The 71,691-nt window shown below is 45.6% G+C and overlaps 1 protein-coding gene and 1 long non-coding RNA gene across 4 annotated transcripts; one reads left to right on the top strand and one right to left on the bottom strand.

Annotated features, from left to right (window-relative positions):
- Window positions 1-15,565: 15,565 nt before the first annotated feature.
- On the bottom strand, window positions 15,566-61,207 carry TIPARP (TCDD inducible poly(ADP-ribose) polymerase). Of its 2 annotated transcripts, none has more exons than XM_051983072.1 (6): window positions 60,869-61,207; window positions 56,127-57,095; window positions 33,710-33,878; window positions 31,375-31,556; window positions 20,137-20,412; window positions 15,566-18,929 (listed from the first exon to the last, which is right to left on the bottom strand). In XM_051983072.1, the coding sequence occupies exons 2-6, from the start codon at window positions 57,038-57,040 to the stop codon at window positions 18,482-18,484; spliced, it is 1,989 nt and encodes a 662-aa protein (XP_051839032.1). In that variant the 5' UTR covers window positions 57,041-57,095; window positions 60,869-61,207; the 3' UTR covers window positions 15,566-18,481. The 2 variants fall into 2 exon arrangements, with proteins under 2 accessions (XP_051839032.1, XP_051839033.1); XM_051983073.1 differs by lacking the exon at window positions 60,869-61,207 and adding an exon at window positions 59,171-59,371.
- On the top strand, window positions 43,010-44,823 carry LOC127552815 (uncharacterized). Of its 2 annotated transcripts, none has more exons than XR_007951576.1 (3): window positions 43,010-43,306; window positions 43,431-43,462; window positions 43,639-44,823. It is a non-coding gene; the product is annotated as an uncharacterized LOC127552815 (long non-coding RNA). The 2 variants fall into 2 exon arrangements; XR_007951575.1 differs by having other exon boundaries at window positions 43,244-43,334.
- Window positions 61,208-71,691: the final 10,484 nt, after the last annotated feature.

Here is a 71,691-nt window from a genome sequence, read left to right as displayed (position 1 = left end):
ATAATCAGTAAATGTTTGACTTTTAACCCCATTTTTATTAAAACTTTTTATTTTCAAAACATATGCCTGGATAATTTTTCAACATTAACCCTTGCAACGGGGCAGCTAGGGGGTGCAGTGGGTAGAGCACCAGCCCTGAAGTCAGGAGGACCTGAGTTCAAATCTGCCCTCAGACATTTAACTCTTCCTGGCTGTGTGACCCTGGGCAAGTCACTTAACCCCAATTGCTTCAGCACAAAAAAAAAAATTAACCTCCTCCCCATCTCCTTACCCCCCCCCCCTGTGGCCAAAGCATCGCTGGGCATTGATTAAACACCTACTGTGTTCCAGGCACTTCTCTAGGGGAAACAAGCAAGGCAAGCAAGCCCCACATACTATGAGTGTGTATTTTATTCGTGTATCTATACTCTCTCTCTATCTCTCTCTGTCTCTTTCTGTCTCTGTCTCTCTGTGTCTGTCTCTGTCTCTCTCAAATTGTGATTTCATACTCCTGGGGGCTTCCAGTCAGGAAATTCCCTCTAAATAATTCCAGCCTGGCATCTCACTTTATGACCGGGGAGTCATAGAGTTGACGGGAGCACTGGGGATTAAGGATTTACTCAGCTTAATTGAATCCGGGTGAGTCAGAGGCAGTATTTGAACCCCTGCCTCTCTCCCCCCCAGGCCAGCAGACCCCGATGCCTTTGTAGATACACAGATACAGGTACGAGATAAATGTATTTCTACATATCCAGGAACGGCCAGAACAATATTTGTTACTAGTTATTTTTGCCCAATGTGAGGGAGGAGATGACAGGGATAGAAAAGAGATGGGTTCATTTAAAAGAAAATTTAATTTGCAAACAGCAAGTAAACTCAAGGTAATATTTCTGGAAAGGAGATAATAGCAGTTGGACAGAGTGTGGTGGAGGGGGACAAAGAGTAAGAGACAGAGATACATACACACAGAGATAGAGACACAGAGAAAGACAGAGACAGAAAAAGACAGAGACACAGAGACGTGGAGAGACACAGAGACAGAGACAAACACCCACACACAGATAGAAACATATAGAGACAGAGAGAAATAGAGACAGAGACACAGAGACATGGAGAGACACAGAGACAAACATCCACATTAGATAGAAACATATATAGAGAGAGGGGGGGGGGAGAAAAAGAGAAGGGAGGGTAAATCCTCCAGGAGACCTACCTCACAGCTGGTTTGTTATCAGCTTATGTGGAAATCGATTGCTGTGCAGGAAGTTGTGGGAAAGTCAAGAAGGGGCCAAGCTGGACCCCTGGCCATCGGGCTCCCCTGACCCTAGAACTCCCATCTCACCTGCTGCTTTTGTGGCCCAAGCTGCCACATCCACCCTTGTGCTCTTTGCAGAGCCAAGAAAGGGAAAGGAGGGAAAGGGGGAGAAGTGGGGGAAGGAAAGAGCAGGGGCAGGAAAGCAGAGATCAAAGGATGGCAGCTTTTCCGCCAGAAGGCACTTGGGATATCATTTACTACAACCTCTTCATTCTTCCAGATGAGGAAACTGAGGTGAAGGCACTGGGCCTGCGTGGCTCATAGGGTTCTCAGTAGGGAGCTGCAGGGAGGCTCAGGTCTGAGCAAAAAGTCAGTCAAACAAATGAGATAACTCAGGACTGAGGGGATTTATTTGGGCTGCAATTATTCTGCTGGAAAATTGACATAATTCGTCAAATAAATGCTAGTCTGGATTTTCGGGGTGCTGTCTGCTCTCATACACATCAAAATTGGGGGAGGGTCCTCTGGAGAATTACTCGACATCTTCACACTCCCATCATGCATGGTGTTATGGAAACTTCTCCTTCAGATGAGTCAAAATACCTCTGTTTACCCTCCTCCCTCCAACAGAATCCTAGAACTCCATCTGGATCGGTACAATATCAATGCTGCACTTTATTTGCAAAATTTGTTATAACCATCATTTTTGGGGGGTCCTCATATTAACCCTGGGAGAGAGCTGTGATTTTTGTCCCCATTTTATAGATGAGGAAACAAAGGCAAACCGAGAGTAAGTGATTTTTCTGGGACCACCCAGCTTGTAAGTGTCTCAAGGAGGATCTGAATTGAGGTCTTCCCGACTCTACACCCAGTGCTCTAACCACTGAATCGTGGTCCTCCATTCGTTTTGACTTCCGGTGACTTCCTGAGGCAGTTCAGGACTCCTTGCTGTAACAGGACTTCCTACCCTTGTCCCTGCCAAAGATATACTAATCTTGTGATCATTTGTCATGATTATGTCTTTTTAAAAAAATTTTATTTTTTTATTTTTTTATTAGATAGTTTTTATTTTTTATTCTTTTTTAATTATAGAGGTATCTAGCATGTCCCTTACAAAGCTGGAACTTCCTTCAGAGCGGGGATTGACTATCTTCTGTAGCAATTTGAACACCTTAAAATGGTCAATAAATCTTTACTAATGGATGGATCACCTTATCAAAAGCAAGTAATCCACCTTGGTTACCTTTGTTCCTGACAGGCCATGGCCAAGCCGTCCCCCCATGTGTGACCAGCAGGATTCTCTCATATTCCCCAAGGAGAGGAGGCTCGGTGTCCAGAGGCCGAAGTTCCTTTCCAGCTGTGTGATCATGGGTAACCATGTGTGACCAGGACTCTGGGGTTTCCTTGCCCTAAAATCAGGAAACGCCACTCGCATGAATTGGAGGGGGGAATGTGGGGGGGGGGGAATGCTAAGCATGAGAGACAGGCAAGTTATCCATTAGTCACAGCCTTCAGTCATTTCCTCCTTTGCTTCTTTGCCAATGGAAAGGCAGTGTGGTACAACGAAAAGCGCTGGGTGCTGATGTCGGAGGACCCGAGTTCAGAGCCAGATTCCGCCTCTTCTGTCTGTGTGCCCTTGGATAAATCACTGCTTCTCCCTGAGCAACGGGGTCTGGAGTCCCTCCTCGCTCGGAGTCTGTGAGATTTTCTCTCTTCTCTGGCTAAGGACCTTTCTACCTGCGACAGAAACTCCCATGGGGAAGAACGCGGGATGGGATCCCTTCCCCCATTGGCGATCCAGCAGGTGTGAGCTTGTCAGCTGCCTGCCATTGATCCTGGAGGCCAAGAGGTAGGAGTGGGTGGAGCCTTCTGAATCACTTCAGCCTCGAAGACATAGCCACCTGCACAACTATTAATTTTCTCGCAAGCTCGGGATAATCACAAGTGTATTAAAGCTCTCTCCTACCTGGTGCCACGTTACAAGCCGCGTTCCAGGGCAGGAGCCTCTCATCGGAATGGTCACCTGTTGATTATCCCCTAAGAACCAGACACTATAATATAGTCAACCTGCAATGGAGAAGAGGGAAGGCAGGTGGGATTTTTAAAAAATATGCTTCTTGGGTAATCTTATATGGACCGACAGCGCCAGAAGCAACACAATGTGCACAAAATCACAGCTAGAAATGGAAAAAACCCAAATGAAACCAAACTCGCTGTAATAATAAGGTCAAGTCTGACCCTCCTTCCTTTTTTTGCAGAAGTGAGGGACTATGGGTCGGAACATTACATGCAACGCGGTGTCAGAGAGCTCCGAGGCAGAAATACTCAGATCAGGGAAAGACCTTAATTTTAAAAAGTCAAGGTCACCCACTCACCTGGTTCTGATTTTTGTCTGGCGATGGACTCGGATGGCTTTGGAGGGGAGAATGAGGATGATGATTTGGAACAGCTTCTACTCACTCAAATCACCTTAAATCTGCCTCACTTAAATCACCCTAGAGGGTTAAGACACCTCCTTCATGATGTCATTGGTCCTCTTCAAGAATGGAGGACAAATAAGGACTGTTATAATCAGTTGATAAGTCAGTTTTACTGGCCTGCTTTCTTCCTCACATCTTGTCTTTATTATTATTATTACCGTCATTACTGTTATTATTAATATTATTATTACAATGGGTGTCTCATTGGGAAAGGGAAGAAGGAAAGGATAGTTGGAAATGAAGTAAGTTGCATCATCCAGTGATAAAAGATACAAACTACATTTGGAGACAGATTATTCTGATCTGAATTTGAATTCTGATTTTCCAGTTTGTTGTTGTTAAATCTATGTGACTCTTTTACTTTGCTTTTCCGGTCCTCCTTTTGTTCATCTATTTTTGTTTTGTTTTGTTTTGGTTTAAGATTGGACTGGGTATCCTATAAGATTCTTTTTACTTCTAGATCTGTGATCCGATTAAAAAAAAACAATAATTTTTTAAAAAAGAAATTGTGTTTTTCTTGCAACAGTGAACTAAAAATTCAAAGCTCTATAATAATTAATATATAATTATTTTAATAATAATATAATATATTATAATAATACATAATGATTTAGTTATAAAGTCCCACCCCAATTTTCTGGCTACTTCGGTTTTTGTATCTCTGTGTGTGTGGATATGTGTCAGTTGTAGAGAAAACTTTCATTTGCCACACTAGTTGTGGTTGTGAACTTAAGTGGAGAAATATCCAGTGATCAAGGTAAAATGGTGGGTTGGTATTGTTAGTTTCATATCCTGCAAACATGTATCATTATAGATACATATATATGTATACATACACATATATCCTATAAATGTATCATTCTCTTAGTTAAGAGAATGAGTACGAAACATATTAGATTTTGGTTCTTATTTCGAGCAACTATGGAAGGCAAGGAGAGTTTGTGATGACAGACAAGAGAAGGGTGATCTGTTTTGTTTCCACCAGTATCGGGCAAACCCTAGATGTGTAGAAAGTGTAAACTGATCTCCAAACTAAGGAGAAAATGAAAATTAGAGGAACACATTTTTATTCGTCAGGCTGTTGGGCTTTTAAAAATGGTTCTAGGAGGAGTAGAGATAATAATTAGAGAAGAAAACAACAAAAAGGATGCAAAGCCCCAGAGAGGAATATTCAGTTGGGTCAAGAGGTTATTGGGAGATGAATGTGATGTGAATAAGAGGATAATAAGGGAGACTGGATGGACATTTGGGGTTCATAATAGGTACATAATAGGGGGTGGGAGGGGATAGACAACTGGACCTCTCTGACACAAGCAGCTTCTTGTGTTCAAAGAAGTGATGATGTGGATTAGACGAGAAGTCATCCAGTAATGACAGAGGAAGAAGAGAGAAGTTGTTGCCACTTACTAAGGTTACCAAGGTGCCTATTTGCCACCCTGGTACAAACAACAAAGAAGTCTGCTGTCTCCATAGGGCTTGGATCCAGGATGGGGTGGGAAGCCTGAGAACTGCCAAATCTGATGATCACTAACCATGTCTGCTGATGCATGATGCTCCCAGAAGGGCTTGGAAACACAACAAAGTATTGTGTTTCTGGGTAAAAACCTGGGGACTGCAGCATAGGGGATGCTTTTATGGCTACTGCTGACGGCAAGGAGGAAATCTGGAAGAGAAAGGCAAATTGAGAATGCTGAAGAAAATGGCAGAATGAGATATGGATTTCTACCCACCCCCAGTTCAAAATATAGGCAACAAGAGCTCTTGGTTGATCATGAGAGAGTAAAACAAAGTACTGAAATGGGATCTTGAAAATCCAATCAAGAATGGCTTTATGATGAAAAAAGAAGGGAGAAAAATGACCTAGAAGTCTGGTATTCTAGAGAATAGGATGCACAACATCAAAGAAAGAATAGTGGGAGGTGAAAAATGGGAATGAGGAAGAGAATCAGTGGTTCAGAGGAAAGGATCCTTTTTTAAAATTCTTAATTTAAGAGATACTAAATAACTTGGGCAATTCATATACACAGTAAAGCAGAAAAAGAGAATTGTACCTGAAACTAGATCTTTCCTTTGTAGGGATAACTCCTTTTTAAGTGTATAGTATATTTATATATTATAATATATTTATAGTATATTTAAGTGTATAGTAAATTGAATCCTGCTTCTATTTCTTTCTATCCCTCTTCTCTCAGCATTAAAAAAACTCTCCATGTCCCTCCTTTTTGTATATTTTTTCTCTATTCCCCACCCCTCAAGCCTCTAGCTCTGGAAAAGGAAAATAAAGTCCTTGTAACACATATGCATAGTCAAGCAAACCCCCACCCTTCCCCAAATGAATTGGGTTTTAAATGGTTTATTTTAATCCACATATTAAGTCCATCATCTCTCTGACAAGGGGTGGGTAGCAGACCAGTCCTCAGAGCTTAACCCAGCCACAAGACTCCTCCTTAATTGGCTTGCCTGGGGGCAGACCCAGCGGGCAGCTGGTGTGAGGGCATTCCAGGTGGTCTCTGCCCACCCGGCTTCTTGTTACTTGGCTTGTGTGTGCCTGTCCAGGAGGGCTTCTTGACATTTCAGGATGGCCATCGGATCATGGCACACACACGCTCTCCAATCACCTGAACTCCAGAGGAGACAGCTTGTCTTTATGTGTGTGACCATCCCTTCCCCCTTTTCCAGCTGCTAACTGATGCCTGAGGTTGAACCCCTGTGGGCAATTATATACTATCCGAATTCATTCCTCCATGATTATCACACTCTCACTCTTTCATTCCCTTCTAATCCAAGAGATTTGGAACCCCCAGTGCCATCGTTCATATCCCACACTTGTCTACCCACCATTCATCATTTCCTTATTCCCATCCCCCTCGACCCAACCCTCCAACTTCCCCTTCAAAAGCTGCCCGTCCCTTCCGCTGTGCTCTCTGGAATGCCTGCTCCATAGGTAATACACTTGTTTTCATTTTCAATTTTTTCCTTTCCTACTTATTCCTTTCTTTTTTTGGTTCTCACTGAGATCTGGCTCCCTCTTAATGACAGGACTTCCCTGGCCACCCTTCCCAGCAATGGTTGCCTTTTCTCCACTCGCTAGTCAAAGTAGGGAGCCTGAAATACTCTGCTTCCCATTGCCCCTTCCTTGTTCTCCTTCTACCTTCATTACTCAATATCGCTCTTTCTTGAAGGTTCGTTGAATCCCCATTGATCACTCAAGCAAGACTCTGGGGGTTGCTGTGTACCTCCAGGACTCCTTCTTTCCTTAATGAGAGCCCTGCCTGGTTCTCAGTTTCTCTCTCCTTCTCAAATCCTTCCCTCATTCTCGGGATCGTCTACATCTGATACTCCCTGTAATACCTTAACCTCCCAGTTCCTCAGGTTCCTCATTTCCTCCGATCTGCTCCTCCACTTCACGTCAGCTGCCTATGGAGAGGATCATGCTCTTCACCCTATCACTCACAAATGCCCCGCCACCATATTTATGAACACTGAAGTTCCCTTATCCAAACACACTCTCTTGAAATCCTACATCATCCTGTAGGTTATTGTCATCTTTGTCTTGCAATTCCCAAACCTGTTTTTTCCCCTCATTGTGATCTCCAATCCTTCCCCCTTCAGCTCTTTTCTAAGGCCATCACCCCATGCAGTGGCCCCATTTTCCCACCTATTCAAGTTGATGCCCTTAGTGAACCAGTTCAGCTCTCTAGCCCAGCCCTCCTATCTCTATGACTGTTCCTTCTCAGTTTCCTTTATTGAACGGATCTTCAACCAGGTCATGCTCGTTAATTGTGGGTATATTTACTCAAAGGCACCATCCTGGGCCTTTTTCTCTTTTCCCTCTGTTCTGTTTCACTTGGTGATTTCATCATATTCCATGGCTTCCATCATCAAAGCTATACAGATGATCCTCAGATTTATTTTTCCATCATTCCTAACTTCTCTCTGTCTATTGGACATTTCAAATAGTATCTCATAGACATCTTCAATTGTGAACTCCTTGAGAACAAGGACTGTTCTCTCTCTCTCTCTCTCTCTCTCTCTCTCTCTCTCTCTCTCTCTCTCTCTCTCTCTCCCCTTTCCTCTTTCCCCTCCTCTCCTTCTCTCTCTCCTTTCCCTCCTTCCCTCTCTCCCTTCCCCCACCCTCCCCAACCTTTCTTTCTCTCTCCCCTTTCCCCTAATACTTAGCACAGTGGCAAGCTTAATGAATGCTTGTCCACTAACAGATTGGCTTTAGAATCGTATTAGCCATTGCATTCGTTAGTATTCTCAACTCTTTCAAATTTGTTTCCTTATAATATTGTTGTTTTGAATAGAGTCTACTTCTGTTCTGTTCATTTCATTCTGCATCAGTTCATACAGGTTTTCCCAGGGATCTCTGAAACTCTGCATTTCCTCATTTCTTATGGCACAAGTTATTTGATTATAAATAACATAATTTATTTAGCTGTTCCCCAAATGACAAGCACTCTTAGCTACCAGTTATTTTTAGCAACAGAAAGGACTGCTATAAATAATTTTGTATGGGTGAATTTTTTCCTCTTTTCTTTGAACTCCTTGGGATACAGAGCTAGTCGTGGTATTGTTGCATCAAAATTTGGTCATGAGTTGGTAAATCGTTGGGTTTAGTTCTGAATTGTTTTCCAAAATGGACAATCCAATTCAGAGCTCCATTAACGATGCATTAATGCTCCTGTTTTTCAACCTTTACCATTTTTCCTTTTTTTTTATTTTTGTAAATCTAATATGTTTTTTATTTGTATTTCTTTATTAGTTATTTGTAACATTTTAAAACTGTTTATTAGCAGCATGGACTTCTTCCTTTGAAAGCTGCCTGTTCACACTCTTTGGCTGTTTATCTAATGGGGAATCACTTTTAGTCTTATGCATTTGAATGAGTTGTTTACATAGCTTAGATATGAGATCTATATCATACATCCTTACTACAAACATTTCCCTGCATTTCCTTGTCTTCCTCTTATTTTTAATTACATTGCTTTGGTTTGTGTGAAAACTTAAAACATTTTAAATACGCAGAATTGTCAGTTTTATCTTCAGTTATCCCCTTTGTCCCCTAATTCATAAATCATAAAGATAATTTCTCCCTTGTCTCTCTAATTTGTTTTTTAACATATTTTTATATCTAAGTTATCATTTATGCATTAAGGGCTTAGCTTGAGGGGCAGCTAAGTGGCCCAATGGATAGAGCACCAACCCTGAAGTCAGGAGGACCTGAGTTCAATTCTGGTGTCAGACACTTAACACTTCCCCAGCCATGTGACCCTGGGCAAGTCACTTAACCCCAATTGCTTCAGGGGAAAAAAAAAAAAAAAAGAACTTATCTTGGCAGATATGCAGAATTGTCAGTTTTATGTTCAGTTATATCCTTTATCCCATATTCATAAATCATAAAGATATATTATTACTGAGACTTGGCCAGATGGGATTCATGAGTAGAACACGACTGTGGCCGGACTCTGGCCTTATTCAAAAGGGAACATGATGGGGTGGGGTGAGATAATATTGTTTACTGAGAATCTGTTATGCTCATGAGATATCCAGGAAGCGGGAGTATGGAAGGATGAGGGAGAACATTTGGGTAAGAAGCAAAGGTGGCTTTAATGGAAGCACTCTTGTTGTGGGGGCACAAATCAGAAGAACTGGACAGAGAAGAAATTAAATGAGAGATTTGGGAAATGATCACAAACCAGGCACAGGCCATAATACTTAAGTAATGGAGAACTTCAAGTATTAAGACATCTTCTGGATCTCTTTTCTCTCTCTCTCTTTTTCCTTTCTCCCCATCTCTCTCCTCCCCTCTCATCTATAAATAAGTTAATGGTTTCAGTGATAAATTTATCCTTTAAGAATTGGAGAAATGGCCAAACAACAACAACAACAACAACAACAACAACAACAACAACAACAACACACCCTGTACTTCTCAATTGGATTTTGTCCAATAAGGGGGAATTGACTACTCAATGACTAAGACAGGATCCAAATCCAAGTCTTTACAACTCCACATCACTATTAACTACACTATAAAAGACAGGAGCTTTGGGGATTAGTGACCATTTTATTATAGAGTTCATGAATATTCCCAGAAGCTCCGTTTTCTCCAGATGATCCCAGTCTGACTACCAGACGGCCCACAGATTCTTGGGTCTGTGTACGTTTACACCGAGTCAGACAAAGAGATCTGGGGCCACTTATAAGTTCACCGATCTCGAGTGAATCAGATCAGGCTGCACACGAGCCTTTGTAGAATTCCTTTGGGGTCGGGGGCTGGATGAAGGCCCATTTATCAGTCTCTCTACACATTTCCCCTCCCCTTTGGGGTGAAAGAGCCTGATCAAGCCAACATGTACCAGATATGGTCCTTGATCTTTGAAGACTCTTGAAAACCAGGAAAGAAATTACAGGCCCGAAGAATGGCAAGTATTTTCTCAGTTTTCCAAATGGGAAGAATGTGGAAACTCTAAAGCCAAAGCGAATTGGACTTCTGTTCCCGGTAAAACTCTAGGAAATATTTTTTAAGAGGATAATCTGTTAGCATGTGGAAAGGGAAGGGTGATCACCGAAAGCCAGCTTGCCTTCATCCGGAGTAAATCATGCCATACTGGCCATGTTTCCTGTGTTGATTAGGAAACTAAAGAAATAGTTTGAGGGAAGCTGACTATATCTAATATACTTAAATATAGCATAACAGTTCTCTCCTGCTGTTTTTGTGACAGGCAAAGAGATGAGGTGTCCTTGAGAGTACTGGTGAATGGGTTCAGGAAGGGTGGATTGCTTTTAAAGGGCTTTCAAGGTGGGGGAGGATAGGAGGAATTGCTTGAGGAGTAACCCAGAGATTTGTCCTTGGCCTGGTAACGTTCAACATTTTAATCAGGGACTTGGATGGAGGTCAACCAACCCTCATTTCTTAGATATTTACAACACAGACACTAAGCCAGGGGGTGGAGGAGCTCCCAAAGTGAATGGACATAATTTGTGCCTTTCGGGCCCTTCAGAATCATATTCCATGTTGAAAAATGTTTTTTTTTTTCAGATTTTCAGATGGCAAAAAAAAAAAAAAATCGAAGAGGAAAGTCAATGAGATGGAGGCAGAGTTGAGATCCAGGCAGGTCAGAGTAAAAGAGCAAATCAATGGGCTGAAATTGAGTCAGGAGTTCCATACTGAGTTGTTTTTAGTCAGCTTCATAAATACAAAATGGGGGTGATGGATGACAAGACAACATCTTCTGGGGAAAAGATCTAGGAACTTTCATATGCAGTAAATTCAATCGGAGATAAAGGTGTGATACGGCAATCAGGGCCCCACTCTCCCCCATCCTCAGCAGACATAGCAAGGCTACCCTGGATACATTGAGAGAAATATAGATCCAGAAAGTTTGGTGATTTGCCCTCCCAGGCAGGGGTCAAGCTGGGATCCCAATCCAGGCTCTGGCATTTCCACCCGCGCCCGGGACATCACCCTGTACTTTAGGTCAGTCCCGGGAGCAGACTTTGTGCCGGAGTAAGGATCCCTTTCAGCGCGTGTGTGTGTGTGTGTGTGTGTGTGTGTGTGTGCGAGGCTTCGTTGCCATTCTGTGCCAGACCCTTCATGGAGCTATCGCTGGTCTGGGAGAACCAAATACACCTCAGAGAAGCAGCAGGAGAAGAGCTTGTGAACAGTTTGCTTGGTTTTCAAGTTGGAGGATCTGAGTTCGAATCTCACTGAGGCTCTCTCCAGATGTGAATCTGGGCAAGTCACTTTGACCTGTTTCCCTCCCTGTAAACTGAGAAGAATTGGACTAGATGATCTCTGGGTGCTTTGTCCCTTGCCCGGCGCCCTCCTCCTGCCATACCCTGCGGCTGAGAGGTGGGCGCTTTGTGCAAGGCCCCATCCCTGGCCTTCTGGGACTCCGGCTCTGGGCCGTTCCAAGGCAACCAGGGCAAGAAGGGGCTGCGGCCTTTGATCCAGGTCACCGCCTACAGACCCTCCCTCTGGGCCAGGAAGAACGGTGTGCACTCCTGCTGCTCGGGATTCCCCTCCTCTGACACTGAGCTTCCCTCAAAGGGGGATTCCCCTTCTTACATGGAGGGATAACGGTCATAATAGGTGAATGAAGCGGGGTGCCCACAAGGCCATTATAAATAGGCTGGGTTCGTGTGTGTAACAGCCTTGCATTAAGGTGGAAGGGAAGCATCTCGCCAGGGATTGGTGGGTGCCAGGCTGGCGGGGCAGGGTCAGTGGCTCACCGAAGGAGCTCATGGTGTCAAGGTCAAGGTGGCGAGAGCAGCTCTCCACGGCTCAGTCAGCTTCAGCCCGCTTCTTGACAAGAGATCATCTCCTATCATCTGGTCATCTCGGTAAAGGCACGAGAAGGTGGAAGAGGCTGTACCCATTACACAGCTCATTGACCACACAAGCTCCTCAAACCATGGACTCTTCTGGCCGATGCTCAAGGGGGAATATTCAGGCCAGCACAGGCCCAGATCCTTCCCAGAGCAGCTGTTTGGGGCAGAGGGGGCTGGGCGGGAGCTGGGGAGACCTGGATTCACAATCCCACTTCCCTTAGACTAGGTGACCATGGGCAGGCTATGACCTCTTGGAACCTCGAGTTCTTTATCTGTAAATGGCAGTAATCGTCTGCCTCGGAGTAGTCTTGGCAATCTCGTTATGTAATGCTGTAAAGCACTTGGAAAACCCCAAATATTAGTTATACTTATTCTTATACTCTAGAGCTAGGAGAGTTCAGAGACTAGTCTCTAGAAGAGAAGCTGAGGTACAGGGGAAGATAACTCGGGAATAAGTGGGGGGGCAGGGATTAGAGCCCGAGGTAACTGGGGAGTAAATGGCGGGACTGAGATTAGAGCCTTAGGTAACTGGGGAATAAATGGCGGGACTGGGGCTGGAGCCCGAGGTAACTCGGGGAGTAAATGGCGGGACTGTGGCTGGAGCCTTAGGTAACTGGGGAATAAATGGCAGGACTGGGGCTGGAGCCCGAGGTAACTCGGGGAGTAAGTGGCAGGGCTGGGGCTGGAACTCGGGGAGTAAATGGCAGGACTGAGGTTAGAGCCTGAGGTAACTGGGGAGTAAATGGCGGGACTGGGGCTGGAGCCTGAGGTAACTGGGGAGTAAATGGTGGGACTGAGGTTAGAGCCTGAGGTAACTGGGGAGTAAATGGCGGGACTGGGGCTGGAGCCTTAGGTAACTGGGGAGTAAATGGCGGGACTGGGGCTGGAGCCTGAGGTAACTGGGGAGTAAATGGCGGGACTGGGGCTGGAGCCTGAGGTAACTGGGGAGTAAATGGTGGGACTGGGGCTGGAGCCTTAGGTAACTCGGGGAGTAAATGGCAGAACTGAGGTTGGAGCCCGAGGTAACTGGGGAGTAAGTGGCAGGGCTGGGGCTGGAACCTCGGGGAGTAAATGGCGGGACTGGGGCTGGAGCCCGAGGTAACTCGGGGAGTAAATGGCGGGACTGGGGCTGGAGCCAGGGGTAACTCGGGGAGTAAGTGGCAGGGCTGGGGCTGGAGCCCGAGGTAACTGGGGAGTAGTAAATGGCGGGACTGGGGCTGGAGCCAGGGGTAACTCGGGGAGTAAATGGCCAGACTGGGGCTGGAGCCAGGGGTAACTCGGGGAATAAGTAGGGGGGCTGGGATTGGAGCCCGAGGTCTCCTGGGTTCACACCCAGCCCTCTTTCCAGTGCACTGCATTGCTTCATGACATGTAGGAGACAGAATGTTTAGGACCCGGAGGAAGTAAGGCACTTCAGCCTTGTGACTATGGGCCAGCTGCTCAAACTCAGTTTCTTCTTCCCTAAAATGGGCATAGCAATCTCTGCAATGCCCACCTCAAATGCGATGATCTATTCAAAACCCTGGATAAGTGTTAGGTCAGGTGGGTCTTAGTCTCTTCCCCTTCTCAGCCCGGCATCCACAACTGTTGAACCTTAGTTTGCTCCAAAGCAAACGGCCTTTCCAAGGTCCTTCCAGCTTGACAAATCTGTTCTGAGCTGGGAAATGATGCTTAAAACCCACCCCCCCAAACTTCCTGCCCCTCACCTGGATTCCCAAGGAAAAACAAGTCACACAAATGGCCGTGTTGGACTCGGAGGCACCAGGTTGATGCTCAGTTTGTTAGCCTTAGCGTAAGGCTTGTGCCCAGGAGCTCCGATATTAGGCTGAGAACAACTTACAGGCCTCAGGATTTGGCAATAGGGTTTAGTTTTGCAATAGAGTATGACGCAACAGCAAGTGTGAGGACTTTGAATCTGGATTCTAATTCTGGCTCTGCTACTCATATTACTTTAGTTTCTCCTGGAGTCAATTTCCAGATCTATAAAATGGGGTGATGATCATATCTAAAAAACCTTCCACACAGGTTTTTGTGAGGATCATGTAGAATGTCAGCCCTTTACTACTGAAAAAGCAAGAACAGATAATGAAATATATGTATCTTCCTATTATGGACAAAAAGATGGGAGACTACTAGGGCAGAATGTTGCATATATTTCCAGAGGTAGTCGTGAATCAGATGCTTTTGCTTAACTGTTCTTTGTTACAAGGGTGGGATCTATAGAGATAAAGAACTTTGGGGGGGCTAATTTTAAGAAGTGACTGTGATATAAAAATAAGTCTCTATAATTAAAAAAATAAGAATAGTTCTGGAGAAAAAGAAATATACTTCCTGTGTCTCGGCAGAAGGATGGGCCACTACTGGAGCACAATGTTGGATACTTTGTTATATTCAGTTAGCCGATCAAGAGTTTTTGCTTAATTTCTTTTTTTTTTTTCCTTTTGGTTAAAAGGCAGTTTCATTGGTGGTAATGGTGGAAGAGTATTTTCCAAAATGAAAATGAATGATGCAACATGTCATCAATAAGTTTTTTTTTTTTAAATGTAAGCTCCTTGAAAGCAAGAATTATTTCTTTTTCCTCTATTTCCCTAGGACCTAACCTGGCATCCAGTAGGCGCTTACCAAGAGTTGGTTGACTAACTGATCATTAAATGAAATACAGCCCAACAAATTGGGAAGACGGTTGCCTGGGAATCTGAAGACCCAGACACACTCTGCTACTTACTTGCTACGTAATATTGGATAAGTCATTCTGGAGCGTCTGTCTACTCCTCGGACTATCTTATCTCACAGATTGTTATGTGAAATATTTTTTTTTTCTGGCAGCAATCAAAAAACAAGGTATCGGTAGTAATGACGATATGGTAAAATCTAGTTTACTTTCAATCTTTAAAGATGCTTCACTTTCAGATAATTAAGATCAAGCATAAAACTGGGAACCTTTCTGGAAAGACAACCCAGAAGACTTCAATTAGTGTCTTGAAAGAAAATAAAACAACAGGGCAATGGAGTGGTTCTGATTAAGCCACTTGTAGCAGTACATTACATTGCATCTGGAATGAGATGTGGGTGGGAAATCTCCGGAAGCACTTCTTCCGAGACTTGGACCTTATGAAACTCTTATTTCATGAGAGCAGGTTGACCAAAGGAAGCTTGGAGGCAACAGATTCAACTTTTTTGTTTATTTGTTTTTTAGGTCTGTAACCAAAACTCTGTTGGATTAACCAAGGTCATATGTAACACAATTGTTTTTCAGAAAAACCTAATGAAAATCTCCTTTAAGTCTTAAAATTCAAGACAGTTTTATTTAGGAGTTTACTTATTAGTTTAAGTAAGAGAGGCCACCTAAAATATTTTTCTGATAACAAGCTGGGCACAAGTCACAAAAGTAACTTTTTTTTTTAAAGCACTTATTTAACACCTACTGACTGTGCAGAGAATGCATTTTTTATTTGTCTATCACTCTGAAATATACTCAAAATTCATTATTAAATATAAATAACTCAGGCCCACATGATTTTTCAAACATAAATGTTTACTAACATAAATAGCTTAATAAACAAAAGGTACAAGATTGTTGTTGTTTTACTATGTACAATAGATACAATATGTACACGAGGAAATGTTTTCTGCCTACAAGACATCAAGACATCTCATTTTTTCCAAAAGAGATCATGGAACCTTCTTCTTACGGAACCATTAGTCATAGTTAAGATGATCTAAAAAATGGTCATCGGTGCCTCAGGATAAGAAGAGGGACTGGATCAATGGCATGCAGTATCCAATCTTTGAAATAGAGATGTATTTAAATGTCAGAGTTCCAGTTTGCCTAAAATTACATTATATACGATAGGCTGTTTTAAAAATAAAAACATAAAGGGGGGAGGAGGACTCCCAATGATATTCATATTTAATCAGATAGCTCTTTCAATAGGGCAAAATCTAAACTCCTTAAAGGTGGTGAGGGGGTATATTTACAATATCTCCCTCTGTCACCTATTATCATGCCCTATATTTAATTACTGTTGAGTGAATTTTCATTACCAAAAAGAAAGCATTTATAAGACTGAATGCATATCAACTTCTATCTATTCCTACACTAATAAACTATGTTTTGGAGGTGACTAGATTTCTGAAGGCCACATAAACCAAGCACAAGCTTTAAGTCTATTTTGTCTATCACGTGAGGACCTCGAGAAGTTTGGAGAGCTGGTGGATCTCTATCACCACAGCTGACCACCAAGTGATAATTTTTCAGCAATGGTCACTCATGACACAGTCGAAAGCAGAGAGGGATTTTTAATGTTTATCACCCATGGTTTCACAAGAGTATTGAAATCTAGAACAGGATGATTTTTTAAAAAATCATACTTCTGAACAATTTTCTATTCTGTCGATTACTATGTATCTTAGGCTTGACAGCCAGCAACAGATGACAGCATTTGGGTGATTTTGTTGACACGTATGCCCAAGATCCCAAGTCCCTGGTCTTGCAACAACAAAGAGCATCATCATTTTTTTTTAGGGAGAAACAGAAAATCTTGAAAAATGTTTTCACAACAAACTTATTTTATCTTTTTATTAAAAAAATAAATAAGATATACAAGCGTTTTTCTGGAGATGGGAGGGGAGGAATGAATGAGTGTCACAGAATCAAACACATAAGGAAAAGCTATTACAATTACAAAGAACATTGGGAATCACTGTTCTGCCAAAGCGAGTGCAAGTGTTTCTCAAGTTTTCAGCCACATGGAGACATTTCACGGCCGTGAGCAACCATGTCTTGAATTGGCCGGAGCAGAAAAGTCAGTTGTGTAGAAGCCCTGTCCAATGCTCGTTCAGGTCAATTCAGTGAGAAATCAGTACACATATAACTTTGCTTTAACATAACCTGAAAAACTGGGTGCTGTTTAATTGCTTTTTAATGCACGGGGTGGGGGGGACCTGGTGTTGGAAGGAATCCTAAAGTGAATCCCTTTGCCAATCCTATTTGATCTGTTCTTAATCGATCGGTATCTTCATCTACCAGATTTGCCTAAGGTGGAGTACATGTGCAGTCAGTCCCCACCTCTCTGTGGCAGCTGCACGTTCCCTTAATTAGCCGAACCCCAACAAGGCTGTGTTTCTATATTTAAGTAGTGTGAAAAGCTGGGGTCACACCCTGGGTGCCTCAGAGCTTCCTTTACATTGGAGAAAAGCAACATCAAGCTAGGAGTCAAAATCATCCCCTTTCCCCTAATGGACCCAAACCAACAATTGGAATTCCCAATCTCAGCACTGCGGGGCTTTCTTTCCCAAGCAGAGCTGACATCTCTGCAGGAGAGGGCTCAGGCCCTGAGTCACAAAGGACGTCCAAGATGAGAACGGGGGAACTCGGGGCTGCTCTGTGGACAACGCTAGTACTGCCTCTGACTGAGTCAACGGACCACTGATTTTCTTTTTCTGTTTGTGGCTGGCGAAGGAGATGGAGATTTCTTTCAGTGATTTCTAAGCACTGCTTAGAATGCTGACACTGGTATGTCACTGACTAGAGAAGAATTTGGCTAGTGACCAACATTTTCTCAAAGCACTGACAATTCTGGTTTTCCATGGAACCCTGGATGACTTTCCTTAGAAACCCACAGAATTCTATTGGACCTGGTTATCAATCAATCTATCAATCGATAAACATTTATTAAGCGCCTACTATGTGCCAGGCACTGTGCTAAGTGCTGGGGATACCAAAAGAGGCAATGACAATCCTTGCCCTCAAGGAGCTTACAATCTAAAAATTTTCTGCTAGCTTGTTCCTCTCACCTGTGCTAACGCAGGACCTGAAACCAATGGTCCATGTTCTTCTTCTGCAGCCTTGACTTCATTATGTCCCTTATTTAACCTCCCTCTGATCTGAGTCGTTATTTCTGTACTTCAGTTGCTATGATTAATGTTCCATTTTCAAAACACAAATATAAGGGGACAATATAATCGGTCAGACTTTCCAGCCAGAGTACATGGAGAACAATTAGCAAATAATCAACCAGCCTGTAATTGGTTCTATTTTAGACTTGTGGTATGTGTATCTCTGAGGTTTCTTAGAAATGCTCTCAATTCCCAGTCATTTTAAAGCTCTGGGGTGAGGAGTAAGGAAGGAAAAACAGGCAACAAAAAAGGAAAAGACAGAATAAGAAAAAAAAAAAAGAAAGGAAAAGGAAGAATAAAATATAGAGGAATATTACAGCGAAAGGAAAGGGAAAGAATGGGAAAGAGATGAAAAAGAAGGAAAAAAAACAAAAGCGAAATAGGCAAAAAAGAAAAATAGTAAACAACAAAGCTCTGGGCAATGCCTTCTTTTTAGAACTCCCTTCCCCGACTGCTTCCCCTCCCACCCCCAAAATTGGCTACAAATGCTGGACAGGGCTTATTTCAAATAATTTAGCATTATCAAGGATTTTCAAATGGTGACTGTGTTACTGACTTCTTCATACTGGATAACAAAATATGGGTAGCTCTGGTCATCATTAAAAATGACAAAAATCTGAGGCTCAAAGTAATTATCCACGCAGGAGTCATACAGGTCACTGGTTATGCTCTCTGGATTCACTGGAGGTGGTCTTCTCATGTTATGGTTGCCTACTGTGTATCTTCCAGTTAGCACTTTGGCCAGAAACATAAAATGGACGCCTTTGGGGGACCTCTTAGAGAAGCTGTGGGAGTAGCTCGCCTTCCTTGCAAAGTAACTGCCTTGTCCGAACATGGTAGCATGTTTACCACAGACACGCGGGTCAAAGTTGTGCTTACAGATGCCATCCACCACATCTTGGGACGTCCCGTGGAAGAGATGTCGCTCGTTCATGATTCTGCTAATGTCATTGGCTTTCTTAGACATGTACTCCTTTTTCCTGGTGCAAAGAGGGATGGGAGAATTGGAAAAAAGAAGCAAAGAAGAGCTTTTAATGGGCAAGATTTAATAAAGGACTTTGTTTTTAAATTTCTATACTTTATTAGAAGAAGTAAGAGAAGCAGCAACTCATTTAAAAGTAGGGAATGACAAGAAGCCTGTGGTTTAAAGGGAAGAGTCTCTCTATTAGAATCTTACTAAAAGGTATAGGATTGACCTTAAATGAACTAAAAAGACCATCTTCGACTCATAGGAGAATCTACAATTTCTTAGGGCAGAGTTATTAAATAAAATAGAATTAGGACCAATTATCATTCTCTCTCTCTGTCTTTTTTTTTTTTTTTACTGTATTTTAATTTCTTTCATTACTATTTTCCAATTACATTTTAATCCAGTTAAGCCTGTACTTGGGTATTATGGACTGCATATATCCTATCAGCTGAGTGTTTGACACTTCTATGTTAGGGTATCCAAGTGGATGCTTTGATCTTTATACCTGTAATTCCTAGTATAATACCTTATACAAAGTAGGCACTTAATAAATGTATATTTGGAATGAATGCTATTTTCATATCTAAGCTGGTACAAGCTATGGGAGACGACATGGGATAGATGAAGAGTACTGAATTCGGAATTGAAGAAACTAGATTCAAATCTAACCTCTTCAGGACTTAAGTTTCCCCAAGTATAAAATGAGGGGATGGTTTTGCCTCTGGCTCCAAACATAAGATCTCATGGGATTTTTCTCATTCTCTATGGACCATTATCTCACACCTGGGAGTAGAAAACCATCCTTCCCCTCCGTCTTCCTTACTAGTCTCTAGCTCTCTTTCTCCTTCCAAACCCTGCTCAGGAAGGCTTCCCTCATCTATCCAATCCAACTCTTCTTTGCTTCTTTAATTCCTGACTTCACAACACTCAACTTGTACTATATTAAATTTTATTAACTTGTATTTGCTATCGAGTCCTCAATTAGTAACTCAACTGAAAACCAGACTTTCCTGAGTTGTTTTCACTTTATTCACTTATTTCAATTTATTATTCATGTTATTATTTTACTTTATTTTATTTCACCGTATTTTCATTTTATTTATAAATTTCACTTCAATTTATTATTATTATTTATGATTCATCAATGAACCCCTCCCTCTTCTTGTTCCATAATGTAAGACCCTCGTGCCCAGGGAAGTGGCAGGACTTTGACTCACCTTTTGTATTTTTCCCAAAGAAACTGGTTCTGCACTCTCAGTATTTTCAAGATTCTATATTTAATCTCAGGCACAGTCTTATGAAAGAGATTATAAATGGTTCGGTAGCTTTTGTCCTCCTTGGAAACAGGCACTTGGATGAAGTCCTGAGATGGATCCATAGCAATCCAGGTTTCGGGATAGAAGTTGGTGGAGGTAACTACAGACGGACAGAAGAGCTGGGATGAGGCCGTTTCAGCTGAAGGAAGGGGCAATGAGGGCATACCACCGAGGGTCCTGATTTGGAAGAAAAAAGTCTGGGTTTACAACACCGAAACAAACAAGTTTTGAACTCTAATTGGGCAGTCACAAGTAATGTTTTGCCAAAGCTTGAACGAGTTGTTTATAACTTGGTAATTATGTACCGGCTTAGAATTGGCAAAGCGTGGATGCTTCTTTTTTAAAAGAAAAAAAAAAGCAGAAGAATGCCATTTAAAGAAGGGGGAATGTTGCCAATGTTGTCTGGGTACCAAAGCAATGATTCCCATTGTCCCGATCTCCTGTCTGTGGATGCTTACTAACTGTGTGACCTGAACAAATCCAATCTCCTTCCTGGCTTGATTTTTTCATCTATAAAACATTCAATGACCCTGAGGTTCCTCCAAGTATGGATTGCAGAGCATCTGAAGGAAGGAAGGAGCAGCCTACAAGGCACTGGAGACTCTAAGTTAGAATCATATTTCATGTATAATCATCACGTGTCTCTTAGGCTTGTCCATTCAAAAAAGTTTGTCTCAAGCAAGCAGTGATGGCTTATTGGTTGGGTCTCATCAATGATAGCAAGAATGGGGGGAGATAAATTGTTTTAAAAACATTTAAATTATTTTATTACTATTATTATTTAATATTAAATTAAATTTAAAATTAAATCATTTAAAATATATGTAACCAGTCATCGAAAATCAGTAGAAATCTATGATTGGGAACAATTCTAGAATTGAATCTAGAATCCATGTACCATGCCGTCTGAGCATCCTTGTTAGTCCAAGGATGATATCTAGAGTTTCCCCTCAAAACAGCCACAGACCAACACACACATTAGTGAATAATTAAGTGCCACCTTGGGAGATGGGCACCCCAGTGATACAGCATGACATTTTAAACATCAGGCATAAATCCTTCTGCCCTGGCCATTGTTACGAAATCTTTCTCCGGGCAGCCCAATTCATTTCAGCCACGAGCAAGCGTAGACAAAGCTGTTGGAACTTTAGCAGACTTGTATTTTACATGCTGCTGCAAAGATAACCATCATGGAGTATTAAATCATGCCTTTTGGGTAAATGACAAGGAAAGATTTCAAATCTTTCCAAACAAGCCATCAACTGATTTTTTTTTCCTATTAGAATAAGGGGGGCAAATGGCGCTGAGGGTGGGACACTGAGTAACCTTCCCTTTTCCAACATTGTATTTTCCCATTTTTTGTTATTAATTGCTTCAATTTTGTGTTCTTTCTCATTTTTTTTTCCCTTTTTGATCTGATTTCTCTTGTGCAGCCGGATAATTGTGGGAATATGTATAGAAGAATTGTACATGTTTAACAATTACCATCCAAAGAAGGGGAAAAGAAGGAAAAAAAAAATTGAAACACAAGGTTTTGCAAGGATGAATGTTGAAAATTATCTATGCATGTGTTTCTTTTTTTTTTTAAATAAAGCTTTTTATTTTCAAAATATATACAGGGATAATTTTCAACATTCATCCTTACCAAATCTAGTGTTTTAAATTTTTCCCTTCCCCCCACCCCCACCCCTAGATGGCAAGTAATCCAATATAGGTTAAACCTGTTATGCATGTATTTTGAAAATAAAAAGTTTTCCATAAAAAGGCAAGGTGAATTGAGTTGTAGGGGAAGGAAGACAGGGACTTGCCAGAATGATAACGATCTTTTAAAACCAAAGGCAAAAAGCTTTTGTAAAACATCAATAAAAAGAGAATAGAAAGTGGGGGAAAGGTGCTGGGTAAATGGAAGGCAGTTTGATTGCAGCATCTCTAAGGATTGCAGCATCTGTGTAACATGGGGTCCCTGAGTTGGGTTTTGATAGCTCGCTTTCGATATTAGTGATTTCCTTTGAAATTCTATATATTTCATTTTATGCATCCTTCTGAGAAGGGGGTTCAGGGCACCCCAAAAATGATGGGCGATGCCTCGTGTACAGGGAGGGAAGCCTGGATGAGTGCGCCCCTTTTCATTCAGGTCAGTCACTCTCAAGGACTTCCAGGCTGAACAGCAGCAGCAACCTGGAGCAGTGGCTGATTTTCGCCTGATTAAGTGCTTACATGTAATCAACCCGCTTAACCGTTTTCATAACAGGAGAAGAAAGAGGGGGAAGGAAGGGGGAAAAATGGGGAAGAGAGAAAGCCAATGCCCACACCTGGCCCCAGTTTCAGGGCTCAGCAGGAACCCGTCACGAGGATCCACACAGACAGGAAGGGCAGGCCCGGCCCTCCCATGTTCAGAGTATTTTCATTCTAGTGAAATGATGCGACACAGGTGGGGCAGCTGGGTATGGGCAGGCACCTAATCCCCAGAGGGGGCACCTGAAACCAGGGTTCTGCCTTTCAGGCCCAGCCACCTCAGACATGAATCCCCATGAGTGGGAGGCTTGGGAAATGCCCCCAAACCTGAAGCCCTTTACTCAATAAAATCAGTCACAGTCATCCCAGAGGCACAAGTACATTGAGTCATCTTCCTCAATGTTGTGGGCTACGGCAAACAAAGAGAAGCAGTCTCTTTTCTCCCGGACGCCCACAGTCTAGCTGAAAGGACAGCCTTTTACCCCCTTAATGCAAAGACCTGAAGAATGCTTACTTACAAAGAATCCTGGGAACACAGAACTCTAGGGAGCAAGGGGATCTCTACCAGCCAGCAGCGGAGGGCAGGCCATCCATGGGATACAGAATCTACAAACGCTTCCCAGACCCGGGCAATGTTAAAAGCAATGGCCTCACATTCATGGCTCCTGACTTGCATCTTATCTGAATCACCTCAGTGCTCCAGCCTAGCAAGCTTTTCAGATCCTCACTCTGAATCCTTAATGGATTTCACTGAGGCAGCCAAGTAGCACGGGGGATACAGCATTTCAGCCTGGAAGACGAGTTCAAATCCAGCCTGAGATACTTTTTAGTTATGTGACCTTGGACAAATCACTTAATTGTTATCTGGCTTAAAGTGGGCATAATGAGGACTATCAGGATTCAGTGAGACGTTACTTTTAAAGCATCGTGCCAACTTTAAAGCCCTTGACAAATGCTAGCTCTTCTTCTTATTGCTGAGGAAGAATCTACAATCCATCTCGCCATCCTTCCCACAAGAATACCACGAGATCATTCATCAAACACTGTCTAGATCTTTGTAAATCCCATCTAAAGGATACCTGTCGCCTACCAAGTTTATAAAAAGTCAGTTGAACAATGAATTCTTAGAGAAAACTAACTGGCCTTTTTCAATGGGAGCCATTTCTGGCTGGTCACTGACCACCTCTGTCCTAGAATTTTTCTAGAAATCAAAGTCAAGTTCACTGGCCCATGGTCGACAGTCTCTATTCTCTTCTTTTGTTGCTTTTTTACCCAGAGATCTTTGTTTTTCATCAGTCCCAAGGGTCTCTCCCACTTTCCACCACCTTCTGCCTCTCACTAGTGCGACTGAACCAATGGGACATGCTCATTATTTCAGTATCCGAGGCAGACAGCAAACGATCTGAATTCACCTTGGCCAAGTAGATACTTTCTTCCCCTAATGGTCTTTGATCTAACACTTACTATTTCTTTGACCTTGGCCAAGACACTTAATGTCTCTAAGACTTAGTTAACGTGTCTCTAAAACGGAGATAAGAATAACTGAATTACATGCTCCACATGATAAAAAACTTATAAAGTACCGCAGGAAAGTGAAGCAATCGGGGCAGTTACGGCAAAACAAAGTCATGGGAAGCATCGTGACGGTGGCTACAGGGTCAGCTCTGGAGTCAGGGAAGACCCGAGTTCAGGCAATGTCTGAACAGGGGTGACTCACTGAGCTTGTAAAGGGACTGAGGCTGCCCGAGCTCTGGGAGTTCCAGAGAAGTTGGAGACTGGAAGGAGCAAGGGGAGTGGAGTTCCCATTCCGTGCCAGGAGTTTCTCACAACTGAAATGACAAATCCGGTCCAAACTTTAATAACTAAGTGGTCATAAAGGACAACAATAAAATCTGATCACTGCGGGGACAGGAAGAAATACGGCGTCCAGATAAACCAGTAGGAAAGAAACAGTCATTAGGAGGACAGGATTCCAGGGAACTAGCAGAATATCTGCCTTGGCTTCCTTATTGCTACTGCCCTTGGCAGTTCTGTAAAAGGACGCCCTTAATAGGATCCATTTCAGAACAGTAGCGCTCATTAGTAATAATAATAATGATTACTGTTTGGATAAAACCTGAAATGTTTGTCAAATGCTCCACATAGAATATATCCTTTGAAGGGCCGAGCAGTCCCCACCCTGAGTTTCCTGATTTTGGGCATGAGGACCTGACCGTCTCCTTCGCTGCCTTCCTCTCATTTTGCCTACCAATCTCCCCACATCCCCATGCTCTGCTTGCTTTAATATTCACACAGGCTTTCGCAGGGATACCTGGGAACCTCTTATTCCATCCAGACCCTGCTGTAAGCTATTTTCACCTCGCCAGCCCCTTCCCCTTCCCCCTGCAAATGCTTAGACACTCCCGGCTGACACATGAGGTTGCAGAGCTAGAGTCTCCTGAGAAAGCGGATCCTGGCAGTGAGTCAGGCTCTCTCCTCATTAATATTCTCCCAAAGGGCACTTCTCACTCAAGAGAATGGCAGGCCTGTATAATGTCCCGTAGTCTCAGCTGTTGGGATGTTCGGATCCAATGCAAAACATGGTTGCCATATTCACTCCCTCATTCATTCATTTGACTCCTTGAGGAGGCAAATATTTCTGCTTTTTCTCTGTATCCCCAGTATTTACCGACTTATAGCATTGTTTAAGGAACTGACTCATTGATTATTGATCGACTCATTCGCTCATTGGGCCCTAAACATGTGTTAGATCCCTGTTCTGTGCTAAGCACTGTCCCGGGGGCTGCTTTTGTTCTCCTGCCTGGGAGTTCCCGCTGTTGGTAGGGATCACAATGGTATGAATCCAGTCACTCTGGTTCTCCCAGAATGAGAACTCCCAGAGAGCAGGGACTTTGTTTTGGGCGTTACTAGCCAGAGTTCAGCACAGTTCTCTAAGCACACTCGTCTTGATGAATGTGGTGGAAAAGTCATGCCAGATGACTTGTAGTCACTGCCTGCAGAGCTTCTCCTGGTACGGCCAGCTCCTGGAGTCACAGGATGAACACTGTGAGTCACACGGCGCTGACCGCTGGGCTACGGCTGTGTCTCACCAGCCGGCGGGAAGAGGCCGTATGGAAAGCGGAAAGGAAAGCAACGTTAGCTCCGCTGGCCCCGGGAGAAATCCCACTTCTGACACCGGCCAGGTGACCATGGGCACATCCCTGAAACCCTCCTGGGTCTCAGACAGTTTTTTAGGACTGGAAGGAACTCCTGGTATAAAGCTCCCTTCATGAATAGAGATCAGGATTTTATTTAAAATTTATTATGTATATAATAATTTATTATATTAAAATTTTATTTAAAATTTAAAATAGCTTTCGAAAGCTGCCTAAAAGCAATGAAAGATTAAGTGACTTGCCCAGGGTCACACAACAAAGGATGCTCAGAGACATACTGCATACTGCCTCATTATAAAGTTGAAATATTAATGGCTATGATATCTACCACAAAGGCTGTTGGGAAGATCAGATGAGATATTTATAAATTTCTATATAAATGCCACAAATTATGGAGTTCAACTTTGCAATTTTCTGTGAAAAAAAAACCTTCTAAATGAATGAACAAGATAAACAAGATTTCACAGAGAGTGGCTGATTTAAGAAATTCTGTTCTTGGAACAATCAGAAATTGGCTCGATCCCATTTAAATGACTATTTCTGCAATCTGAACTTGTTCAGTTTAACCATAGCTAGCAACAAGATACTTGGAATAAAAATAAGCCGACTGACTATCAAAAACCCCTCACCTCAAATGAGAGGGATTAGCTCACGTCGGATACACTTGCTCCTGCAATATCGGTACTAAAATATGAGCTTGCTGCCGGGGAGCAGGCAAACATTTCTCCTCATCTGGCTGAAAGCTTTCCTCTCCTGAGCTATCTTTAGCCATCTCCTCTTCCCAACATGTGCCGATGCCCCGCTGGGTGCGGTGGACTCCTTGGACGCAAGCCTCCCCGGAGCCCTGATTTCATACTCTCTCCATCAGCACAGATTGCAATCAGCACGGTCCGGTAGAAATCACACCGTATGTGGAATCAGAGGTCACAGGTCTGAATTCCAGCTTTCTAACTGCCGGCGTGACCTTGGCCAAGGTGATGAAAGGATTGGAGACGATGACCTTTTAGCTCGACATCTAGAATTCTGTCTACAGTTTTGGCTGAAACTTTGATCACCCCGTGGCCAACAGGTGACGAGCTTCCTTATTTACCTTCGCTACGCTACTATCCTGACACCCCATTTGAAGTTTTTCCAGCTCCCTGGGATCTGCCAGTGTTCATACTCCAATCAATCAGTCAATCAACATTTATTAAGCAATTGTTATGGGCCAAGTACTAAAGATAAAAAAGAGGCAAATGACAGTTCTGATCTTTAAGGCGCTTACAGTCTTATACTCCACTAGAAAACCTTTCCCCCCAAAACAAATCACCTCCACAGTAGAACTGAAACGGGACAATAAAACACAATTCAAAGATAAATAAGTCAATCTCTGGACATAAAGAGAAGACACTTCTGCAAATGCACAGAATACAGTCGAAGTTTGCTATGTATATAAGAGGAGCACAGCGTCCTAAATCCAATAAAGGATAAATAAATCCCTTTAGCTGGGAAGATTCCAGCCGGCTGCCTTCGAGTATTTGACCAGCTTATGATAATCATAGACTAAGTTGGGAGGCTAAAGAACAAGATTTGTGAGCAAAAGTGCTGGGGGTAGACATTGCAGATCTAGTTTAGGGGGTAATAATACAGTGCGCCTTTCATTTGGCGAACACCGAGTAGGAATAGTCTGAGATAAAATAGGAAAGATAGGCTGGATCCAAATTGTCTAGAGCTTTGAAGGCCAGACTAAGGAGTGGGGTGGAAATGGGAAGCCCAGAAAGCTATTTGTGTATTGGAAGTTAGCCAGCAGTGGGAGCTCCATGGGCCTATTTTGAGAAATGGATCCCCAAAACCACAGTCTGCCGATGACCTGGGAGTCTTTCCTTGTCCCCACAGCTTGGGTGGAGGATGAAGCTGGTGAATATAAAACTAGCCAGACCAGTCAGGAATCAGTTAGCACGCATTTATTAAGAACTTACCATGAGCCAAGCAGCAGGAATTAAAAAAACAAACCAACAAAGACACGGCACATTTCATGGGAGAGATATCGCACAAAGAACCATGTATACAGGTGATATGGAAAGCAGAGGGAGAATCTGCGCTCCCTAGGGTCACAACAGTCCGTATAACCCCCGACATTCGGCCTTAATCAACTTCAAATTCAGTTAGGGAGGAGAAGAAAGCGAGCATTTATATATGTATCAGGCACTAAGTACTTTACAAATATTGACAATTGGAAAATTAAATCAAAATACAATAAAACATCTAAGTCAGTGTGGCCCCAAGGGATCCTTACAACTGGTTTAGTGGCCCCCATTTCTAGTTGAATTTGAAATATGTGGAAATGGGCGATAACTTCAAGAGCAGTAGGGATAAGGAAAGGTCTCCTGGGGAAGTGGGCTTGGAGGTGAACCTTGAAGGGAGCCTGGGAAGAAAGAGACAGAGCAGAGGGAACTCATGCTAGGCTGGGGATGGAGAGTCATGGATGACTTGTAGCCACTAGGCCAGAGTAGCTGGACCATAGCCTGCATCTCCAGAGCAGAGTTAAATGGGAGAAGAGTTAAGCAGGGACTCAGCTCTACGACCTGGGCTCTCCCATTGGACCCACAGTCCATAGTTCCCAGGGGGTTGAGCGACTGAGGGTTCTGAGATTTTAAAAGGGAATGCCGAGGGTGGGGAGTCCAGGGGGCCATCCCCCTGCTCATGTAGGCTAGATTTAGAAATAGGCCACATTTGTGGGGTACTCATTCTCCTGCTGCTTCTACAATTTTTTAAATAGTCTGTGGTTTTCCAAAACAAGTCTGCTTAAAAGAAAAACAAAATGAGGGCCCCGTCATCATTTATTTCAAGGTTCTGAACAAATTAACTTTCACCCTGCCATCGCCAACCACCCCCAATGCAGTGAGTTAATGAGCATTCTCGTCTGCTCCCAGGAGCTAAATCGCATCGGATTGGCCCAGCATGCCAAGCTGCCAGTCACACTAATGACTTCCACCCTCTTACTAGGAGGACAATATGTTCCTAACTACTGGACTTTGACAATAACATCTCCAGCTGTGCTGGCAAAATCACAGAAATGGCATTTTTATTAGTTCTAATCAAAAAAAGGCTCCAATGTAGCACTTTCCTCACTTGGCCTTTGATGAAGGCGTACATTCACCCCAAGCTGTAATGATGCAAAGAATGTTTCATCTCCCATGATTCCTGGACACAAAGTGTTTCTCAAAAAATAACGTTCGTGTCTCCAAGCTCAGGTTTGGTATTGTTAATGTACTGTAGCTATGATTGCTAGAGTTCACAAGACTAGGACTAGAAAGAAAAGGAAAATTGGAGCGTGAAACAAAAGCAAAAAGGGAAGGAAGGAAAGGAGGGAGGAAGAGAAGGCAGAGATGGGAAGAAGGAAAGGAGGAAGGAAGAAATAGGAGGAAGAAAGGAAGGAAAGAAGAAAGGAAGAAATGGGAGGGAGGGAGGAAAGAAGGAGGGAGGGAAAGGAAGAAGGAAGGAAAGGAGGAAGGAAGAAATGGGAAGAAAGAAGGGAGGAAAGAAAGGAAGGAAAGGAGGAATGAAGAAATGGGAAGAAGGAACAGATGAGAGAAAGGAAGGAAGAAAGGGAAGACGGGAGAAAGGAAGGGGTTTAACTTTTCTTTGCCTCAGTTTCCTCATCTGTAAAATGAAGGAGTTGGACTAGATAGCCTCTAAGATCCATCTCAACTCTAGAGCTGTGATCACAGAGCCTTATGACTTTGGGTAACCTTTTTATTTCTGTTCCTATGCTTGCCAGAGATGGAGAAAAGGGTGGGAAAAACTGAAAGCCTATCTGATTCTATAATAGCGAATTCAGAGCAGGATTGCTTGGTACTAGTAGCCTCAGAAGGGAGCGACCCTGTCATAAGAATATGACATCCTTGTGTTAATGAGACGGCAGGCCACGTGGGTATCCCAATGCCGACAGTCTGAGAGGCACCGATTGGCTTGGGATTTTTTCTTTTTTTTATTCAATAAGGAAGGTTTACTGGGAGTGGGAAACAAAGATCTAACTGGACATGATTTGATAGAAATAAAAAAGGCACCAACAAAAGAATGTTCAGTCCTTAATCTTTCATCTTACTCCTATTACTTTCACTCTTGGGATTTCCTGGCCAGTTTCCCCTCCTCTCCAGCATTTATCCCAGCCCAAAAGGTGCTAACTCCTTGCTGCTACAACTCACTGGGGGTTGATGGTCCTTTCAAGTGAAAGGTCCTGCCAGAGAAGAAAGAAAAAGGCAAATAAATTGGTCATGAATTGGTAACATGAATACTTGTGTCATTCTCAGAGAGAGGCAGGTATTCACCAATATATGGCTTCATACTGCTTTGGGGAAGACAAGCTGCTGTTTGCCTGTCATAATATCATAGATTCAGAGCTGGCACCTTCATAATAATAGCTTAGAAGGTTTCCAGAGCACTTTACAAAACTTATCTCATCTGATTGTCCTAATGCTCCTGGGAGGTAGGAGCTATTATTATCCTCATTTTATTATAGATGAGGAAACTGTGGCGTGGAGTTGTCCGGGGTCACCTAGCTGGTAAGTATCTAAAGGAGCATCTGAACTCAGGTTTTCCTAATACCAGGTTTAACACTCCATCCAAGTGCTAACTTGCCATTATGCTTTTCCTAATGTATCAGTGTTCACAAAAGCCCTCTGAAATGTATTTATTCAAAAAACCCTATGGTTCTTAGTGCTAATCTGAAATACAGTGAATTTGGATACGCCAATCCAAATAATTGCGAGTTATGCATAATTTTAATGACCCTGATTGGTCCCAAAGAAGATTTGAGAAAATTCTACTCTATTCTTCCATGTGTAGAGATTGGGGAAACGGGCAAGGTAGGTGCTTAATAAATGTGCATTGTTTACTGACTTATAACATAATCAGACTCAATCCATGACTTGGTTTTTCTGGTTTCATTTTCTTTCTTTATTTTTCCTTCTCAAAGTCTTTATTATAAGGGTTAGTTTGCTAGGTAACAGAGGGGAAGGGATGTATTGGGAAATCAAGGTGATGCAACAGGTAAGTTTTGTTTCGTTTTGTTTTTATGAAATAGCATTGGGCCTGGAGACAGGAATGATTCGGGATGGAGCTCCCTTTCCTTCCAACTCTTACTACTATGTGAGTGGCCAAGTCCCTTCCCATCGCTGGAGTTTCCGTCGGTTATACAAAGGAAAGGAGCGCTGCAGCGCTGAGAACAGACTTCCCTCGGAGGCAGGAGGACGGGGCTACAAATGCGACTTCGAGCACAAGTAAGCTTTGTTGCATGACCCCGACTACATCCCATAACCGCTTGGTGGATCTCAGCAATTATCTCAGAGTCTCAGCTGCAGGGCAGTGACTGAATTGCCTCGATAGAAAATTTCCGACTTAAGTGAGATCATAGGAGCAGTAAACAATACACACAGATACCATTAGCCTCTGCCTCGTAGGGCTTCCACCGAGTGGTTCCGCAGGGAACGTCAACGCTGTGTAAGCCATAAAATCTCTTCTTGGTAGAAGCGGTGACCGAACAGGTTCAGCCTTTTGGAAACCTTAAAGTCGGAACCTGTTATAACCATAACTAGTCATAAGCACTATTATAAAACTAGGCCGAGGGCCCAGGGCGGCAGATGAGGCCGATCGACGCCAAGGATCCGCTCCCCTCGGAGGATGCTCCCCCCTGGCTCCAGAGGCAGCCAGGGAGAGAGGGGCAGCTCCGTGGGGGCTGGCGACGACGCACGCTTCTGGGGCTACTTACTGGAGATAAGGCATCAGCACCAGGCAGGACCGCAGCAGGGGCCGCTTTTTCATTATCCTCCGGGAGAAGACGCTCTGCTGGTAGTTGTCCTTGATGTTCAGGACGTACTGGTGATGCAGCATGGAGAACCGCACTTCCCGCAGGCCCCGGAAGCTGGTCTCTTCGATCAGCCGAATAACAGACTGTTGAACAAGAGACTGTTCAATTAGAAAAGAAAACGGACCAGGGGAAAGCAAATCAATGAGCCGTAAAACAAAGCAAAACAAACCCCAACTTCACCAGCTCGTATTGGGGGCCAGCACTGTTGCCGGGGCCATGGCACCAGAAAGAGGGATGCGAGCCCGGAGGTTTAGTGCTAGAGGAGCTCCGGAGCCACGTCATCCAATCCTATCATTCGACAGAGGAAGAAACAGAGGGAGGAACACTCCCACCATCGTATAGCTAATGAGGACTGGGACCTGGGTCCTCCGGCTCCAAATACAAAATAATTTCTCTTTACAGTGTTTCTGCTCCTGGGATCTTCTTAATGTGGATATCCCCTTCAGTGATGCATTTTACAACTCATCCTTGGTATCTTTGTCAAAAAAAAGGCAATGTTGGGCTAAAATAATTTTTATTTATTCTGTGTAAAGAAGGCAAGACCAGAGAGTGAGTGTTCGGTTCGGCTTCTCTCACGTGACAACACCAGCCCAGATGTTATTACAAGCTAACGGGCTTGTTCTCTTAGGCCCGAAGCCCACAGGTAACTAATTCCATCCCACTCTGGAGCTATGACACCTGAGATTGGAAGGATGTCCATGAGAAGAATTAAAGAGGGAATTGTGTGAAGAAAAAAGGGAAAGGCCAGACCAATTACTTAGAGAACACATTTTACAGTCACTTTCTTTGCTAAAAGACAGTCATTTCATCTCATGACACTATCTAGTAACTAACGTGCCCCATTTTCTCTCTTCATTCCTTTTTTTGGTTAAAGAAGAGATGAATCTAAAACAGATAATCCAGCTTTCTCTTTGTATGTGTTCGCAGGTAGAAAATAAATTTAAATCACAAAGAAAAGCCAAATCCTTTGGATGTGAAATTAATCCCCTGAAGTCAATCTCAAGGTTTTTAGACAGGACTCAGTATCCTCCACCAAAAAAGAAGAAGAGACCAGCATCCTCTGCTTTATTTGCTTTGTGATTAATGGGCTGTCCTCAGTACCTCGGACTAAGGATGCATTTGCAGAGAGGCCGGAGTCTGAGACAGGAATGATTGATTGGCCTGACCACAACTCAATAAACATTTGCAAGTACATCTTCCTGGGGACAGAATGTGACTGTTCTCTCTTAGTCTCTCGACATGCTAACAACATCACATGCCCTCCTCCCGTGGGCCAGGTGTGGCCCCGAGATACTCCAATAAACACACTTGGGACCGAAAGTTGTTCCAAATGAAGGGATGGGCGACACTGATCTTTGGGGTTTCACTTTCAAATTCAAACACACATAGACAGACCGACCACTCCTACCACCCCCTACTATAAATAATTTAGCCCGATGTTCTACTGGCTTGGACAAGTTTCTGAGGTTAGCATTTGGTTTTTGTCAAAAAATGAGACTATATTTCTGATGCTGGGAAAAATAAGAAAAAATTATGAAGAAAACTTTAAGAAGGGCCAATTTTCCATCTGGTGAGCCATTTTTTGGTTTTCAGTTTGTTTGCTTGCTTTTTGCTCTTTTTAATTAGCACACGTACAGTCAAACACACCTTATTCATGCATTTCATTGGCCAAGGAGTCAAACCTCATTCATTTTATAGATGAGAAAACAGAGGACCAAGAAGGTAAATTGATATTTAATGTCACTGTATACATATATTGTATTTAACAGAGCTCCTCAAACTTTTTAAAAAGGGGGCCAATTCACTGTCCCTCAGACTGTTGGAGGGCCGGACTATAGTAACACAAACTTCATAGCCCTGGGTGAGGGGGATAATCGTCCTCAGCTGCCGCATCTGGCCTGCGGGCTGTAGTTTGAGGACCCCTGCTTTAACATATTTAACATGTATTGGTCAACCTGCCCTCTGGGGGAAGGAGAGGAAAAAATTGGAACAAAAGGTTTCGCAATTGTCAATACTAAAAAAATTACCCATGCATATATCATAAATAAAAAGCTATAAAAAAAAAGATATTTAATGTCATACAGATAAAAGGCTTCAGAGATGGGATTTGAATCCAGGTCCTCTGCTTTTTTCCATACTCAGCTATGGGTGTCTGGTCATTGAGATACAAGTGGCAGAGGGAGAAAGGAGAGAGTAAATCATGGCCCGCGCTATTCTGAGGATTAACAATCCATACCTCTGGGTATTCTCGCCAGCCAAAGTGATCTCTGCAGAAATACTTCCAGACTGTATGGTAGTTGGAGCTGACAGTCAAAGAAGAAGGTGTAGAAAGTCTTCGAATCTGATCGAATTCAGTTGTGTCGTACACACTCATTGCATTCAAATCTGCCCAGAATTCATGGCCCCTAAAAAGAGCAAGGGAACCAAAATTTAGTGCATTCATAAACTTACATTTCAGCTTTTGCTTGAATTAAAACCCACTGAAATAGGCAGGAAGGCTCCTCATTATAAAGTAATAGGAATAAAAAGGACAGTCAGAATCTTCTTCAAATCTTGTTAATCTGTTAGCAAAGCATGAGCTCCCATGTACCTATTTCATTCTGTTGACCTAGAATTCCAAATCCCATTTTTCTTATTTCATAGGATCATAGGTCTAACACTGTATGGGATCTTAGAAGCCATCAAGACCAATCCCGTCATTTTATAGAGGAGGAAACTGAGGCACAAAAGTTAAGCAACTTGTCCAAGATTATGTAAAAAATAAGTGTCTGAAGCCCAAGTCACTAAGCAATTTTCCTTGATGGTAGGGACTACTTCTTTTCCACAATTACCCAATGAGCTAGATTTAATAGGCAGAGTAACATGTCTGAAATCAGGAAGACCTGAATTCAAATGGCCTCCCTACAAATGCATCCTTAGTCCAAGGTACTGAGGACAGCCCATTAATCACAAAGCAAATTCAAACTTCCTAGCTGTGTGAGCCTGAGCAATCTATTCCACCCAGTTTACCTCAGTTTCTCCCTGTGTAAAATGAGTATAATAACAGCCCCTACCCCCCAGAGTGGAGGATCAGATGAGATGTTTTAATGTGCTCAGCACAATGCCCGGCACATAGTAGGCACTCAATAATCGCACTATCATTGTTCCTGATAAATATCGCCTATCATTCAAAGCTTCAGACTCTCTTGTGGCTTGAAACCAGCAATGTCTCTCTTTGCTTGATGAATGGCAGAGAGAGAGAGAAGAGGGGGAACTGAAGAATATCCAAATGCTGGGCGATTCTCACTGATTCTACTCCAACAGTAATGAAGAGCAGGATTGGTAAATGGGTGTAAACACTCCGGCAAGGTATGACGACAACAACAAAATCCCCCAACGTGGCTTGGGTTTTCATCCTTAGAAGACTCATCTATGGGAATAGTTGGGATTATCTGGGTAGCTGCGGAGTTACTGTAAAAACAGCCCAATACGGGTCTCCAGAAGGCCGTTAAGAAACAAGAAATCCCCACTCGGAGAGGCTGCCGTATGAATCAGAGCCCTTTAGGAACTTCACACGTCTGATTCATAAAGGGGAGCCTCGTAAAAAAATACCACTTGGGCTGTTTTTGTAATGGAGCAGCCTCTAAGTTTGGAAAACAAATGGATGTTCTTTTAAACAAACAAACCTTAAACATCATTAAATAATGGCTGTTGTCAGAAGCCTGGGAGAAGTGAGTGATCCTGAAGTCTAACAGAAGGTGCCCTGGCTGGGAGAGGGACCAGCTCCATCAGAATCCCAGCTCGGCCATCTACTGCCCAGTTGACCCCTTGGTCAAATCCCGGCCTGGTTTTTTTTTCAGTAAAAGGAGAGACTAGAAAACAAGGCTGTAGTCTCTCTTTGAGCTCAAAACCTCGCGAAAGTTCTATAATTAGGTGACATCTGAAAACATGGAAGGCTCTTCCTTGTTAATACTAGAAAAGCAGCTCAATTTGCCAGAGAGAAACTTAAAATCGACCCTTGGAGTGCACAAGCTGACTTCCTTCCATCTGGCTAATGGAGAGATGGGGCTGCATGGGAAAATCCAGGTGTTTGGACAGATTGTTGCTATTAAGTTGACGTTCCCTGCCTGTCACTGGAAGGGTGTCAAACCGGGCCACCGAGCTGGACGGAGCTAACGGGGTCACTGGTCCGAGCACCCCGGCCGGCCGGCTCCCGAGGTCGGGCACAGGGTGTACTGGTCATGCTGCCAGTGCATGTAAACTGGCCACAGTCCCACTGGCAGAGCAGGAGCGAGACGACACGGAGCCCCGGGCACTCCTGGGAGAGTGACTGGCCTCGGGAGCAGGGTCCGGCAGCAGCAAAGGGAAAGTGGACGAGTCCCAAGCTCTCTCCCCCACACACTAATTAGCAGGGTTGGGATGAATGCGGCTTTACAATAATGGGACAAGTGCAGGGTGGAAAAGAGGAGGGGAGGAGTGAGCAATTCTGCCCCAGTGAGCTCACTCCGGCTGGAAAGCAGTAGGCCCTCCTCCCTCATCACGTGGGGTTCCAAATATAACCGGCCACCATGGCGCGTCACGTGGGCGAGGGAGCCTAGAAACTCTCACTGTTAGTGCTAACAGAGACAGAGACACAGAGAGATGGAGACAGGAAGGAGGGGAGGGGGAAATGAAATCCCTTTTCCACACAAGAAACATTAACTGGAGAACTGGGAGGACTTTCCAGGCCATCTGACCTTCATGTAACAGAAGAGGAAACTGAGCTTCGGAAAGGCCCCGTGACTCAGGCAGGAAGCGGGAGAGAGGATCTGATCCAGGTCCCTGAGAGCTCCCATTGTCCCCCCACATCCTCCTCGTCCCCACAGGGGACCCTCCAGTCGGCCCCACCGACCCTGGTCTAGATCATTAGCGAGCGGGCAATGCTTCAGAGACATTTCATGGACAGAGGGGCCCGGGATGAGTGAGTGAAAGCTTTCGGCCACAACCTCCCACCCCATGGCGACTAAACTGGGCCATTGTGTATCTAAATGGAAGAGGGAACGGTGGTCCCTGGAACACACCTGCTGCTTAAAAGGAACCACGCCACCGAGAGCCGGCGCTCCTCCTTGGATGACACGCCAATACGTCCTCGCCATTGTAGTGGGCTCGCTGCAACCTGCAGGGCCCCTTCGGAGGATCTTAGCTTTCCAGTTGGGAGGCCCTCCGATCAACTCAAACCGGGTCAAGAAAGGAAGTCGCCTGCCCAAGTGGAACCTGCGCCCCGTGACTCCGGCGGGGCCCTCTGCTCCGTCTCAGAAAGCCCCTAAGCTTTGCCACAGCCACCCTTCCCTAAGCTCCCCGATTCCAAATGAAACGTGCTTCCTCTTAAACTTAATCTCTAGTTGATTTGCTCTCAATTATGGGCAAATAATTAGGAATTCCACAAGGAGGTCAAAGAGAATTTCATCGCACGGTACGTGCATGGTCCTTGCTTTTTCCTGGCTCCATTTCCTGGGTATTGGAAGTCATTCGTTTAATTGACAAGCATGTTCTGAGGCCTCAGAGCTCTGGCTCGAGGGTGGGAAAGGCTCTCACATGCTGAAACTATTACCGAGCGAGTTTTATTCTGGCCACTGTTCAAGTAATGGCTACTTTGGGGGGCAAGACGCCCTGTATCTTGATTTCCATGAGAGCGCTAGCGACCGCTAAGTTTCACCCGGGGCCAGTCTATTGGGGGGCGGCAACAAATCATCACTAATTACAATCAAATGCTGCAGAGACTGATGGCAAAAGTGCTGTTTAGCTTGGATCTGCTGCTTTTTTGGAGCGTTCAGATTCACTCCAATCACTGAAAACATTACAGCTTTCATCTTTAAAGATTCATCTGATCACCTGATCTCCTTTGAACAGACATGGTTTTGAAAGGAGCCAATAATGTCACCTTTCCCTGGTGGTGACGTAGGGTCCTGAAGACCGGCTTTCTCCCCCCCTTCCCAACAGCTTTTATGCATCAAGCCGCCATCTTGAGCAAACGCCATCGATGGGTGACATGGAAGAGCAAGACCGCAGGTCAGCGGAGACATCAGGACTAGACTCAGCTTGGAAATGAAAACCGAATCGGATCCATGAGTGTGGATAATATCACTAAATGAAAGAATACAGAGAGAGGAAGGGTCCAAAATAGAGCCATGGGGGGCACCCAGAAAGGGCACTATGACAAACACTTGGGAGAGAAGATCCAGGAGAAGATGGCGATCGCCAATGGCAAAGGCCGAGAGGGCGAGGGCTGAGGAAAAGCCAATGGACTTGGTCATTGAAAGCTCACCTGTAACTGGACAGAGAAGTTTGGGCGGAGTCACAAGGTCAGGAGGCAGACTCTAGGGTGGAGAAGATGATGAGAAGTGGAGGAGAAAAACGACTGTGGGGGTTTGGTCCCAAAAGGCAGGAGAGGGAGGGATGAGAAGACGGGAGAGACGGAGAGATTGGGGCTACGACAGCGGCTCACAATCAACCGACATTTATATAACTGGCTATTACATGTCAGACTCTGAGTGGCAAAGGCAAATGACAGCCAGTCCCTGCCTTCAAGGAGCTTGCAGGCTAATGGAAGAGACAACATGTAAACAGACATTCACAAACAAGCTGCAGAAAGGGTGGGTGGGAAATCATGAACAGAAGAAAGGAGGGGGCGAATTAAGAGGGGTGAAGGAGGAGTCACGTTAGTTGGGACTTAAAGGAACCCAGGGAAGTCAGTAGGTGGAGGAAGAGAGAGAGGGCATCCCAAGCATGGAGCACAGCCCCAAAACTGCCTGGGGTTGGGAGATGGAGAGTCTTGTTTGGCCACGTACCAACTGGAGAGCACATGGGATCACTGGGGCCTTGAACGCCAAACAGAGCATTTTATATTTGTTCTTGGAGGCAACATGAAGTCATTGGAGAGGGGTGTATGTCTGTGTGTGTGTGAGAGAGAGAGAGACAGAGAGAGAGACAGAGAGAGAGAGAGAGAGAGAGAGAAAGAGAGAGAGAGAGAGAGAGACAGAGAGAGAAACATGGGCTGACCTGGACTTTGGCTTCTGAATGGAGGAGGGACTGGAAGCAGGCACCCCCAGGAGTTAGGGAAAGACAGCCCACGCTAGAGTGAGGATGGTGTCAGAGGGGAGAAGAGAGATTTGAGGGACGCTGCAGAGATGAAATCCAGAGGCCTTGGTAACCGCTTGGCTCTAGGTTGGGGAGGGTCGTAAGAAAAGTGAGGATTCCAAGCCGACTCCTAATTTGGGAGCCTGAGGAGCTGGGATTGCCCTGAGGAATAAAATAAGCCTACTATGTGCCAGGCACTGCGCTAGAGCCTTATACCCATTATCTGGTTCGAGTTTCCCTATCTGCAGCATGAAGATGATAATTCTTGCACTGTCTATCGTAAGGGTTGTAGTTGGCAAAGCATTTGTCAATGTCATACAAGAGTTTTTGTGACATTTCTCATTTTTCTCACCTTTGGGTGTTTAAAAAAAAACCCTGAAATCAAAGGACTGGGTTCAAATCCCACCTCTGATGCTTACTACCTATGTAACCTCAGACAAGTCATTCAAGGCTTCCTGGGTTTCACTTAGGAAAATGTATCTCGCTTTCTCTATAAAAATGAAGGGGCTGGTCTAAATGGCAAACTGTGCCTCAGTTTCCTTCTCTGTAAAAGAGAGAGGGATGGTCTAATTAACAAACTGTGCCTTAGTTTCCTTCTCTGTAAAAAGGAGAGGGTTGGACTAGATAGCTTCAGAAATCCCTTCCAGCTCTAAATCTACATTCAGAATGTGAAAAGAATTATCAAAAAGAAAAAAAAAACCTGGGATGTGAAAAGAGAGAGTCAGGGGTCCTAGGGTCCTAGAAATTCAGCAAGTTAATGGAACCAGAATTGATTTCCTAAGAACAATGGCTCCAGGGAGAATTCGAGAGAAATCGAGTCTGGGTGAGGTTATACCCTGAAGGATGGATGGGAGTCACTTCCCAGCTGAAAAGCTCTGCTTCCACAGGCTTCCTTCACACACACACACACACACACACACACACACACACACACACACACACACACACGATCATGAGGCTCCACACACAAAATAACTTGCCTGGAACAAGAGGCGCCCTTCTCCTGGCTTAGGTGCTCTCCCCCTGCTCTCCTCCCACCGAGCACATATCTTGACAAACTCATTAAGTCTGACATTCTCCAGCATATTTTATCAATGCCTCGTGCGCCAACACCCACACTGATTCAGCAAATATGCCCCCCACATGATCATTATTCCTTTGTGGGCCCCGATAAGCAGAGACCAGAAAGAAGAAAAATAAGGCTGCAGAGAAACAGTCGATAGTGTTGGTGTGAACACCCAAGCAAAGGCAAGGAAATGGACACCGGCGAGAAAAAGCCTTTGAAGAACAGAATCTGTCTGGACTGGACTCGATAAATGGCACCATCTTTCCTAGATTCTGTCCCCACCCCCGCCTCCTTTGGCCCTAGTACAGAGAAGAGCTATTTCTGGGCAGCTTCATGATTTAGAAATCATTTAAAATAATGGGGCTGGAAAAAAAAGAAGGTCTGGTGGCAACCGAAGTCGATAGCGCAGATTTTTGTTTTCATCAGGACTCAAGAAAAAATTCACTTCGTACTTAGACCTTTTTTATATCTTTAATTTGTGTTGATGTAAACTGAGCCAAGGTAGTTAAAACTCTGAAGAAATGGTAACCTAACTATCACAGAGAGGAAAAAACCAGGACTGCTGAAGCTCCCTTTTGAAGAAGGATGCTGAATTCTTACCACCAGCCAGGGAATGGATGCTTAGATTAAAATAATCACAGGGATAAATATTAGCGAGTCTTTTGTGCTCTGTATGGCTCAGCCAAATCAATGAGGCTTTATTAAGCTCTTACTGTGTGCCAGGCTCTGTGCTAGATTATAGAGATGCAAAGAGAAAACATCAAATAGTCCCTGACTTCAGAAAGCTTACAGTCTCGGGGGAAAGGCCCCAGGAGCCAGAGTTATCCAGCAACCATTTAAGTCTAACCTGCGCCAGGCTCCGGCCTGGGAACAGGAGAACAAGATCAGCCTGGGAAGCTTCCCACCTTCTGACAGTCACGGAGATAGAGACTCCCAGCTCGGAAGCCATTGAGTCCAAGGCCTCCATTTTACAAAGGAAAAAACTGAGATGAATTGGGTTTTTTTGAAATTAAGGAGAAAATGAGGCAGGCTTTCTTTGGATGTGTGTGTGTTTGTGTGGGTGTTGGTGAAAAAAGAAAATGCCCTTCTTGGACCTGGGACCATTTTGTTACAATTCAGCCCTTCAGACCAGGGGCTCCTGGACATTTTTCATGCCTTTTACTTCCTTCTCCCCCTTTGGCCATCTGGTGAATCCAGACTCATTCTTGGGATCATGTTTTTGAATTCATAAAGTAAAATACATAGTATTATAAAGGAATTCAATTATACTGGAATATGCTTATCAAATATAGCTATTTTAAGCTCTTAGTTTTGTGGTCCCCGGGTTAAGAACCCCCGCTACACACCCTATGGGGGTTTGGGGAGGGGAGATAAAAGCCACGTGAAGGAATCCGTTCCAGTGAAATGAGAGGACAAAAGGTAAAAAGGCATCTGTTTGAAGTACAGGCCTCCCGTTGTAAAGCCCAGATAAGGATGATGACTGAAAACAGAGTTCTGGAAATATTTCACAGGCACACTAAACAAAACAGACCTGGCTCCCGGTGGCTGCCTTTGGTCTTCAAATAAACCCATCTGTCGGCCCAGGGGTTCTCTGGGACCTGACGCAGATACTCAGTAACGTCCCAGCCCGATGAAAACGAACATCGCCTCCCGAGCCGCCAAGGTTCACGGAAAGCCCGCGTACTTGTTTGTCCACGCTCGGGGGCCGTGGACTCCCCTCACTTCCTGTTTTAGAAACATTGCTTTTCCATTTTTTGTTGTGACCTATGACATTTCTATGAATAGTCTCTCAACCTGGAGAGCAATAGAACAGGGGGCAGGGGTGGAGTGGGGTGATGAAATATTTAGTATTGAAAAAACGTTATGGAGGTTTCAAAATTCTTATATAGGAAATTGAAAAGGGCTACAATGAATCCACTCTATTTCTGGTTCTTTTGGGTGAAATTAGGCCAAAGATTCGCCTCTTTGGGGACCTTCGGATCAATAATTCTTGGGTGATGTAAGGGACTTCGAGGGGAGACTAGAGCACTGATTGATTTGATCAGGGCCCCCTGGATCCCAGGTGCTCCAAAGTCCATTCTGCTAAAAAAAAGGTTTCTCTGTAGTCCTGGCTGATTTAAAAACATTAAGTAGATTAAAAAGTAAGTTAATTACCAGGTTCTCGGATGACCAGTAGATGGGTGGGGGCTGCCTTTCTGACTCTGGTAGGAAGTCAGCCATTGGGTGGGTGTGAACACATTGGTGGGAACACCTACTTTCTCCCCCACTCCCTCCAACCAAAACTAGGTGTTTCTCTTACAAACTATAATTTGTTGATGGACATCAATGGAGGAAATTTCCACATTGGAGATTCCCAAAACAGATGAAATCAGAGGCCAGAACTGTTTCTCCCCTTCCAAAAAGAATACATTTCCTAGGTATGGTGCACTGCGCACGTATGTATCTGTACGTACACACAATACACTCATATGTATATACACACACAACGGTCATTCAACAAACATTTAAGTGCCCACTATGTGGTAGGCCCTGAGAGAAGCCCTGGGACGCAAAGAAAGGCAAAAGATCCTCTCCACTCTGGATGAGCTCTCTCACAACTACCTCCCTCCCCCCATCCAGAAATAATCGACTATTGTTGCAGTTGATTATTATATTATTATGCACACATTTTGCTAATATTTACAAAGCACTTATTTGTGTCACTGAATTAAGCACTTTACAATTATTATCTCATGCGAATTCTCAACACGACCTTGGGAGGGAAGGAGGTGCTGCTGCTTTTCTCATTTTACAGATGAGGAAACTGAGGCAAAGAGAAGCAAAGTGATTTGCCTAGAAGCACACACACAATAAGTGTCTGGGGCCAGATTTGAACTCAGATTTTCCCGACTCTGGGCCCAGTCTTCTATCCATTGTGCTATCTCTCTCTACCCAGACACACACTATATATCACACACACATATACACATATGTATGTATATAACACATATACATGTATTTCCTTTAGGAAAAACAAACAACTTCTATTTCTTTAAATGAGCATCTGCCAGCGCAGTCTGAATTCACGAAGCAGAAACAGTGGTTAAGGTGCCAATGGGGGCCCATAATTGGGAGCTCTTGAGTCAAGCTTAGTCAGCACTTTTTAAGACCCTTGGGATCCTGCAAGTGACTCCTTATCAAGTTCATGGGGCAAGAGTTAAAGGAACAAAACCTTTTGGGCACCTGCCAGAGGCAGATTTCAGCAGCCACCCCTGGGTTAGAAGAAGCAGCAGTGACTGAAACAATGGCTTTGTCAAAACCACTGGATCAAAGCAAAGGAGTCTACAGAGCTTCCCTAGAGCTGACCGAGGGAAACATCAACAGCTTTTTTATATTAAAGCCCCTCCTTACAAACTAGATCGAGCCCCTCTGTTCTTGTATGGATGTATCTGTATCAATCAGCCAGTATTAGGTGCTTGGGATGCCAAAGGCACAAAGACAAGGCTCGGAGTCCAATCCGTCCTCCGTAAGGGAGCTTACGGGGTTTTCAGGGGGAATGATGCTCACAACTGAATGAATAGGTGGATGGATGAATGGATGGAAGAATGAGTGGATGGATGGATGGGTGGATGAATAGGTGGATGGATGGAAGGATGGATGAATAGGTGGATGGATGGATGGGTGGATGAATAGGTGGATGGATGGATGGGTGGATGAATAGGTGGATGGATGGATGGGTGGATGAATAGAAGGATGGATGGATGAATAGGTGGATGGATGGATGGATGAATAGGTGGATGGATGGATGGATGAATAGGTGGATGGATGGAAGGATGGATGGATGAATAGGTGGATGGATAGATGGATGAATAGGTGGAAGAATGGGTGGATGGATGGATAGATGGGTGGATGGATGGATGGATGAATAGGTGGAAGAATGGGTGGATGGATGGATAGATGGGTGGATGGATGGATGGATGAATAGGTGGATGGATGGAAGGATGGATGGATGGATGGATGAATAGGTGGATGGATGGATGGATGAATAGGTGGATGGATGGATGGATGAATAGGTGGATGGATGGAAGGATGGATGGATGAATAGGTGGATGGATAGATGGATGAATAGGTGGAAGAATGGATGGATGGATGGATAGATGGGTGGATGGATGGGTGGATGAATAGGTGGATGGAAGGATGGGTGCATGAATAGGTGGATGGATGGATGGGTGCATGAATAGGTGGATGGATAGAAGGATGGATGGATGAATAGGTGGAAGAATGGGTGGATGGAGGACTAAATAGCCAAACAGAGTAAGCACTGGGGATACGAAAAGAAAAGCTAGGACAGCCTCGGTCTGCAAAGGCTTTACACTCTAATGGGAGATACGGCCATGGGTGGCCAAGGGGAGGTTTTTTGGTTTTGAAAGCTACCAGGATGAGAAGTAAAGGCGTGGGGGTGACCCTTTCTTTCTCTCAGATTGACTCACTTGTAATTCCAGAAGAGTCACACTTAAAGGAATATATCATGACTTTATATTGAAGGCGATGTGGCCATCTCCACTTTGAGTGACATTTTAAAGCATGGTCGCTCCCCTACTTCCTGGGGAGGCTCCCTGTTACCTCTGGGATCAATCTCCTGGGTTTCGTATTTGAAGCCGGTAACAAGCGGGCCTCCATCTCCCTTTCCCTTCTCATACACATGACTCCCCTCGGGTACTCCCTGGTCGGCGCCGTTCTCCTCCCCCCACGCCAGATATCCCATTTCCTCTCTTGGTGCCTTTGCCTAGGCGGTCCCCTCTGCCTGGAATGCATTACCTCCGTTTCCTAGAATCCCTAACTTCCTCCAGACCCAACTCCGGCTCCCGACGGCCCTGAGCCGCCTGAGTCCTCCCTCCCGTGCCCCTGTCCCGGCCCTGCAGGGCGTTCTGCGAGCCCCCACCCCGAGGGCAGGGGCTGCTGCGTTTGGGGGTTTCCTCCGCGCCCCGCTTGGCACGGCAGGCCCCTAACAGCGCGCGCTACAAGGGCTCGATTTCCAAGCCTGGGCCGGCTTTCTGCCTGATTCAGCAGGGCCTGTTTGGAGACTGCCAGACAGCGGTAACTATAATAAATGAGACACCGCGATGCGCGCGGGAACAGGAAGCGAAACTCGGCTCCTACCCGAACAGCTGGGACACCAACGCCGGGCTCCTTTCGTACAAGGTCTTGTGTCACTCTAGCCGCCACTTCCCACTGCAGATGCCAGTGCCAGCAGCAGCTATAAAAGAGCCAAGCCCTGGAGGAGACGCCACAACATTCCCGCCCGGGCAAAGGGTCCTGGGCTGACGTCAGACGGGACCGATGTCAGAGCTCAGGTTCGGGCCCAATCGGTGGCGAGAAGCTTATCTATTCAGGCCTTCCACTCACTTGGACCAGCAGCTGGGATGACCCCTTTGGCTCAGGAAAAGTAACTTTTTATAAATAATCCCAAGTTCATTTTATCCTAAGGCTTCTACCAGTCCATGACAGGGCCAGAGAGAAGGAAACGGGTACTTAGGCCGGGACTTAAAATCACACAGATAATAAGAGTCAAAACAATCCCTCACCTGAGTCTTTCGAATCCAGGGCATGGGGTCATTTTTCTCCTACCCCACTTCCCCATGGTTCACAGTAGCAGGAAGTGCTTGTTAATATATAAAGCATATAATTTTCCATTCTCCCTCTTCTGCTCTCTGGGAGGGTACGGTGGGATTGGGGGTAGGGGACTGTTCCCCCAAACAGAGACTGTGAACCAATGATGTCCCAGGGTTGTTCCCCCAAACAGAGACCGTGGGCCAATGATGGACCAGGATTGTTCCCCCAAATCTGCTCTCTGGGAGGGTACGGTGGGATGGGGGGTAGGGGATTGTTCCCCCAGAGACCGTGGGCCAATGATGTCCCAGGGTTGTTCCCCCAAATCTGCTCTCTGGGAGGGTACGGTGGGATGGGGGGTAGAGGATTGTTCCCCCAAACAGAGACCGTGGGCCAATGATGGACCAGGATTGTTCCCCCAAATCTGCTCTCTGGGAGGGTACGGTGGGATGGGGGGTAGAGGATTGTTCCCCCAAACAGAGACCGTGGGCCAATGATGGACCAGGATTGTTCCCCCAAATCTGCTCTCTGCTCTCTGGGAGGGTATGGTGGGATGGGGGGTAGGGGACTGTTCCCCCAAACAGAGACTGTGAACCAATGATGTCCCAGGGTTGTTCCCCCAAACAGAGACCGTGGGCCAATGATGGACCAGGATTGTTCCCCCAAATCTGCTCTCTAGGAGGGTACGGTGGGATGGGGGGTAGGGGATTGTTCCCCCAAACAGAGACCGTGGGCCAATGATGGACCAGGATTGTTCCCCCAAATCTGCTCTCTGCTCTCTGGGAGGGTATGGTGGGATGGGGGGTAGGGGATTGTTTCCCCAGAGACCGTGGACCAATGATGTCCCAGGGTTGTTCCCCCAAATCTGCTCTCTGGGAGGGTACGGTGGGATGGGGGGTAGGGGATTGTTTCCCTAGAATCTGTGGGTCAATGATGGACCAGGGTTGTTTCAGATTTTGCCTGTGTGAGTCTGGACATCTTGACCAAGGCACGAGAGCGGCCAATGGAAACCACATATCTAGACACCGCCATGTTGTTTCTCTAGAGGAAAAAGTTCCCTCCGGACTCGCTTGTATTGATTAGCTAAAATGGTCCCAATTAAGGTGGAGTAACAAACTAATGCTAGAACGTTCCGCACAGGGTCCCTGATATTTGGTAGCATAGCAACCGGGCGTTCCCGATGCAGAAGAGAGCCAGGAGCTCTTCAGGTCCCTTTGCTTTCATCCCTTCAGGGCAGAACCTTGGGGGGTGGTGAAGAGGGGGGAAATAAAGGACTGGGTGGGGAAGGGAAGGGGGGAGAACTGTCATTTACATTCTCTCACACCCAAAAGTGAAAGAAAGAAGCCAGGTGACAAGCAGAAACCCAAGAGCAACGAGGCAGCAGGAAGCGAGTGGAAGGCTTGGGGGCCCTTGGCCCTGTGTCCTCGCCCTGCTCAGGTGCAGGGGCTCTGCGGAATTCTGTGGGTGCACAGAGCGCCCGGGCCAGACTCCTCTCCCACCTGCACTGACCCCCGATTCCTCCGCTCCACAGGGACAGGAAGGAAAAGCCCCCTCTAGCTCGCCTAATGGGGTAAGGATAGGGAGGGAGGGGGGAGTCATGAGGCAATCCCCTCCCAAAGTCCCAGCCTCCCTCTCTGGTTTCACTGAAGACAGATATTTCAGAAAACAAATCTTCTCGTAAGACGAGCTCGAAACAAGAATATTTCCAAATTTCCTCCTGATATGGGAAGTTCATTGTCTCATCACGGTCGTCCAGAAGTCCCTTCCTAAGCTTAGAAAGGCTGTCACCCAAAGGACACAGGCGTGAATGAAGTAACTAGCAGAGGTCGGGTTTTATATACTTCTCACACAAGGTTCACTAACTAGTGCGAGCTTCTGAGTCACTAGTTTTCTACAAAGAGAAGAAAAGTCATCCCTGGCTCTCAATAAGACTGATCTCTTTTTCACTGTAAACATCCCACCTCGTACTGATTCTTGAGCCATCAGCTGGGAAGATAGCAGAAACCAAAAAAAAAGAACGAGAATAAATACAGTCACCCACACCACAGGGACACACCTTCCTGCTGGTTACAGTTTCCTCCCTCTGCACTCGTCCCAGCAACAATAACCAGAACTGAGAAGAGATAGCTGCACCCCAAAGAGAGTTGCTCAAAAAAGGGTGAACTTTAGAGTTAGCTCATTGCCTCCCTTGTGTGTTTATGGGGTGGCAAAGTACAGTATGACATGTGATCACGAGCCCTTAGCTAACACAGAAACGAGGAAGGACCTTGGTTTGGCTCCATTATGCAGAGTAATTCCTTCTATTATTTTGTATGACCTCTTACCTCCCTATACTTCAATAATTCAAAGTTCCTATCATGAGTGTGAGAATTCCTTCCACCCAAGAAAATGGCATCTTCTCGACAAGACCAGGAAAAAAATTCTAGACCCCTCATTCATCTTTCAACTCCTTTCAATTAAATTTCCAACTGAAATTGCACTGGTTGTTCTCTTTCTTGTTCTCTTTCCCTCCCTTTCTCCCCCTTCCCCCTTCTGTCTCTGTTCCTGTTTTACAAATAAGTAAACCAAACCATTTTTGTTTTCTTGGCAAAGTTCCTGAAATGATTTGCCATTACCTTTTCTAGCTTATTTTCCAACTGAGGAAACTGAGGCAAACAGGGTAAAGTGATTTGCCCAGGGTCACTCAGTTAGTGTCTGAGGCCAGATTTGAACTTCCTGACTCCAGGCCCAATACTACATGGCTTCCCTATAATACTACAAAATAGAATGTAAAAATAATAAACAATTATCATAACTGTGAGGACCAAATATTTCTAAAGCACTTTGAAAATCTAAAAGTGCTGTTATATAAATACCCCTGTTTTTTTTTTTTTTACAAATAGTTACTTCATTTGCCCTTGTAGGGGTAATACTCTGTCTCTCTCTGCTGTTAAATCTCATTCTTTCTCCTCCTTGACCTCTCGGTATCTTCTGACAATCCTTTTCAGCGTAGATTCTCTTACGCTGCACTTCTAACCTTTCCACTTCTTAGTTATGCCCATAGTGGGTACCTTGCTCCCCCAAAAACTATCTTCCCCCCCATTAGAATGTAAGCTTCTTGAGGGCAGGGATTGTCTTTCTACTTAACACCTGGCACCCAAGAAGCCTTAAGGTTTTTAAATAAATGTTTATTGATTGACTGATTGATTCTCAGCACTTAGTACAGTGCTTGATACTGTAAAGACTGAATAAATGCAGTTAACTGACTCCTTAGTCTCTATCTGAATAATTGCTTTGAAAGTCCTAACTGGATCATAATGCCCCTTCATTCCAGGCTCTCTACTGTACCTGCTTTTTTCTTTCTCATCATTTGGTTTCTGAGAATTTCCAGGGGTTCACTTCTCATCTCTACAAAAACAATTCCTAAATATTGATAAATAGCCTTAATTCTCTCTCAGGCTTCGGCCTTGCGTCGCCATCTCAACCTAGCACCTCAAACTCCACATATTCAAAAGAGAACTCCCCAGATTACCCCTAAATTCCCTATTCCTACCCATTTTTTTTAGCTTTCTTGGGGACAGCACCATCCTTCAAGTTACCCAGTTCATAATTTTGAAATTATCCTTGACTTTTTTTTAGACTTCTTCATTTTTAAAAATTCTGACTTCAGTACCAAATACAATGAGCCTTTCCATATATGTTGCAGAATGAGATGATTATACATCAAACTGCAAACCTGATTTGTAGAACTTGACTTTCTTTTCAGTATATAATAAATTCAACCCCTAATTTTCAAAACTCCTGTGACTGAGATTCCTCTGCTGCCTTTCCCTCCTCCTTCTTCCCTTTCTTCTTTTCTAAAACCGGGAACCTTATCGCTAGCCTCTCCCTTTCTCTGAATTTCCCCTCCAGTTGGAAAAAGGAAACCAAAACTTCTGGTGACAAATATGCAAAATCAAGCAACATAAATTCCCAAGTTGATCGTAACTGAAAAGATGTCTCACTCTCTATCTTGAGTCTATCATCTCTCAGGAAGGGGAGAAACAACATGCTTCATTTTCAGTGTCCCTTTCCTTCTCCCTCACACCTGCCGTAGCCAATCAGTCACTTGACAACTTCCACACAGGTACTTCTTTTCCCCATGGCCCCCAAGCTAATTCAGGCTCTCAGTCCCTGTTTCCCAGACTATTACAAGTGCTTCCCTCGAGGTAAGGGGATCTCTTATCCAGACTGCTGCCAACATACCCTTCCAGAAGCACAGATCTGACCACGTCACCTCAAGGTGCCCTCCTAACTGCTTGGAATCCAACCCCGACGCCTCACTTGGCCCTGATGGCCCTCCCTCCCCACTCTGCTCCAACCTGGCTTTCCCCCCTTTTCACCGGCTCCCCCCCTCCATGCAGGCTACAAGCCATCCCCACCCAAGTACTCCATGTTCTCTGAACTCAACATTCCAGCTGCCTCCTCCATACATTCACCAGCCACCCCCCATGCATTCATTCTTTCTTTATCTCCGCTTCTCAGAATCCTTCAAATACCTTCTTTCTGGTGCCTTTGGAAAGAGAGGCTCCCTTCTCCTACTTAGCAATGTTCTCCCTCCTCACTTAGTGAGGCGATATGGAGGTACAGACACAGAGGCTGCACTTGCTCCCAGAGAACAAGAACTGTCTTATTTTTGTCTCTCACCGGTCCCTGCCATACCATAGTTAATCAATGTTTGTTGAATTGGAATTAGCGGGTGATGTTCTTCACTTCCGGTCCCCCAACATTTCCTCGTCTCCTGGCTAACCTCAGGAGAGGGATCCCCAGAGTTTGCCAGGCCGGTGCTTGGACAACCCCTGGCTAGCTTGGTGGGAGCCGCCAGTGGGCCTCATGTTTCTGGCCTAACTTTTGAGAACCCGGGGTGGCTGGGCTGCCACAGGAAGGCACCAGAGGAGGGCTTCTGTGGGGCAATTTACCCACAATAAAAGCCACCCCCCCCCCTGAGCTTCTCTGATGACAACTCATTGCCCTTTGCTTTCTCCTGATAAGGGAGCGGGGTGCATCTGGGCCCAACAGATAACCCATAAGAAACTTCTGATTGACTCCTTCTCATCTTTACCTCTGGGAGGTTGGTTTAATTGCCAGGAGGACATCAGGGGAAAAAAATGACCTGGAGCCAGGTGACAGCTGCTTCTTCCCAAGACCCAGAATTCACTTCTTGTTGGGGGTTAAAAAAAAAAAAAAGATAAAACCAGAAAAGAAATGATGGAGTGATTGCTGTTGATTCTCCAGATAGCTCTACCCAAGGGCAAGGAACTTCTCTGGATGTGTGAGATAGAAGCCAATTAGTTTTATTTCATATGTAAATAGCAGTACAAAGAGGTACAGAGAATAAATTCATCGGAGGCATTATTCTTCAGCACCAGGCAGCCCATTTGCAAAGTCACTTCAGGCACATCTTGCTTACAGAGAGACTCCCTCTTCTCTTCTCCTCTCTCTTTCTCTTGCTTTTTAAAAATAAATTCAAACCCATCCAGCTGTATATATTCAAGAAATACCAAAATGTCACAAGGCCTAGTGAGGGAGTTTCAGCTGTTCGTTCCTCTCCAGTCTTATCAATAACACATAATGAGTTAGCTCATACATTGCCACAGCTGTGCGGGCCATAGAGCTAACTTGTTTAATTGAGCGATTTGGGCAAAGCAGAAGTAAAGGCAGGGGTCCTTGGGGGGGTTGGGGAGGGGGCGAGAAGGTGGGGATGATGGAGGAAAGGCAAATTAGAATAAAGGTCATAGGCTAATGTGCCAGGAAGTGTTCTGACAGTTTATCATCATCCATCAATCAAAGGATCAATCAACACACAATTACTACAGGCCTACTATGTGCCAAGTGCCATTCTAAGACCCCAAAGGGCAGCTCTTGATCTCGGGGAGCTTACAATCCACCGGGAAAGAGATGAAAACAAAGCAAGTTCCATCTAGGATAAGTGGGGACTCTGGGATGACCAGCTGGGGGAAGGCTGCCTGTGAAGTCACCTGATGCTGTTATCCCAGGAGCAGAAAAGCACTCTCAGAAACAACCCCAGTGAAATTGCACAGAAACCGAGAATATGACAACACTCTGAGCTTAATCCTCCAGCAAGATCAACTCCCTTTTTTTTGTCAACAACAGCCTGGTTGCTAAAGGAGGAACAGAAGCCTGGGCTTGGAGCGAAGACCAAACAAAAGCGGGATCCTGCGTGTTCCCTTCCCTTCGGGTCACCCGGGGACGGGAGAACTCCAAAGGCAAGTGGGAAACCGCCCCTATACTCAGTGGTCCCACCTTCCAGAACATTCCAGCTCCCTTCACACAGAGGGCCCTGGCCAAATGGGGGCCGAGATTTGAAAACCAGATTAGCACAGCCTCCACCAACAATCCCAATCATCCGCCACAATACCCGGACGATTAGTGTGGGGCTTTCAAAACTGCTGAGTTCGGCCATCAGACTATTCCCTCCCACTGACAGCCAGCCTCAGCCCGTCACAGAATCCCTCCTCTCAGGCCCCAAACAAAACATTCAGTTGTGTGGGGGTTCCCCCCCTGAGAGCGCACGGTCGCAGTGTGGAAACACTCCAAGGCCTAGCCAAGGTTCAGAGGGAAGTCTCGGGGCCGGATCCGCCGAGGTTCGGGCCCAGCCCGGTCCAGCTGATGCCGGCCCTAACCGCCGGCAGATGGACAAAGGCAAAGTCCGTGGCAAACCCTAGTGTCTCATCAGTCAGGCTGAAGGGCAGACCGGGGAGGGGGCGGGAGGAAGAACAAAAACTCTTCCACTTAAACCAGTTAGATCAGCAGGCGCTAAGTTCTGCTGAAAATGTGCTCGGAGACGCAAAGAATCAAGGCCCGGAAAAGGACCCCAGGCGACCGGCCAATAGAACTTTGTCACCTGAGGAATAAAATGAACAGGCCGGGGGCCTTTTGGGGTTAACTAACATCTGCAGAACCGGAACCGACTCGTTCTCCCCAGGAGGGGCTGCGGGGGGCCCGGAACCGAACTTTCCGGGCCCCTCAGTTACCAGGCCACATCAACGGCTGCCAACAAGCCACCCCACCAGCCGCCACCCATCGGTGAGCCCGGAGCCTTGGCCCTTCCCCAAGCAGCAGACAAAGTGCCGAGAAGGGCCGCTTCCGGGTTGCGCGCAATCTGCATAGAGAGACCAGCTTTACAAGCCTGACCACAAGAGATTAATAAGCTTTAGCCAAATAATGTGGTAACCATGTGAACTGGGCTGCTCCGGCTTGTTTGCGAATCTCTGGGCAATGCCGTTATCTGCATCTTGTTGCTAGGCAACGCAACATCGCTGGGGAATACAAGGAAGAGCAGCTTGCACTGACCACAGGCCGGTCCCCTGTCCGAAGTCCCCGCAGGGACCTTTAGCCTCCCATCCCCATTAAAAGTATCACCGTCCGTGTTGTCACCGAGGGGAACAACAACGATAATACTCACATTATAATTAGGAAACACACGGGTTTTTTTTTGCTGGGTCATGACCCACAATGTGGGATCCGAGGTAGGGAACTCCCTAATGTGAAACCTCCCTCTGAATCACTGAGCTTAGAAAGCTGCCTGGGGCACTCAGTGACTCCTCCAAGCTCACACGGCCGGTGGAAGCCAACAGCCGGAGCCAAACCCGGGTCTTCTCCTCCGTCGGCCCGGCCTTACGACCACCCTGTCGGGGAGCACCTCCCCCTACACACCCAGAGACATGTGTCCACACGCATGGAGAGACACGTGCACATGCATGTACCCATTCACACACAAACACAATCCACTGAAGATCCTATTGCCCGAGTGTATAATACACTTTATCCTCATTAAAACTATTTTTAAAAGCCGGCACCCACTGTGCCAGCTTTGTAACTACTCCGCGAGAGCCGCTCAAAGGTCAGCTTCTGTACTTGAGCCCGGAACAGCCTTTGAGAAAGACTAAAACACAGAATGCCCCCACACAATGACCTCAGCCTGGTTCCTGGATTTTTCTGGAATCCAACGGCTTCCCTTCCCCTCTCACTTTACTCATGCTAACAGAATGCGATGTCTTTGACAGTGACCTTGAGAAGTTTCTTCCTGGCCAGCTGAACTACGGAGAAACTCGGTGCATTTAGAGGCTGAAAGTTTACCAGCCTGAGCCCTGATGGAGGTGGAAGGATTAAGGAGGCTGGGAGGGTCGGGTAACTTGGTGGGGGTTGTTTTTTAATCAGTCAACCTGGTCACATTGATTTAGAACTGCTAGCTCCTGTCTACCCTGGTAGGATTTGGAAAGTAGAGCTGTATGCTACAGAGAGCTTAAAAAAAAAAAATCAGAAGAAAAAAGAGTCATTTTCTCCTAATTCATGATGAATTCTTCCTCAGAGGAAAAAGGGTAGCTTTTTAAAATCCTAAGATTCACCAGCAAAATTATCCCATCAAAAGAGAACTAGGACACAAGATACTTAGAAGATGAGAAATTTCTATTCAGCAAACAGTTTCCACACAGCCTGACTTCCACCTCAAAGCAACTTCCCGGACAGTCCTCATGCCCACTTTCCCCCTAAATTTTTCATTTAGAAAAGACACAAAATGCAATCTCCTAATGCTCATGATCAGTGATGAGCTGAAGGATGACACTCATTGCAGTGAGTGACTTCATCATCCCTCAATCAGCCTCGGTACTCAACCTCATCGCTACTCCTGCCCCTCCGATTGGAGAGGAGAGTCAGGAACTCCTACACGTAAGGAGGGATGTTTGGCTCGGCTGGCTTGTCCCCTGGGTGCTCTGCTTGGGGTTTCTCCACCATGCGCCCATGCTGGATACCTTACTCAGCACCTCTACCCCAGTAAGATTGGAGACTCCTGCAGGACAAAGATTGTCTTTCTTTCTCTTATTTTAGATCCACTGTTAACTACAGAGCCTGGCATAGAATTGGTGTTTATTCATGTCTATTGGGCTAGCTAATCGGGCAGTGGATAGAGTACCAGGTCTGAAGTCAGGAAGCCTCATCTTCCTGAATTCCAGTGTGATCCTAGGCAAGTGACTTCATCCTCTTTGCCTCAATTTCCTCATCTAGTTTTTAAAAATGGAGCCAATATCTGCCCAAAAGCCCCTACTGAGGTCCCAAAGAGTTGGACATGACGCAAAAATAACCAAACAACAATGTGTGTTGACTGACTGGCTTCCAACCCAAAGATAACATAAACATCTGCTTCTTTTCAGTTAAAAAAAAAAAAAGTGAAATAATCAGTACCATATTGCCTATGTTGACAGATAGGATCATTGAGTTAGCTGATTTCTTAACCATTTTTCTTTAAGAGGGAGGGGATCACTGGAAAGTTTCTCTGATTCCAGTGATCAACCTGAGATCCCTTAACTTGGTTTAAGCATTTCAGTATAACTGAATATCACCCATCCTATGTACATTGTTTTATACACTTAAAAAACACAATTCTGAGCAGGAGTCCAGAGCCTTCACTAGCCTGGCCATGAGGTCCAAGACACCAAAAAGATGAAGCACTCTGGGGTTCCAGAGTCCCTCATTGGAACAGAGTTAATGCTGAAATGAACCAAGCAGGAGGACATGCTTTGAGCATGGTGGTAAACCCTCCAAGTCTAGTTTCCAGCTGGAAACTGAATGGGCTCCCCACTCCCAGCTTTCTCTTTTGCTTTCAGCCCTTCCTGTCCTTCCAGGTTAATCCATCTGGAATTCCCAGACTTCTTTCATTGCTATTCCAGAGAAATGGTGTCAACTCTTGGTCATCATTAACAATCACTTCTTACTCAGACTCAAAGAAAGAGAAATCTTAAGGCTACAAAAGAATGGTTTTGGTGCAATAGCTTTGCACAATCTTTCATTTTTTTTTTTTTTAAATTTCATGGCCCTCTGTAGTTTTTCTCTTTGTTTCAAAGTTCAGGAGAATTAGAACATGGAGACAAATTCTCTGTCAAATACAGTTCCCCGGACGTTCACACTGAAAGAACTGGACCATTTATCTAAAGGCTTCTTATGTAAGGTACCAGAGCTTTTCTCCTAACAGACAAAGAAGCCTACCTTCTGACCTCATTAAAAATCGATGAAACTACAGTTAAAATATGTCCTAGGCAGAGGCTTTTAACCAATGGTCCATGTACTTATTTTCTTTTTTAAAATAATCACCATATTTCACTGTAAATGGTTTCCTTTGTAATTCTCTTTTATCTAAGAAACATTTTGCTGAAAAATGGTCCAAGCTTTACCCATTTGCTAAAGGGGTTCACTGCCACAAATAGAACTCCTGTTCTTAGCTAAGGGGCATTAAATAATTATCACAGTGACTAAAAAAAGCTTGAGGGTATCCAATAAAAGGGAAAAATCAAAAGAATGACTAAAAACTTTCTGATGTCAACAAGGTACTGAGCCAAGAGCTTTGTCTGATAGAAGGAAAAAACATCAAAAGGGGTTTGTCAGGTTGTCTGAATTATTTGTAACTAGTCACAGCTCAGAACATGTTGGTTTGGATGAGAAAATAATCTCAATGTGTGCCCCATAAATCATATGGCAGGTTTTACTGCTCTAGAAAATCCCAATATCTAAAAGCCAAACATCAACACAAATTGAGAGAACAACCAAAATTTTCACCTTAGGATTCTTTTAAGTAGCAAACTCTGCACTGAAAATGATTTCTTGGCTCACAGAATTCAATACACACCCAATTCAGTAAGAAAAGCCTTGCATAAAATACAATATATTTTCATTTTCCAAATGCTAAAGCCCCAGTGACCTTGGTAAGTAATGAGTATGAGCTGTATCATAAGGAGAAGTCAGAATTGTTTAAGCAGTTCTGTTCTTTTAAAAGGAACAGGGGAAAATCCAGGGAGAACAGTCTGCTCTTCTGGAGCAGAATGGACAGCTAGCCAGCAGTGGGCCGGGGGACGAGTGGCCATTCACGTACCTGTACTTCAGTCGAACTCTGTCATTGTCTGGGTTGCAGAAGAGCCTTTCCAAGTGCTCCTGAGAATCATTGGTTACGCTCTGCCATGTCTGGCTGGCCGTCCTCTTGACTTGCCAGTGGTAGGGCAAGACCGTGTGATGCTTTAAGCAGTCGCTGCCATAAACGCAACAGCCCTGCAAGAAATCCATACAAATCTCAATCCCGTTCTCCTGGTGCGTGTGATATTGTAACTGGTTCAGCAGTTCAAAAACCAGATCGAGGGAAGCCTCCTCGCTCTTACCCTGGAAGAGTCCAGTATTTAACTTGTTGCTGGTGTTTAAGTTATATTGGAGGACGTAGTTGTCCTGTTGAAACAAACCAGGAATACACTCCATCGCCTTCTCTGCACAGTCAGGGCTGACGGGAACGTCGCTGGGGGCCGCGTGCAGGAGGGCATCCTGGAAGGGCCCCACGGCAGGATCGGGCACAGTTCCGTTGCTAGTTTCTGATGGGAAGCCGTGGTCTTGGGAGGGGACCACCTGCTCCGTATCCTCCGAGGAAGGTTCCGCTTCTGCTATTGGCGCTCCAACATCCGCCCCTCCCGGCAGCAGAAGGCTCACGTCGCTGCCCACTGGTGGGCACGGCGAATTCATTCCCAATGTTTTATTCACAGTTGGCTGGCACAGGCTGCTACCGCCATTGCCACTCGGGTTCACGGGCATGAAAACTCCATCGAGGGAGCCCGATTCTAGTAAGGTGTTTAATATCGGTCTCAAGGTTCTCAAGGTCCCTGTGCTGAGTCTCTTCTGAACTTGTTTTTTCTTGAAACAAGTCTTCACCGGAGAAATCTTCTCAGATAGTCTCACCTGGCAAGGAAACTCATCCGAAGGACAATGAGGCTGCACAATGCAGGCTGTCTCTGTCTCGGCTTCCATCTTTTATGAAGTACAGAGAGTCACCTTCTTCCCTATTCAAAGATCAGACGAGGACCTAGGCAGGAAGAAAAGCGTCTCAATTAGAATCCTCTATCAATCATTGATCCGGGCTATCCCATTACCTTTGCCATCAGCTGCCTTTGCTAACAGGTTCATTTGAAAACCGGTGTCACATGGAACCCTATCTCAGACACTTAATAGCTTTGCAACCCCGGGCAAATCCCTTCAACTCTTTCAGCCTTACTTTCTGCATCGATCAGATGACCCCACCTCCCTGGATTGCTTTTATGAAGATCAAATGAGATAATGTGGGTCCGAAACACTTTGCAAAGCACCACATAGACCGATTCTTATTATTGTTCTTTGCTGTGGCAGGAGGCCATGGGTATGGAACGCTGCCCTTTGCTTAGATGCTGTATTGGATGGTCTCGTCACCTGGTTTTTCCTCTTTTTTATTCCCTGTTATGGGCAGATTATATCAGGAAATCAGGGTGGTACAAAAAGAAATCTCACTCAAAAGGTGAAAAACCTACTAATTCATTCATTCAACACCGTATTGCCAGGCCAATGTATGCATTAAGCACTTAGTCCTCCTAGGTAGGTGTCAGGTCCTCTGTAAGATGCTCAATCAATCAATTACTCAAACCAATCCTAGCCTCTGCTTTCAAGTATCAGATTCTACTGGGGAAACAACAGGGACTCAGGTAAATGAAAAATGTGGACAAACTAATACCATCCCCTGAACTCCCTCCTATTCTATAAGGCAGAAGAGGAGATAAGGAGCTCACTCAGGTGGGAGAGATGGCAGCTAAGACACAAAGAGGGCAATGGAAGACGGAGTATGGGTAGGAGCAAGGAGGATTCTGCAGGGAAAGAGAATTCACAAAATGCTCCTCTGGAGACAGATGTACCCAATCCCAACTCTTCTTTACAAAATCAATATCAAATTTCACCTGGGCACCAAGGGCTCCAAACAGGGGGAGTCGGTCCAAACAAGGCCTGACCACAAGAAATTATGATGGAATGACGGCCTTCCCTCCTCACTCCACAACCCCCAATGTTACTCCTGATTTAAGAGCAGGAGAAAAGGTCAGCTAGCAATAGTGACATTCATGACTATTCGTAGCTATGTTAGAAAAAAGAATTCTTGCTTTCCAGAAAACCATTTGGAAGAAAGGAAATGGGATTCATTCTAGAAGCAGCGAGGAAGGGCCTACTGTGTGTCCAGCAGAGACACAAGTCCATCAGCCTTGCTGAAAAAGGTTCTGAGAGGAAAACCAGGAACTTCGCAAGAACCCTGAAGGAACACCACGGAAACAGACACGCATGTTCTCCTGTCAATAACCTGCGACTGTATCCTCTAAAGCGCTGTGCTCATCTAAAATAGAACTCCCCGAGCTTTCGGGAAACATCCGGGAAGACGGAGACGCAGAGACACCAGCCAGAGCCCCGAGTCAAGTGGCTTCCAGTCCCCCGAGCTTCAGCCGCCCGGAGGGGAGGGAACCCAGCCCGGGTGTCGGGGGGAGACCACTCGAGAAAATATTTCCGCCCCCTTCCCTCCCCCAGCAGGAGTTGTCAGCAAAAAAAAAGGGGGGGGGGTTAAAAAGAAAAGGGAAAGAGGGCAGGCGCCAAGGTATGGAGATGAACAAGTGCACAATGTTACAAAAGGCGGAAGAGAGCTCCGGGGGAGCTGGGGCCCCGCCGAGGCTGCCTGAAAAAGGTGAAACCCGACATCAGTCATCAATCAGTGGGAAACTGGCCAACCAGGGCTTCATTCTTCCCGGCTTAGTGATCTCCCCGCGGGGAATTGCTGCTCCAGCCGCTGAATAGCTCTCCCTGTGCCCCACCACGCCCAGCCCCACCGCAGAGGGAGCCCGAAACTCGCCTGCGCCTCCCCGAGGGACGCCGGCCAGCACCGACCTAGCCCCAAACAGACGCCTCCCGGCAGGGACCTCCCCCCGCTCCGGCGGCTCCCCCAGCCCCTGCGCGAGGTGGAGGCTGGGCACTCCGCGCCCGGGGCCCTCTGCGGAGGGAGATCCGGGGGGCGAGGCTCGGCCCGGCCGAACTCCGCCGCAGGCTTGGGGGGGCCGGCTGGGCCCCCGCGCTCCCGCAGCCTGACAGCTCACTCACCTCCAGCCTTTGTCCTGGCAGCTAACCTCCCTCCCCGTTTCCCGGGAGCGGCGGCGGCAGCTACGAGCTCATTGTCAGGTGCAGAGCCCGGAGCCTCCCGGCCCTCTCACGAACCTGCATGCCCTACAGTTGTGTGTGTCACCGGCTGGCTGACTCACAGGCAGTTAGTTGCACGCAGCTCCAGCGTTCTCTGCCACAAGCACTCACATCCTCCGGGGAGGGATGGAGGAGGAGCATTTACCGTCCCGGTCCTGCACTGCCTCCTGCTGGCCTCTCCCGGGAAGGCCACGGCCAGGCCGGAGCTGGCTTGCAGCCCCCAGGAGCTCCAGAACCCCGAGGCTGAGACGCCTCCCGATAAGTGGGCAGGCGCCGCGGCCAAAGCGCCGGGAGGAGCGGGGTCCGGGATGGCCCGCTCCGCGAGGTGGCCGGATGGGAAGCCCACACCGGCTCCCGAGCAGGGCTGCTCTTAAAGGGGCCGTCTCGGGCCCCCGGTTCTGAGACTACACATCCCCCCCCCCCAAAAAAAAATTTTCCTCCTAGTCCATTTGTCCCGGATTAATTTCCTTCCTGTGGACAATTAAACCTTTTTTTTTAACGCGGAAGCTCAACATTGACAAGACCAAAAGAGAAAGGGGGGGAATATATGTATATATATACATATACACACACACATATTCACGGAAAAAAACTGCTCCTGCTGTTCTAAAAGGCTTGGAAGGAGAGAGAGAGAGATGAGAGGGAGAGACTGGGAAGATAGGGGAGAAGGAAAGAGGTATAAAACGAGAAAGAGACAGAGACAGAGACACAGGAGGAGAACGAGAACCTTCAGACAGATTTCTTGTACAGACAATCGGAATACCAACTCCCATCCTGGGCAACTGCCTGCCTGGGACGAGCAAGGTCAGCGAGGAAGAGCAGGGATACTACCTCTTTCTGAGGCGCACGCAATTGCCCCCCCTCCCCCAAGGAGGCCAAACAACTTCCCAGGGTGGCTGGCCAAACCCAGAGGTCAGCTCGGGGCCCCCCTGTCCCAGCAAAGGTCCTTAAGAGTCAAAGCAACATCTGCCCTGCCCTGCTCTGCCCAGTGCAAGTCCTGGTGCACTCGGACACGCTGAGAGACGGAATGACATCTGAAGGGACAAGAGACAGCCCGGGAGGACGCAGTCACATTTTTTTCCGTTGGCAGGGGCTACGAGGAACCCAGAAGGATTGGGCTGGACCGCCTCAACCTTATAAAAAAGGGGGGTTGTCCCCCAGATCCAGAGGACTGGGGAAACAAGAGTGCCGGGAGAGAGGCTAGAAAGACTCCCCAGAATCTGGCCGGCCCCCCGTGCCCTCCATGAGCAAATCATAACAATAGGACCCCCGACAGTACCGGGCGCCCTGCCTACCACTGCTCTTCTCTCCTTCCCCTCACTGCAGAGCTCCTGCCAACCCCAGAAGCAGCCACTCCCCTCCCCCGATCCCCCAAACTTTTTCAGCCCTTCCCTCCACCCCCTCCCCTGCACGCCGGGAACCAGGGGGAATTCTCAGCTCTTCTACCCTTGGGGGGTGGGATGGAAGGTCCAGAGCAGGCAGAAGATGCTGACTGAATGGGGGAGGGGGCCGTGGCAAAGGCGGTGGGCGATGACGGTGGTGGGGAGGGTGACGGTGCTCACCCAACCCCCCTCCCCCCAGCCCCAGTGGGATTCTTTTTACCTGCACCAGCAGCTGCAGGCACCGAGAGACGGGGCCGGCCGGCACCGCCAGGGACGTGATCCGAGCTGCTGCGGCTCCCCGCAGAGATGAGGCGAGCCTCAGAAATATCCTCGCGAGCCCCCACCCCCGGGCCGTCCGGAGCCGGAGCTGACTGGCTAGGGCTGGCCACCGGGAGGACGTACGGCCGCGCCGGGAGCAGCCTGGGCATCTAGCACGCGCAGGCTCCGCGCTCTGGGCTTCCCTGAGTCACCATGCCCGGGGTGGAGTATGCAGGAGCCTGCTGCTCTCGCGTGGAAGCAGCAGCAGCAGCAGCAGCAGCTCCGCTCGCTCCGCTCGCCCAGTCTCACTGGCTAAGCTGCTTTAAAGTGTTTCCTGTAAAGCACTCTCACGGCCCCCTCACGGCGAGGGGCGGGGCGAGCGCAGAAGGCAGGCTGGCGAGCCGCCGGGGAGGGGGAGGAGGGCTGAGAGCCGGGAGAGTGGCTGCCCGAAGGAGACGGCTGGGAAGCCCTGCCCCGTTCTCACACCTCCGCCCGAAGGTCCCTCCCCCCGTGCGTGTGTGTCCGTGTCCGTGTCGGAGGCCGGCCGGGCCCAGGCTGCGTCCGTGTGTGTGTGCATGCGCCGCGCAATGTCCTTGGGGGCTTGCAGGGTGAGCCGCTTGCAGGACGCTGCGTGCGTCGGCGAGCCTTGTAGGGGAGCGCGGGCCAGTCTCTGCTCCCGGGAGAGAGCTCGGGCTCCGGAATAGGTGGACAGGGAGGATGTGAGCTCAAAGACCCGGCATTTTTCCCCCCTTTTCTTCTTTTCTCAGGTCACGTTGAACCGAGTTTTTTTAAGCAGACTCTGCCCGTCACACTGCCGCCTCCTCCCCCCAGGCTCATCTCCCGTAATTAGCTCCCCAGTCCCAGCAGAGTCAGCCCCAGCCCCGGGACGGGAGCCAGTGCTCCTCCTCTTACTCAGGCAGCTCCTGATATTTCCGCCGTGCAAATCCCCGAGCTCTCCGTGACCCGGAGCTCCCGGCAGCTCCACCAGGCGGAGCCGGGCTTCCTTTCCAATGAGAGCAGCCGCTGCCATCTCTGCCCCGGGGGTCGCGGCCGGGCAGGCGAGGCCAGAGTGCGGGGGGTGTGGGGGGAAATGGCACTGAGGAGACCGAGTAAGGAAACCTGAAGGCAGTCACGTTTTATGCGAAATGAAGTCAGCCTCCCAGAGAGGAAAGCGGGCCCTTTGTTTGTGAGCCGAGAAGGTCAGAGCTCTCGGGCCAGCTCCCGGCTGCAACCCGGAGGAAACCGGGCATCCGGGACCGGCCAGGAAAGCCCCCCTTTTACAGAGAAGGAAATCGAGGCCCAAGGACGCGAATCGACCGCCGCTCAAACCACAATGGGCCCAATCAGCCCACAAAGCGTTCAGTGATTAGTCGTTTGCTACATGCTAGGTAACAGTTTCAAGCACTGAATTAATCAGTAAATATACTTGTTGAGCACCTACTAGGTGCCTGGCGCCGGGTGAAAACATTGGACATACAAAGTGACAAAGAGCTTACAATCTAACGGGGGTGGACAACAATGTGTGTGTGTGTGTGTATACCTATACATATACATACCCCTACCATACACATCCACATAATACGCATAATGTATATATTACATATAAAATGCATACATGCAGTATGTGGTGTACGTTGCATGGATTGTATCTACTGTATGTAAAATGTACATATAATGTATATATATAATGTATATACCACGTATAGAATGAATGTATTCTATATAATTCATTTGCATATATATATGTGTATATGTTGATATGTACATATATAATATACACGCATGTGTATAATGCATGTAATTATGTAGATAAACATGTTATATCTTATGTATATTATACATATACACATGTACATTACACACAGCTGGCAAACTGCATATAGCATAAATAGTAAACAACAAGAGAAGGCAGTGAGCGGGATTAGGGAAGGTTTTCTGTAGAATTGGGAATTTTAGTTGGGACCCAAAGGAAGCCAGGAAGGTCAGTAGTTGGACAGTAGGAAGGAGAGCATTTCAGGAATGGGGGACAGCCAGGAAAAACTCCCCCCGTCAAGAAGTTTCATGTCTTGTTTATGGACCAGCCAGGGGTCATTGTCCCTGGACTGAGGTGTAAGGATACCGGGAAGGTAGGAGAGCCTGAGTGGGGAAGGGCTTTGAATGGCAAACAGCGTTTTGTACAGGGCGGTGATGTGATTGGACCTGAGTTTTGGGAAACTTTCGCGTCTGAATGGGACCGGGTGGGGGTGGGGAGACACTTGGGAGAAGCAGACTCATCACTGGCTATCTCAGGAGTCCCGGGCTGAGGTGATGAGGGCCCGCACCACAGCGGGGACAGTGGTAGAGGAGAGAAGGGGCCAGACTGGAGGGAGGCTGCAGGGATGGAGATAAAAGGCAGTGGGGAGTCCAGGAGAACTCCGAGGATGAGAGCCTGAAGGAGGGGGAGAATGGGGGGCCTCTCTATTAACAGGGAAGGTAGGGGGGACATCCAGTGTGATATGAAAGGCAGCTGGAAATGGGAGATTAGTCAGCAGAGAGATGGAGGCAGGAGAGGTAGATTTGGAAAAGTAACAGACCTAGAAGACCTAATGGAAACTACAGGGACATCATTCAATGCAGGGGCCTTGGGATTCAAAAAATCCATCTGTCTTCAGAGACCTTCCATTCTAGTGGGGGTAGGAGTGGGGCTGGGTAAGTGTTCGCCGGACATCGTGCCGAGGGCTGGAGACACAGAGTTCTCAGCTGAGAGGATTGGGCAGGGGAGAGGGGTCGGAGCAGCATGGGCCATTTGAGGAGATAGAAACAGGTTTGGAAGAGCCACTGTAGAGGGTTGGGATCGTGAGTAAATTGTTGTTCAGTTGTGTTTGGAATTTTCTCGGCAAAGATTCTGGAATGGTTTACCATTTCCTTCTCCAGCTCATTTTCCAGATGAGGAAACTGAGGCAATCACCCAGCAGTCCGGGGCCACCAAGGCTAGCTGGCCACGCACTATGGTGCCCTAGCTGAGTGAATTAGGGAGCATCTTGTAGTGATGAAGTTAAATCCATTTGTAGTGGTCCCAGTCAGCTCCCTTCTGTGATTTTCTCCATCTTCATTCAGCAATCCTTGTGTAGGAGCAGAGACAATGGATGCTGGGAATGAGCCAAAGCTGAAGCTTTGCAGTGGAGCAGTTAAGAGTAGCTAAAAGTAGCCCTGGAAGGGAAGGAACCAGGAAGGGTTTCTTGTAGCAAGAGCATCAGTCTTTAAGAAACCTACAATGTTGGTGGTGTTTGAGGGTCAGTAATAAGGCCCGCTGGATTGGATTGCAGGGTGGGCAAAGAAGAACGGCATTTTAATGAAGTTGGAAGGGTTAAACTGGGAACAAGTTGTGAAGGGGTTTAAATACCAAAAGGAAGAGTTCCTAACTGATCCTGATAGTACTAGTGAGCTCTAGAATAACATAGTCACACATGGACTTTAGTATGATTTCTTTGGAAACCGTCTAGAAGATCTATTGGAGTAAGGCTTGAGGCAAGGAAGAAAATGGGGAGGCTTTTGCAATAGTCCAGATGGGAAAAAATGAGAGCTTGAACTAGGGTGTTGAAGAGAAGGATGGAAGGATTCCACTCAATCAGAAAATTCAGAATTTGAATATTGGACCGGACTCCAGCGGCTTTCCAGACCAAACAACACATAAAATGATTTTCCCGCTGTAATATTGCTGACGAGTGGTCATGGGCCCTTTCCTTTCAGACCTTCAGGAAGGGGGAAGGGAAGAAGCACCCGATGGAGCTTATCCCACTTCTGAAGAGCTCATTATTCAGAGGTTCTTTGCCACAGTAAGTCTAAAACTAGACACTCTGAAATCGCTCCCGGTCCTACCACTTGGGGCCAAACAGAATTAAGTCCAAGGGATTCCGAACCAATATTGTCCTCTATTTAAGAGTTTACTCTATCAAGGGAAAAACGTCAACATGCTGTCCTGCTTTCGGATTTCACCGTCATTCACAAGAGTTAAACCCCCCAAATTCCTGTGGGGGAATCATGATAACAATTCTGAGACGTGAAAGCAGAGGCTTCTCTATGGAACTCTGGGCAGACTCCATTACCCAGATGGTAGCCTTACATGGGGAGAGATTGATGGATTTGAACTCCACCTTTCCGGTAATCAATCTCGACCTGGCAAGGGCCTCAGAGGCCACCCCTTCGTTGGATAAATGAACAAACCAAGGCCCAAGAAGATTAGGGGAATTGCCCAGGGTCAGAGGGGCAGAAAGAATCTCAGGTGGGATTGAAACCCCAGGCCTTGGCCTTCTGAGTCAGCTCCCTTTCTGCTCTCTCGCCTTGTCTCTTAGCTTCCGATCAATTCTCTTCTCTGGGACTCAGTTTCTTCATCTATCAAGAGCATTACAGTGGTTGACTTCAGAGATGTCTTCTACTTCTAAATCTGTGATTTCCCCCTCCCCCCTGTAAAGGTTAACCAATACTGTTTTACATAGAGTCACATGGAAAGAAAATTATCATTTCAACCAAGAAGAGCATCCATGGGTATTTTATGCTTTATCCCCAAAGGGAGAGAGAGAAGTCAAAGCATGGTTACCTAGGCAACGCCATTATTTTTGTTTTCCAAAGACATGGAGTCTATCATTGACATTTCCAGTCTAGGTGCAATTATTAATGGGTCACCCCCTGGCCCTGGCCCAATTGCTGAAATGTTGCTGCTTTCAGAGGCAGAGCTAAAAGAGCAAACCATGTACACTTTGGGGGCTAAGAGCAAAATAAGAAAGGGACTGGATTTTGAACATCAGTCCCTGGACATGTTTTTCAATGTGGTGGATGGCAAAATGCTTCCCCGCGTGTCTCCAGGGACTTCGCAGGACACATCTGCCAAAGAGGTGGGCGACAGTCAGCAGGCATCCCAGTGACTCCTAGCCCATTTTGGTAGGAAATGTCAAAATGGGAGAGATGCAGATTCTCCATGTGACCTGAGTTTCCCCTTGACCCCTGAGCCTTTCTCAAATTGCAAACTATCCTTCCAGCATAAATCCTTTCATTCTTGTTACTATTTTTTAAAAAATTTATTTAATTAATTTAAATATAAATTATTTAATTTTTTTAAATTATTAAGCGCCAACTGTGTTCCAGGCATTCTGCTAGATGCTTGAGAGAAAGACAAAAAATTAAATCATCACTGCCCTCAAAGAGCTTGAAATCTACAATCTCAATACAACAAATCTCAATGCAACTATTCAGGAAAATTTACACAGAAGAGCCTTGTCTGATTGAGAGGAGGGCAGTGGAAAGAGGAGCCGGAAAGGAGTAGGAGGAAGAACAATCACCAGAGAAACAAAGCCAACCTTAGGGGTTTATTCTACTGTTGAATAAACAGGGCAAGAGGAAATGAAATGACCTAGCCAATCTCTGAGGCAGGATTTGAATCTGAGTGAGACGACTTCAGAGACCATGATTTTTTTCCTGGTTTTCTAATGACTCCTACAGTCTGTCTTTGCTCTTTCCTCTGTTCCAGAGTCAGATTCCATACACATTTATTAAGTGCCTACTGAATGCCAGTCACTATGCCAAGTGCTTAGGGATAGAAAGAAAACATGATAATTTCAGCCCTCAAGGAGCTTGCAGTCTAATGGAGAAAGACAACATAGTCACAGAAAATGAAATGCTTCTTTTCTGAATAATAAGTGGGAGATGATCTGAGGAGGTGTGAATGATAGGGCTGAATTCATCTTGCAGAAGGCAGAGTCTTTGGATATCAAGAAAAGGTAGGAAGTGGTGAGGTAATCTCTCAGTGTGCCTTCCTTAAATAGTGGAAGATCTGGGAAAAGGTCTTCAATAGGACCCTCTCCAAACAGAGGGGAGGAGAGGCCCCAGAAGTAAGAGGCACTTAGGAGCTTAGACTTGATTTCAACTTGCAAAATTATTATTATTATTATTTTCTTGGAAATCATGGAATCCAGAAGAACAGATTGGTGGAAAATAAATCTATGTCATAGTTTATCCTTACTTCCACTCCAATATTCCTGTTTGTTTCTCTGTTTTTCTCATGTCTCTTTTTGTATTTTTCTGATTCTCTCTCTCTCTCTCTCTCTCTCTCTCTCTCTCTCTCTCTCTCTCTCTCTCTCTCTCTCTCTCTCTCTCTCTCTCTCTCTCTCTCTCTCCTTCCTTCCTTCCCTTCTCTCCCCCCTCTCTCACACACAGGGCCCCTTTACATCATCTGAAAGAAACTTGTAAGGTTTCGACTCAAATGCAAGCTTTGCCATTTACTGACCCTGCAGCCTTTTTTTTAAGTCTCTACTTTCCTAAATCTCAGTTTCATCATTTGTAAATTAAGGGAGCTGAACTAGATGATTTCTAAGATCCCTTCACATATAAAAATGAAATCCCATGATCCCAAGAACTCACCTCAAGCTCTCAATCTAAGCCTTAACCTTTCTCCTCATTGCCTCTCACCTTCCATGTAAAATCAATTGTCAAATCATGTCATTTCTTCCTACATGATAACTTTTCTTCAAAAGAGTTTCAGCAAAGAAATGGAAACTGAAGAAATGTCTGCGAATGGGTTTAGATGAAGAAAGTATGCTAGGGATGTAATTATTATTTGGCTGCAAGAAATGATGATGGAGGAAAAAATCCGAGCAGTCTTCTATGAATCGATACTTAGATTGGTGAGCAGAATCTGGAGAAGGATTTTGATTTTACACAATGTTAAGACAAGCCCTTTTCAGGGCTGCTCCTCCACTTTTGGTGTTTAAATGTCACCCAACTCTCACCTGTCATTCCAAGAAGCTGTAACGTGCAGCAGCCGCCACACCCAGTAAAACTGCCTTGGCAGGTTGAGGGTAACTTACAGGTCTCAAACCCGTCAGTGTGTTGGGGGGGGGGTGTCCATCTCAAGCATATGAAGACTCCCTCCCTCCAGGAGAATGGGCAGTGAGAACAATTGATTCCAATAGCCATGAAGGAACTGAAGCGGGGACTGTGGAATACTTTGATCGCATGTCAAAAGTCCCAAGGTCATCCACCGATCATCCTGATTTTTGACTTCCCACTGGACTTTGATGACTCTGAAGAGAGAACAAGGCTGAAGTCTTTGTGCAACTCTACCTCACTTAAATCCAGTTCGTGCACAACGTCAAGACATCCTCCCCTCTTATCACTGGTCTTCTTTGAAGTGAAGGATAAACAACAACAACAAGATAAGCAGCTTTGAAAGACTTAAAATAAGACTGACCAACGCAATGACCATGATTCCAGGGACTCATGAAGAACTAAACTAACCACTTCCTGAGACAGAGGTGATAGATTCAAGGTGTAGGTCCTGACTTTTTTCTGTTTGTTTGGCTATGCTCAGCGTGATATTTAGAGTATTTACATTTGTTATAAGGGTTTAGTTTAGTTTTTTTTTTCTTTCTCACTTGGAGGGGGGGGGGACATGTATGAAAGAAGAAATGGATTATATTCATTGAAAAATTTTAAATCAACTTAAAGAAAAAAGAAAAAACAACAGCTCTGTATTTTAGTCTATGTCTTATATATTTGTCACCTTGGAAAACTCAATCTCTGGGTTTCACCTTGTTTCATTTTCCTCATCTGCCAATTAAGAGGGTTTGAATAAATGTCCCTTAGATAATTAGATCTATAATGCTATGATCTTCTTTGGCATATAGCTGTCTTAGGGGAGACTTGCAATTAAGATCCCCCTCTTGATGACTATGTGGATCATGCTAAGTGGGAAATGTTGGAACATGACACGATGAGGTGAAATGTATAAAGCTCTGGACTTAGATGCAAGAAAACCTGAGTTCATTCAGATACAGCCGCAGATTCCCTCTAATTATGGGACCCTGGCAAGTTATTTAACCCTCAGTTTCTTCAACTGTAAAATGTAGATGATAACAGACCAGCTTCTATGTTAAAGAGTTTTTGCCTTGCTTTTTTTCCAGAAAGTAAACTTAGTTCCCTCATCCTGATCTCTATTGGCCACTGGATCCAGATGGTTCTGGAGGGGAAAGTGAGGCAGGTGACCTTGCACAGTCCTCCCTCCCTGAAATCCAATTCACTTTCATGTCATGCCCTTGCCATCCTTCCTGCTGTCATGGCCCTCTTCAAGAACGAAGGACCAACAGCAGAAATTTAGCTACCATTCTCCAGGATCTACATAGGAATCGCAGAACCACTGACTCCAAGGCAAATCTGTCAGTTACAGAGATGGACTTTGGTCAACACACCATCAGACTCAATTCAGTTCAATTCAATTCAATAGATATTCATTAAACATCAACTATTTGTCAAGAGCTGTGTTAGATAGAAAGATTTTGAGTGTGCTTGGTTCTAGGGAAGATCCTAGCAGCTGGAGGATGAGGAAAAGCTTCATGGGGAAGACAGTCCTTGAGCTGAGTCTTGAAGGGAATCAGTGATTTCAAGAGATGGAAGTGGGGAAGAAGTGAATTTCAGGCATGGGGGGACTGCCTCACCTCCTTCCCTCCCTTCTCCCCCTCCTCTTCCTCTCTAAAACGAATAAGGTCTCCGGTGTGCCTGACCCCAGTGCTTCTTTGTTCATCCTGTGGCTCCTCCATCTGCCACTATTTACCCTAAACCCATTCCCTCCTCAAAGTGGATGGGAATACAATGGCCTTGTTTCCATCTGCTGAGCTGCAGCAGTGGTACCCCCAAAATCACCTGGGGGACAGGTGTGGCTAATTGAGGTTGGAAATTAAAGTCATAGGGGAGCTTCCCATTTCCTACATATATATACAGTTTCCTTGATTAGAGCCTCAAAAGTGGAAATATGGATGGATGGATTTATTGAGCAATTCCTGCAAAGACAATTGAGTGGGGGGATGGTAAGGGAGATGGTTTTTAAGTCCCACTTCTGGACTTTGTGTGGTTCTAGACAAGTCATTTAATTGCCCTTAATTTAAAAGGAGTGGCTTCTACTAGACAGCCTGTAAAGTTGTTTCAGTCTACGGTCTGTCCTTGAACATCCCATTTACTTCCCATACCTTCCTTGAGGAAAGAAAGAAGTTCATTGTGAAGACAGGGCCTAATTGAAAATTCATGTTTCACACCCAATGCCATGAAAAGATGAAATCTGATACCCTCTCGATTCAAGAGAAATATTGGGTGGAAAAAATAAAGCAATTGCATTTGTAGATAGATCGTCTATGTTTAGAGAGAGAAAAGCATCCTGATCTTCTCTAGGTCTCATCTATTCAGATATGAAGAAAACGATTAATTATCCAGTAACTATGTCTCTTGGACCTTTTATATATCACATATGGAAAGGCCTGTGTTTCACAAGGCACATTTGCTTCATATCTATAGAATTCAAGGGATAAAGAGCTTTGTATTTTAACATGTAACACCGGTATATATTTGTGCTCCTGGCAGAAAGCCAATTGAAACTCAGATGAAAACACCAGCCCCTTGATCTGCTGGGTAAACTCAGTGGCCAGAATCACCTTTCCTACCTTGCACCCTCCTTTTCATTTTCCATTACTGAAGGGCCAGTCACAGCTCAAAGTGATTCATGTTTTTAGGCGGCTTATGTATTTGCGTGGAAGCCAAGATATTCCCTGGTTTAAAGTTTGCAAAGTCACTATAGAAACAAGTTTCTAGAGTGGAAAAAAGAAAGAGAAGCTCTTTGAGGAAGGCTGTATAGTTGTGACTCATCACACACTCTTACAACAGAATGATTAGTAGAAAAGGAAACTCTCCTGATGGTAGTTTGAAATAAAAAAAAAAAAAAAAACAGTTGGGAAATGTGAATAGTAGAGACAAAGGGACTCTCAGGCCAGCACATATCCTTTGTAATTCTGAGGGTAACAGTAAGTATAGACAGGGGAATCCCTGGGAAAGGACCTGGCACATTCACACAGACTGGAATCGGGTCAGACTCCAAATGTGAACCTACTGAAGAGTAAGTAGGGAGTCAGCTGAGGGAGCAACTGAGTGAGGAACCAACTCAGAAGCAAGTTTAACACTCTAGGATGGGAATAGGGACCAGACTTCTGGGATTGGTGATTCCCGAATGAGGAGACTCCTTCTCCCATCATGGCTCCATTAAGGCTCCGCAAGACCTTTCCCACAAGGTATAATCTTAGAGAGTTGCCTAAAAACATTAAGAGGTTAAATGACTATCCAACTCCTGACCCAATTAACCGGCAAAATGAACAAATGCTGGAGAGGCTGTGAGGAAGTTGTTAAGTTGTATCCAACTTTGTGATCCCATTTAGGATGTTTTAGACAAAGATATTCAGTTAATTTTACAGATAAGGAAGCTGAGGTAAACAGGGATAAGGGACATACCCAGGGTTACACAGCCAGTAAGTGTCTGAGACTGGATTTGAACTCAGGAAGCAAAGTCAGTCAGATTCTAAGTCTAGTGCTCTAGGCACTGCACTACCTAGCTGCCCTTGATGGGAGAAAATGGGCACATTATTGCTTCATTGGTAAAACTGTAAATTCACCCATTTTTCTGGAGAGCAATTTGGAATTATTCCTACAAAGTTACTAAACTGTATTTACCTTTTGACTCATAAATATACTACTTATATCCCCAAAGAGAGCAAAGAATGAGGAAAAGATGCTGGTACATGTTGTGGTGGCAAAGAACTGTCAATTGCAGGGATGTCCATCGATTGGGAGAAAGCCGATGGAATATGAATATAATGGAATACTATCGTGTTCTAAGAAAACATAAAAAGGATAAATTCAGAGCAACCTGGGAGACATGGAACTGATATAGAGGGAGAGGAGAATAACCAGAAAACAATGTATATGATAACCAGATTG

Source organism: Antechinus flavipes, chromosome 3 (genome assembly GCF_016432865.1).
Source record: "Antechinus flavipes isolate AdamAnt ecotype Samford, QLD, Australia chromosome 3, AdamAnt_v2, whole genome shotgun sequence".
In the NCBI taxonomy this organism is placed as follows: Eukaryota; Metazoa; Chordata; class Mammalia; order Dasyuromorphia; family Dasyuridae; genus Antechinus; species Antechinus flavipes.
Note: the sequence above shows the minus strand (reverse complement) of the source record. Positions and strands in the feature narration are given on the sequence as shown.

Bases quoted from the DNA above. Each gene is read 5' to 3' on its own strand.
- TIPARP (XM_051983072.1), bottom strand. From the start codon at position 57,040: ATGGAAGCCGAGACAGAGACAGCCTGCATTGTGCAGCCTCATTGTCCT. The intron at 31,557-33,709 runs GTATGGATTGTT...CTTGTTCAACAG, and splicing joins GCTGGCGAGAATACCCAGAG to TCTGTTATTCGGCTGATCGA. The intron at 20,413-31,374 runs GTAAGTAGCCCC...CTTCCAAATCAG, and splicing joins GTGCTGATGCCTTATCTCCA to GACCCTCGGTGGTATGCCCT.